Here is a 70,692-nt window from a genome sequence, read left to right on the forward strand (position 1 = left end):
TGCCTACACTTAATTGTAAGTTGTGTGTAGCACGAAGGAACTACAAATTTCATTTTGTTATGCAGCCTTGTGCTGTATAATGACTAATAAACAACTTGTAACTTCTTGTAGTCTACCTTGTGCTTTGTATATAGTATCTCCCTCCATCACACATCATTTCAGTCTTTTCACATGGGCAGCAGTGATGATCTACAAATCACAATTGACTATTATTGTACAGCAGCCTAACTGGGTTTCAAATTACTTCGGGAAACAGAGAAAATAAAAGACGCCGAATTATCTGTCTGTCTGTATTTCGTGTTTAATTTAGCGCCGTTATTGTGAAAAACTTTTATATTTCCGGGTAGCCATGTGTTTTTCACACAAATATAACGTCGCCAGTCATAATACCAGCGATTGGTCGAGGCAGCCACGGGAGGCGTCCCTTCTCATCTTCCACTGGATGCTGTGTTAAATCTCCTCCTGCTGATTGGCCAGGATCACCGCTCAGCTATTGGTTCATTTCAAGCACTGATAATTTGAAAATCGGTCGGTGTTCGCGTTCGCAGATTGGAGAGCAGCTGCATACTGGGAGAGAGTTTAGCACATATTTCATTTAAAAACAAAGGTAAGAACTGAGTTAAAACTTTTCCCGTGACTATTACGTTACATTTTAAGTTTATATCGATCACGCGGGCGAAACACGCGAGATCAAGATGTTTATGTTGATTAAATGAACCACAGCTGCGGTAACGCTACGTTTTGTCCTTTCAGGCTCTTTAAACACAGTTTGCTGTTTCATGCGCCGCCGCACTCTAATGTTTTGTTCAAAGCAAAATGCTATTCATGAATAAATGCGGGCTCTTGTGTTTCGTAGAAAGTTGTTGCAATGTTCGCCGGGGAGGACGGTGGCCAGCTGCAGTGCTGTGTGACCGTGGAGCAGCTGAACATCTCCGGCCAGGCCACCCGGAGGCAGGTCATCCGTAAAGCCTCCGTTATTCTGGGCCGGAATGAGTTCCAGGAGCTCATCCTCCGGGTCCACGACGGGAAAGTCCCGCAAAGTTACCGTCTGAAAGAGTTCAAACTTTTTACCAAGTTCGCCAGAGATGGGAAGTGCACCGTCAAACTTCTCCCTGAAAACATCCAGGTGCTCATCTCCAACTGCCCCCCCGACCAGCTGAACCTCTTCCTCAAAACCCTGAGCATCAAACACCAGGCCCTGCAGAGCAGCAAGCCCCTGAGCGACCGAGAGAAGCTCAAAGCCGGTCTGCCCCGCAGCTTCGAGGCCATCAGCCCCCTGCAGCAAAAGGATATCCAGAAGGTTAATGAGCTACGAAATAAAGTGGCACCTAAAGGCCTGGCAGACCGCACCAATAAGACGACTGTGGCAGGAACAGGACAGCAAGTCAAAAGGTCAAGGAGTGACAGTAACTTCAGCCCAGTGAGTTGAAAACACAGTGTCTTGTCTTTACCAGTGGGAGACTTATGCACCAACATTTTACCCTCCTGAATCTATTCCACGCTGTCTAATCTTTGCATCTAATCTGTTGAATGATATGTCACCGGCTGTCTGTTTTGATTATTTTTAGGTGAAGGCCAACCCAAGTAAGAGGCCCATCCTGGCTCTGCCATCACGTAAGCTGAATAAAGAACAAGCGGCTGTCCTCAGTGCTGTGCTGAGTGGTAAGAACGTCTTCTTCACTGGAAGTGCAGGTAAGTGTGCCACAATAAATTTTTGTAATAACTTAAAGATTATCTTGCATATGATACATTTTGAGTAACTGTTACATTTTACTGCCTTACTGTCATTTAGTAACATGTTGTCTTTTTTTCCTAACATTCGCTCAAGAGAATCTGATGTAAATCTCTCTTGACTTTTGTTTTCCCTCTGGCAATAAACGTGTGTGTGTGTGTGTGTGTGTGTGTGTGTGTGTGTGTGTGTGTGTGTGTGTGTGTGTATATCAGGTACAGGGAAGTCCTTCTTACTGAAGAGAATTATCGGATCTCTTCCTCCAAAGAGCACCTTTGCCACAGCCAGCACCGGAGTGGCTGCATGTCACATTGGAGGAACAACATTACACAACTTTGCCGGTCAGTCATTGTGTCTGAGGAGACAAAATAGATTTTATGTAAGACTGACACAAATGTGGAAATCAACTAGTCATATTGTATGTTATCCAAATAATTAGTCAATTTGCTGGTTTCACCGAAGGTCTTTCCTGAAATTAGGCAGTGCTATTGACTGACATCTGTCCTAATACAGAAAAGCATGAGGCAGAATCCTTATCAGCAGGACAGCATCAGTTATTTTCATTATTCATTAATGTGCTGATTATTTTCTTGATTAATCATCTAGTATTCAAATAAATAATAAATAAATGCCTGTCACAATTCCCCAGAGCCCAAGATGACCTCTTCAAATTGCTCATTTTATCTGGCATACAGTCCGAAGCGCAGAGATTCACTTGACAATAATACAGAACGGAGAAAAGCACCAAATCCTCACACTTGGGAAACTGGCACCAGTGAATATTTTTCCTTAGAGAATGACAACATTTTAAACAGTTAAAAATGTTCTGGCAATCTGCTAAACTTTTCAGCCCTACTCACTCCAAAGAAAAAAGGTCTTTTTCTTTTGTGCTAACCTTTTTAAAGTAGAGCTGCAGCCTTTGACTCCGTTACAGTGTCTGTGTGATGCCCTATTTCAGATTATGAATCTTTAATATAATGGGAGGATGAGGTGTCTGATGTCTCTTCACAAGAACAGACGTTTTTAATTAAATCTCAATATACAGTAGAGGGTGCGAATTGAGTATTTGCTTGGGTGTTATTCATTTGTGTCTCGTCTGGCCATCTGTCTTTCTATCCTCCGTACCATTGTTCATTCCAGGCATTGGCTCCGGCTCTGCCCCCCTGGAGCAGTGCGTCGAGCTGGCTCAGAGGCCTGGGGTGCTGCAGCACTGGACGACCTGTCGACACCTCATCATCGATGAGGTCTCCATGGTTGAGGCACAGTTTTTTGACAAGCTCGAGTCGGTGGCTAGGTGAGAGATGAGATTCAAAGCTGAACATCATGGCCAATATCAATCTACAATAACAACAACAACAACAACAACAATAACAAAAATCACGTTATGATACTACAGTATATCATAAGTTTACAAAGTCTTTAGTAAAGCAGTTACAGACTGTTTTCTGTTGGAGAGCTTTCACGTGTTTGGCCACTGTTAAATGCAGGTGCATATTTGTTTGCTAGGTGGCCGCAGCAGTTCAATTAAATTACAATAACATTTACATTAGTGTAGAATCTGTAGACATTAATCAGATGGCCTAAACAAAAAAACACGTCTTTATCAATGCATAATGATGATTTGAATGAGTATCATCCCTAACCCAACCACAGAGCTTAATGATAAATTTGACTTATTGAACAGTTGTTGATCTTTACACAAATTATACAAATAAACATCTTGTCACTAGTGATTGATATGACTTAATTCATTAAAGCTCTTTCAGGCAGCTGGTGTTTGGGTAAATACTTAACCATTCATAATGAATAAATTTGAAACTGTGTTTTGGAAGGTTAAAGTAAGATTTAAAAGTTGAACTTAATTAAGAAACATTGAAAACTTATTACTCGTAATGTTTGCAGTGTTACAAAGTGTTACGTTTCAGAGTTTCCAAACACACCCTGGGTGTCTCCTTCGAGATTAAATCTCCTCTGTAATATCTGAATCGGCTTTTATTGCCAGGTATGTGTACACATACGAGGAATTTGACTCTGGATTGTACATTGCTCACGATGTGCTTACTCAAAAATACAAAATCACAATAATAAAATCAAATCAGACACAGACTTCAGTGTAGACAACACAAATAGACACACAATGAACAAAAACAATATAGACATATTGACAAATAGTGCAGTGAGCAGAGTGCAAAGGATGCAGGAGTATGTACATGTCGGAGGTGGATGTGAAATACATGTACATTTACATGTACACAGTGCAATGAAGCATAGTGCAAAGGATGCTGGAATAAAAAAGTATTTTGTGCAGGAGTAATGACTTGAGGTAGGTGGTTTTGGTATAAAGTATCTACAATATGACAATATAACAGTATGAACAGCACTGAAATGGAGAATGGACTAATATCACTTCACAGATTTTTCAGACTGTTAGCAAACGGTTGGACTTCCAGCATGAGGAATTTTAACACCCGCTTTAACAAAAGTACTTGCTTTTGAATTACAGTTTATGGTTCCAGTTAATAGATAATCCCCTGGGTTTTACTGGGAAGCTCAGCAGCACTTGTGAACTATATTGTGTGACATACATTCATATTTAATGAGTCTGTATAAAATCTAAAAATCCATTTTACTATAGCTGTACTAGTTACATCTGAACAATTAAAACATCTTTTTATAAAACAGTTTAAATTTATAAAAATATTTTTCAGACGTGTTGATTTTTGACATATTTCCAAATTTCCAATTTTTCATAGACTCATTTGCATTTATTTTCTCTATTATATTTATATATTATCTACTATATCGATAATGAAAACAATCCTTAGTTGTAGCCATATAATCACTACATTAATCTTCAGTAACGCATCTTGTCACCGTGCTCTTGCAGGTCGGTGAGGAGGTCTACTGAGCCGTTCGGAGGCATCCAGCTGATCATATGTGGTGACTTCCTCCAGCTACCTCCTGTTTCTAAGGGAAAGGAAAATACCAGCTTTTGCTTCCAGGTCAGACCATCGTGGATCCTGGACTTCTCTATTTGTTTGTCTTTAATTAATTTAATTACGCCGTGTCAGTAAGTTGATAGGCTGTATGGCGAAAAGGTAATTCACACTGAAATAGCAGAACATTTTAACAAGTCTAATACATCTACCTTGCAATAAATCATTCTTTTTAAAAAGATTATAATAGAACAGTTAATTCAACTCTATGGTATATTTTTAGGTGTAGTTGGTAACAGGAAGCCCAATAATTTGTGTACTCCACTTTTATGTAAGCGGTCGTGTGTGTCAGTATTGTACTGAGGCATTTCCACTTACTCATGATGGTCTATGCTGTTCCCATGAGTCAGCATACGGGCGATCCGCTCACTTGCCGAAGAGCATTAATGGATGTTGGTGAACAAGACTTTTCCCCTCTATGAACCTTCAGGCGAGGAGTTGGCGCAAGGTCATCCAGCTCAACATGGAGCTAACAGAAGTGCGGAGGCAAACCGACCAGTCCTTCATCTCCCTCCTGCAGGCAGTGAGGGTGGGCAGGTAAAATAATTTTTCAAGGAATTTCATTTCAAGGAATTTCATAGCCACAATGTGTTTTTGTACAGCTAATGCAATTGTAATGTTTTTAATAGTTCATGCCAAAAGTATGGATATGTTATCTCTGTATGTATGTTACATAAATGCACTTGGTGCCGTTGCAGGCCTCTTAAGGACAGAAGGTCATTTTGTTTTATTCTACAGAACATTTGTGCAACAAAAGGAAAATTTCAATCAAGTTCTGTCTTAACACCATTCAGGGTGACGGAGGAAGTCACTGCTAAGTTGATGGAAAGCGCCTACCATCGGATCGAGAGGGACGGCATTCTAGCAACCAGGTTGTGCACACACAAGGATGACGTGGAGCTCACAAACGAGAACAAACTCCAGCAGCTGCCAGGTCTGAATTCTTCATTTTGATTTATTTTTCTAGTTTGAAACAGGTGTTACTTTGTTTGGTTTCAATCCAGGTGAAACTTGGCAAAACTGTTATCCATGGCTTTGAGTCATGTATGGCAACCTTGTTGAAACCCGTTTCCTCTCGAGATATTTTTAGTCTCAGCCAGGTGCCACTTGTTTTCTGACCAGTTTAGTTTCCTGTTCTGGTATACTTTTATTTTGTCAGCTCCTGCATCAGGAAACTGGTGGGGGGCAACCCCACCAGTTATTTTTTGGGGCAGAGGGGGTTTTGTGTACAACTTAAATTCCACTGAAGTTGGGACGTTGTGTAAAACATAAATAAAACCAGAATACAATGATTTGCAAATACTTTTCAACCTAGATTCAGTTGAATACACCACAAAGACAAGATATTTAATGTTCAAACTGATAAACGTTACTGTTTTTTGAAAATATTCACTCACTTTGAATTTGATGCCTGCAACACATTCCAAAAAAGCTGGGACAGGGGCATGTTTACCACTGTGTTACATCACCTTTCCTTTTAACAACACTCAATAAGCGTTTGGGAACTGAGGACACTAATTGTGGAAGCTTTGTAGGTGGAATTCTTTCCCATTTTTGCTTGATGTACAACTTCATTTGCTCAACAGTCCGGGGTCTCCGTTGTCGTATTTTGCGCTTCATAATGCGCCACACATTTTCAATGGGAGACAGGTCTGGACTGCAGGCAGGCCAGTCTAGTACCCGCACTCTTTTACTACGAAGCCACGTCTTGCTGAAATAAACAGGGACGTCCCTGAAAAAGACGTTGCTTGGATGGCAGCATATGTTGCTCCAAAACCTGAATGTACCTTTCAGCATTAATGGTGCCTTCACAGATGTGCAAGTTACCCATGCCATGGGCACTAGCAAACCCCCATACAATCACAGATGCTGGCTTTTGAACTTTGCGCTGATAATAATCCAGATGGTCCTTTTACTCTTTGGCCCGGAGGACACGACGTCCATAATTTCCAAAAACAGTTTGAAATGTGGACTCGTCAGACCACAGCACACTTTTCCACTTTGCATCAGACCATCTCAGATGAGCTTGGGCTCAATCTTTTGATGATATTATGGAGCGTAGATGATGACATCCCTAAATTGTACGTTGAGAAACATTGTTCTTAAACTGTTGGGCTATTTGCTCACGCAGTTCTTCACAAAGTGGTGAACCTCGCCCCATCCTTTCTTGTGAATGACTGAGCCTTTTGGGGATGCTCCTTTTTTATACCCAATCATGACACTCACTCGTTTCCAATTAACCTGTTCACCTGTAGAATGAAAGCAGGGTTTTTTTTATTTGTTTTTTTTTTTTAGCATTCCTCAACTTTCCCAGTCTTTTGTTGCCCCTGTCCCACCTTTTTGTAATGTGTTTCAGTCATCAAATTCAAAGTGAGTGAATATTTGCAAAAAACAATAAAGTTTATCAGTTTGAACATTAAATATCTTGTCTTTGTAGTGTATTAAATTGAATATAGGTTGAAAAGGATGCAAATGCATGTATTCTGGTTTTATTTACGTTTTACACAACGTCCCAACTTCATTGGAATTGGGGTTGTGTGTGTGTGTGTGTGTGTGTGTGTATAGGTTTTATGTAGAAGTAGTCATGATAGCCTGTTTATTGAATCGCTCACTGTCCTCCAGGGTCGGTGCGTGTGTTTGAGGCACTGGACAGTGACCCAGCCCTGGTGAAGACAATAGAAGCTCACAGCCCCGTCAGCCGACTCATCCAACTCAAAGTGGGAGCTCAGGTGTGCGTGTGCATTGTAGTTTATTCTCCACAATTTTCCACACCTACTGCAATTTGGCATGCAACAAACCACTTGTGTTGACTACTGTGCGCAATTTTTACTTTCAATTTTTGGTGACTTGTTGTTTTTAAGGTCATGCTGACAAAGAACCTGGATGTCGCCCGAGGTCTAGTGAATGGAGCGCGAGGGGTTGTGGTGGGTTTTGAGCCTGGCAAACATGGTCAGTATGTATGTATGTAGGTATGTATGTATTTATTTGTTTATTTATATAGTCATCTTGAGACATTGACTTAATATTTGCTCAGAAAAGGCAGTATTGATTGGATGTATTTACAAGAGAGATTTTCATAGTGATAAGTAATAGTTTGACATTTTGAGGAAATGTGTTAATTTGCAGTCCTGCTCAGAGTTGGATAAGAAAATTGAGACCGCTCCATATGGTAAACATAAAGACTGGAAACGGATGGAAAAAGCTATTTATATAGCTATATGCTGTTTGTTTCTAAGTTTAATATAAGTTTTGTCTCATTCATATCCATACACACACACAGAACTGAAAAAAACATGTTGCAGTTTTGCAGGGTGTTTGTGTTGGAATATTGTTTTCTCTTTTTTGGCAGGTTGCAGTGACTAGTATTGGTACTAGTTTATGCTAAGCCTACTGTCTCCTGGCTCAAGCTTCATATTTAGGGTACAGACATGAGACTAGTATTGATCTATTCATTTTACTCTCAGCAAGAAAAGGAATGTGTATTACATACATGTTAACATACTATATTTTTTTTCTTCTTCCTGTTAATGAGGTTTATGTATTTGGAGTTACTCGATTAACACTCCTAAATATAAACTTTTAGCTATTTTTTTGCTCACACCAACTACCCATGTCTTATGTTTACTTCAAAGATGTATATGGGTAACTGCTTCAAGATGGAGGAGTTGGTGCGTCAACCATAACTGCATCCACTTCAAAGTCATGCCTAAACACCAGCAGCAATTCAGACCCAATATATACCTAACATATCTAAATGCTAAACGCCTACAATTAAGAGCTGCCTTGGCACTCAGTCACTTGTAGCTGCCTCCAGTCACCTGAAAAACATGACTGGAGGATATTTAAGTACCCAAGGTCTTTCATGCTGAATCAGCAGGTTAGGCACAAACACCTTTTTAAAATGCGTGAAAATCCCACAATAAGTCTTTTCACTAACGACATGTTTCCTGTTTCGTCAGGTCTCCCATGTGTGCGTTTTCTGTGCGGCGTTACAGAGGTGCTGAAGACTGAGCGCTGGGTGTTTAAGTCGGGCAGTGGGATCTATCTGAGTCGACAGCAGCTGCCACTCAAATTGGCCTGGGCCATCTCCATCCACAAGAGCCAGGTGAGTAGCCGTATAGTCCTTGTTCAGAAGACCTTGTTCAGTGTTGTCATGGGACACCAGTGTTTTGTGAGTTTCTCTCAAATGAATGACTCACTTGATGAATGACTATTTTAATTTAATTGTTCTGAAACAAATGTGTTTTTCTTCTGTACTGCATTTGCAGTCACCTCTAGACGGCTTATAATGGCTGATGGTTTGATTGCAGTCTGTCTGGCCTTGAAGCTTACTCACTGTCTACCTTATTGTCATCCAAGGTTGATATCAAAAGGGTGGAGAAGAAGAAAGCGATGTCACTGTGTTCAGATAAAAAGAATAATCTCCCTTTTTTTTATTACTTTTTACACAAGAAGTGTTTCTATGAATTCACTAATAGTACTATATTATCAATGACTCATTTCAAATGGGTTTATTTCTGACACCAGCACAGTAGTGGGACTTGTAAGCATTAGGTCGCTCTGCATCTCCTAGCCATTGTCTTGAAATCTGACTATGTAAATTCTATGCACATTTTGAGTATGCAGTGTTCACACCAGAAAATGACAAAATGAAGTGCACTCAAAGCATGCAAAACAGCATGCATACTAAATGTGGTTTAAATGTGGGCTGCTGATGCACACTACTCACAATCATCCACAATGCAATGGAGGAGTTGCTCACAGCCGGAAGAAGATTAAAATGAATTGTGGGTGGTGGAGGAAACAGCTCTTTGAAAACAAAGTATTAAAATATATAAAATCTGAACACAGGTTGTCCTTGGCTGGTATTTATCAAGCAACACTGATCTACAATCAGCCTTGCCTCACATCTTAAACTGAACTTCACAGAAACACTTTTCTGTTAAACTACTACAAAGTACTAGTTTAATGACTAAAACCAATAACAGTTATTGACATTATGAGTGTTTGAGCATGAATTTAGAGAGGCTATTTGTTTTATAAATTGCTCAGTTTACACAACTGGAATTCAAATGGGCAGCCAGTGTTCATTTGGGGAAGTAGCCACATTTAAGAATTTAAGACCAGTGTGTCTGGGTGTGGCATTCAGGGCTTGCCAGTAACACCCCCCACCCCCCCTCCTCCTCCCTTCCTTTCACCCACCTTTGTGCTGTCTAATAAAAGTAAAAAAACTGACTTTTTTTTTTTTTTGATGAAGGGAAATTGCTACAGAGGCCTTGTCAGACACCCTGAACATTATCGCTACCCACATATGAGCTGTAATTGTATCCTCAGCAATCACTCCGCTGTCTCGCCTGCAGCTTCCCACAGTGCTCCCACAGCATATTCTATATCCTGACCTCAGACCTGAAATTGGTCAGAGAGGAAAAAGTGTCCCTCTGGGTAATTGAGTTCTTCGTCACGACCCATGTGTCACCAGTGTTTGATCAAAAGCAGAGGAGCTAAAGCACGGGGAAATAAAAAGGAAAACCCACACCTTCATCCCTTCAGAGGAAATGAGTGGACAGTAAAGAATTTGAGAATCACAGGGTTTGGGTGGAGATGTTGCCCATGTGGCATTGAATCTTGAAATAACTTTTTTTTATAAATTACATATGTTAAAGATATGTAATAATTTAATATACTTAAGAGCTGTGAATAAATCTCCTTGATTTTGGACACATTTTATGCTAAACACTGCAATATCCATACGTCATTGCACACTGCTTGATTGTGAACTACAAAAATGCCAATAAATTCTCTGTTGTAAGATTGATTTTGCATGCTAGCATGTCAGTCATTCTGACCTTTAACCATTCATTTTAGGGAATGACACTGGACTGTGTGGAAATCTCTCTGGCGCGTGTGTTTGAGAGTGGCCAGGCTTACGTGGCTTTGTCTCGGGCTCGGAGCCTGGAGGGTCTGAGGGTCATGGACTTTGACCCACGCGTGGTCCGGGCGGATCCAGATGTTCTTCTCTTCTACAGGAAGCTGAGGAAGGAGAGGCTGTTCATGCAGGTGAGTGCAGAGCTCTTCCTCACGTCATTGTCATAACTTGTAGACACACTATTCAATCTTGTAAGGGGGGGAAAAAAATTAAATAAAATTCTGTCTCTACTGCTCTCTGCAGGCCTCTATAGATGATTATGTTGGCAACAGCAACAAAGAAAACTCTTGGTGAGAAGGTGAATTCATTTACATCTTCTATAACAGTATGCACTGTGTGCATGAGTTGTCTGCATGTTATGCTTTTTCTTTTGAAATGTGGTTTTCTTAAATGACCGCAACCACAGACATCCACATTCAGTCTACCTCAGTTCCTGTGTTTTTTGGCAGTGTACTGCCACCTTTTGACCAATGCTGTAAATTTTTCTGTTACTTGATTTAATTTATTATGATTGATGGCATGTATTCAATAAAGTTTTAGTCAGCTTTTATCTCTGGAGTACTGTTGTCTGCCTTCTGGGAGTCCTGACACCACATTAGAGTGGGAAATTAATATAAATTCTGCTACTAATATTTAAAGTAGCCTTTGTAAGCCCATTTTCTTCTCTTGATCTCCAACCTAGACACACTTTATATACTGAAATGTAAGTTGTATAAAGGCAGTACACTATATACCTGATTTCCTAAACTAGGCTACAAGTGTTGATACTATAGTATCAGCTCCTAGGACTACATGATATTTCAGTATCCTGCCATAATTGTATAGACTTCTCAAACTAGGATGCTGTAATTATTTAAAATTGTATTCACTCATTAAGACTTATGAGATGAACACCGGTTTTATCATGGGATTTGAAGCATTTTTGTATCAAGTAATTTGTGCAATATCTTGTCAATATTACCAAACTGTGTGCCTGTAACATCCACGTTAGACCGACATTTAAAGACCCTTTAGAGCTTCAAAGTCAAACACTTCCACTTGTACCACAGGAGAGTCAAATGAGTTAAAATAATGCAATGCTGGAAACAAAACAAAACCTTTTATTTTCTGTCAGCGTGATGAATTCATGACCAAACCTGAGGTAACTTCTCCGTTACTGGAGCAGCATATATACTGACCACATTATGAGAAACAGTCTGAGCTCGTTCTTTGTACAACCTTGACAAGTTGGATGAACCCAAAACCTATACAAGTAGCGACTGATTAAATATGCTGCTTCCAACACGGTCTACGCAAGTATGTACTGTATACAGAAAGGGTGGCATGTTGTTAGTCAAGGAACCCAAGAAAATCAATTTACATTAATACACAGGAACAACAGAACTCTCCTGATTATTTTACAATTTTTGCAGTTAGGATTCTACAGCTCCAAGTGGTGGAAACTGGGCAGGCAGGTCATTTCACGTGGTGGAACAGCTTGTGTGCTACCTATAAATACAAAGGGGAACACAATTGGTGTCTTCATCAGCACACGAGCTCTTTCAAACCTCAAGTGACATGCAGTATGGTTCATGTGGGGAAAGGGAAAATGGCACATTTTTCTCCACCCTCTTTGTGTCACACTTACACAATGGTCTCGTGCATGCAGGAAGTCGAAGAGTTCTTCTGTGCATTCCTCCTCAGTGTTGGATCTGGAGCTGACTCGGGCTTCACATGTCTCCAGACGCTCCTTGTAGTGCACACAGTGTTCAGTCTGCTCACACTTGACTCGTATTGTTTCTATAGGGTCCTGGGGAGGGACAAAAGCAAATGTGGTCTATCATTTTTACAAAAAATGAATCACCAAATGAACTTATCACATACCTGGTAACAAATGTGTTACCAGCTGCCGCCAGCAATTTTGCACCAACATCATTTATCTCTACTTCTGAAATCGAAGGTCAATTCAGTCTTACACAAAACATTTCTTAGAGCTTTTGGCAAATCAATCACAATGTTCAAACCATGGACTGTATGTAGGTTCAAACTGAGATTGAGTGATGGAGATAAGCACGAGGGCAATTAATTTCAGGAGTTTTATTTTTGGAAATCCTCTGTATATCCCGGCAACAATCAATAAACCAAATGCCCTGATACAAAATTTTAAATAATCAGATATCTGGGGCTGTCTCAGAAATGTACGGCTGGCCTACCTGCCTGTAATCTGCCCACACGCTCACTGCGCATTAAATTGTGTTTTGAGGGAGGCCTGTAGGGAGGGGGCAGGATTTTTTTCAGTTGGATACTTATACCTATCCTGTTGACTACCCCAACTTTAAATAATTGGCCATCAGTCCACAGTAGTACCTGTGTAATAACACTATTACAAGTAAAAGCCATGAATTCACAATTACTTAAATAAAAGTACTATTTATGTATTATATAGTAGCATCAATCTACTTACACTCTCAAGAGTTAAACTACTCATTATGCAGAATGTGTATTACATTAGTACAAATAGATTATAATTACTGATGCATTCATGTGTTCATCACTGCTGGTAAAGAGCAGAAGAGATACTTAAGTACCTCAAATATACTTAAGTAGAGTATTTGAGTAGATGTACTCAGTTACTTTCCACCACTGCATGAAATGTAAACAGCAGATTATCATACTGTCTATTATCATACTGTCTCATAGTGGTGTGCAAACCTAATTATCACTTTACTTGAATGCAGGTTCATATTTTTGGTCAAATGTTTTTATTTTACCCATTTCTGTCCATAAAAAGGTCTTTGTGTGTATACAGTTATTTAGCTGGCTAGTGCTGATACTTGAATAAGCTTGCTGCGGGTGAATTCCTTGTTAATACTAAAAGAATATTCAAATTTATGAAGAACAAACTTACCACCATGTCTTCTTCTTCCTCCTCCTCTTCCTCTTCAGCAGGTGCATCTTCCTCCTGGTCAGTGAAAATTATATCATGGGCATTTTACGTTTAGTCTGGAAAATTATTTAATTTTTTAAAAAGGCTCAAAACTACTAAAAGTTAAAACTACTACTTGTGCTTTTGTAACTTTGTGTCTATATTAACTGGGGGATGGATATCCAAACAACAAAAAGGAACTACTGGTACAGTACTACAGTACCAGAGGGGTACCCTCACAGTAAAAATGGGCGAAATAGTTTTTTAAATGTAGACTCACTCACACTTTGTTTTTATTTTCAGCCACCACCCGCGTACTAAAAGTAACATTTAAACGTCTTAAGGCAAGAATAGATGTTTATATTGCACATTTAAACAACAATGCAATTCAAAGGGCTTTAAATAAAAATGGCATCAAGACAAAATGCAAGAGCAACATAAGGCAGTTAACAATTAAAGAGTTACAGAGAAAAAAAAAATAAATAAACCAGGAGTGTGAGACACTCTAGAGCCTCAATGATTTAATACAAGGCAGCAGTAAACAGTTTAGTTTTGACGGAAGGGGCACCTGTCCCAGACGACCTGAGGAGCCTGGATGGTTCATAACGTAACGTTAGCGACACTAAACCCTTCGCGTTAACGTTGCACCGCCGACCAGCAGAGTCAGGCCACTTCGCAGATTAACTTGGCCACACACGCTTAGAAAAAGCCACTTAAAGGGCACACATCTGTAATTTCCAGTACCTCGTCGTCGGGGTCGCCGTGTGTGAGCATCTTCCTCTCGAAACCCATGATTACAACTCCGAAATTCACCAAAGAATCCCGACAGAGGACAGAAATCCTTGTTTGATATCACACCGCTTCTCGTTGAGGACGTTAGGTCGGTCACACGCAGGAAACGACTAGAAGGATTACCGGATAACGATTTCTATTGGTTAAAAGCGATTATTGAAGTTGCTATGGTCCAATCATCTGTTTGTATTTGTGTAAGGGCCGCCCATTCACTTGGATGATTTCGGCGGAACCTTTATTTTGGCTAGCGGGGCGAAGACGGCCTAATAAACTGTTGCACAGCATGATGGCACTGCTCCTGGACACCAGACTGCTACTAAGAAAAGTGAAAGATTTAAGGTGTTTCACGCCAAGACGGAACCGAGTGAAGGAAAAATGGGTATGTTTTTAATACAGTGACAGATAAATCAGTTAATAGTGGTCGTTATCTGTACTATCTTGATGTTTAGAGCTGTCAAGAGTAACGTTATCAAGCCACATAGCAGCAAATAGTAGATATTCCCAAAAAAAGCATTGAAGTTTGACAATAACTATATTATGGCGAATGTGATTAATGAGAGCTGGACCTAAAATGCTGCAGCTGAAATTAAATTAATGAAGGTAAACAGTTAAAATAAAAGACAATATCTTCAATTAGCTAAATGTAACCATAATTGAATGTGAGACAGACATATAATTTTATGATGTTATTTTTCATACAGTATATTAAAATGTATATAAGTCTTATTAGATGTTCATTGAAGAATGTAAAATTGTACACTCACGTGTGTTTTCAAGTCCTGCACCTAACTCTAGGTGTTTAATTTGACTGACTAAACTCACCCAGAGAACATCAAAGCAAGTGAGCATTTAAAATCGGTGTTTTAACCTTCTTACTTTTGCAGGCTGCCACACGCACCAAGCACCCTCCTACCGGTTTAGCCCTGCAGCACTTTGATGCCACCTACAATGTCCAGCTGGGGCAGCTGTGGCCATCAGTCCGAGCCGCTCTGCTGTCAGAGAGGAAATATGGAGCCCTGCACAATAATTTCTCCCAAGATGCTGTTATGGCAGACTTAACAGCCCAGGGATGCAGCAACTTCATCAGTGACACAGATGCAGAAGGTACTTGTGCATTTCCAAAGTTTACCTGCTTAGAAACCTACTGATGTTAGTTTATCAGTTACTCTGCTGGAGAAAGCAGTGTGCTTTCAGGTTTTGATACTGAGAGCTCACTAATTTAGAGCTTTCAGAACAGCAAAAGATACATTCACAGTCACTGTGAATAACAGACAGAATTGATTTTATAGAAAGTAAGTAGTTCATAAGTTCAGGTAATGTTAGGGTGCATCAGAGTTTTGGGGGTTTTTTTGTTTGTGTTTTTTTTTTTTTTTTTTTTTTTACAAACAGCAATGGGGCGTGTGCTTCTGGTGTCTTTGAGCCAGGGAAGAGGGGCCAACTTTGAATATTGTGTTAACAAACCGCAACAACTAATCCTACTCCTCCTGCCTTTAATAACATGGCTGTATTTAGGAGAAATTGGCAAAAAAAAATTTGATTAATATGATCAATTGTGCATCTTCATCATTTCTGCAGCTCAGCCATGCTTGGAGCAAGAATCTGAAGTTGCAGCCGGTGATTCTATGAAGAAATCTGACCCTGATCATCAACAGCTCTCTCCTTTACAGCTTAGTCCTAACATAAAATGCTTTGTTTTCCCAAGAGGGGACATCACAAGATTCAAGCCAGCAAGGTATTTGTTACTAAAAATATTTTGATACGTGAACTAACTGCCTCTGTTCAGTGGATGAAAATGTTTGCTTCGGCTGTTGGTTATTCGGAAAGCACTGCTGACATTAGCCCTGTTGTTGAAAGTCTTGTAGTTTGTAACGTGATGAACATATTTTTTGTCTTTATGTGTTTAGTTTGAAAATGCTTTAGTGAGCCCAAGTGGTTGAACACATCTTCTTCTAAGTGCAGTCTGATTCTCAGTTCTCTCTGACTTCCCTTGCCCTCTAAAGACCAGACATGTGCGGGTTGTTGGGTTACTACCTCATGGACGCGGCATCTGTGCTGCCCTGTCTTGCGTTGGATGTTCAAGAAGGACACAATGTGCTTGACCTGTGTGCTGCTCCAGGAGGCAAGACCCTGGCTTTACTTCAGACCCAGTCTATAGGTAACAGGACGGATCTCATCTTTCTGCTTTCCTTACTTAGTCCATGCCAAACCTTTCTTGCCTCCCCTGTCTGTGAGCATTAGTGATGCTTTTCGGTCTGTGGGTGGTAGTTAACCCTCCATCGTCTGTGTTTATGCCAAAAAGGATTTTTGTGTGTAAATGATGCCTCGGTGTCACGGACATCGCGGCTGAGGAAGGTCCTCCACAGCTACGTTCCTAAGCAGTTTTTGACAGACAAGAAACTACGCATTACCTCCTTTGATGGCACCAAGTGGGGGGAAATTGAAAGGAACACTTTCGACAGAGTAAGCCAGAGTCACATAATCATGTTCATCCTTTTCGGAAAGATTACGGCATTTATCCAAATACATCCTTTCTTTTCTGTGTTCAGGTCCTTGTTGACGTCCCCTGCACCACAGACAGACACTCGCTCATGGAGGATGACAACAATATATTCAGTAAGAGCAGGACCGGTGAGAGACGAAGGCTGCCACAGCTACAGCTGGAGCTGCTGCTGTAAGTTTTGTTGAGGATATAAATATAAAGTGAATTGTATTATTACGGTTATGTTACATTTTAAAGCAACAAGTGTACATGATTATTTTATTTAAAGTGAACAAACACTCTCTCTATCCTGCAGGGCGGGAATCGTAGCAGCTTGTCCAGGTGGGGAGATCCTTTACTCCACCTGCACTCTTTCTCAAATCCAGAACCTGAGCGTGGTGGAGCAGGCCATCTGCTTGGCTCAAGAGAACCACGGCATCCACCTTCAGGTCAGTCAGACTCGCACTGTAAACTGGTTATTAGAGTTAATCTGATAAACTTAAGAATAGTGGAAGAGGACAATACTTCATCTCACCTCTACAATATCAGGATGTCCTGTTTTTGAACATGGGAACCAAATTACAACAAATTATTTAAACTTTTTGTTTTCCTTTTTTTCCTCTCCCCCTTCTCCTGATCCTATCTACATTCAGGTCATTGATCTGCGACCCCTCATAAGCATGTTTAGGAAAACCTTTCACTTTGCACCCGACCTCCACCTGGGTGAGATGGTCATCCCACACTTGGCCGCTAACTTTGGGCCCATCTACATGTGCAAGCTAAGGAGGCTTACATAGATTGTGGACAGCTTTGCTTGAAAGCTTGTGGACACTTGAATGACTGTGGTACTGTTTAATGGACTAATGAGGCGATCCTATTGACTCTTTGGCTTCAGACTCATGTATATGTATTATCTGCAGCTGTTGGAGGAGATAGTAACATCATAGTTGTGGACTATTGAAACAAGGGACTACAGTTGGTTTCATTTGATTTATTTCATCATCAGAAAACCCAGAGAACCTGGATGATGACATTATAATTGTGGACAGCTTTGAACTACCTTTTTATATGGAAACTTTTGGTCTCTGGTGAACCAACTGGAAAGCCAAATTCAGTTTTAGGGGATTCTTGTTTTGAGTGAGCTAAAACTCTGATTTGACTAAGTCAGAATGTGCTCATGACTATAACTAGCTTTGCAATATGTCTCTTTTAATTGTAGTTTTTCTATTCGCCCAGTAGGTGGCAACCGTACACAAAGTATCCTGTATAGTCTGTCCCCACTAGAGGACACTGAGGACATGTCTCTAAATGTTATATATATTGAAGGGAGCTCCTGTGTGTATGTCCTCCTGCTCTGTGTCAGATGCATAGAGATGAATATTTCAGTTTGGGGACTCACATTACTGAAACACAAATTTCCATCACAATTGCCTGAAATGGGTTTGGCTTGTTCTACGGTTATTCATCAGGTTTGATGGCTTTGCCTAATACGACGATGTGGGTGAGTGTGTGTAAGGAGGGAGTAATGAACAGGCGGGTAATGACTTATTTGACCATTTGGCTTCTAACATATGAAACTATGCAACTTTCATTATTATAGTTGGATTGACTCTGTTTTGCATTGACATCGCTCAGAGGTGAAGTGTTTCCTCTTATCACAAGCTAATGTGAGCGGAGAGGTGCCTCTTTTTCCATCACACCACCGATGACCCTTTATGTTGTCCTGGCCAGGCAATGTAGCGTGAAAAAGGTGTGTGTGTGTGTGTGTGTGTGTGTGTCTAACGAGTCCACCATCCACATCCCACTGTCATTAAGCTGCTCCAAGTGCTGGAAGCTGACTCCCATCCCCGCGCAGGGATGGACGGCAGCCATGCGGCTCCCAGATGAACATTAAAGAGGCAGCGGAGAGCTAAAATGGGACGTCTCGCCCTGTTTTGCCCCTCCGCTTTTTTATTCCACAGATGAGTGCAGATAATTTTCTGTGCGATTGTGAGTGATTACTGTATTACTGTGGTAAAAGGGGGATGTATCTGGGAATGCAGAGGGAATTAATGACACATAAAAACTATTTTTGTATTGACTGCTTTCGTCTCCAGGGCCCCAAATGCCCCTTCTTGTGATTACCTAAACGTATTGTAAATATGTGTTTCCTATGGGCTCTTACATAAATTTACATGTTTTAACACTCAGGAGACGGCAGACTGTTAGCGATGAGTTACTCTCTATTCTGCCTGTCTATAGACTCCACTGGCTGTCTGCTTTATTATTGAGTTAGCCAATGAACCGCTGTGCATTTGTGTCCCTGTGTGTAAGCCTGTGTTAGGGAGACATATTCTGTGTATTAGAAAGATGAATATTATAGATTTAACCAAACAACCGTGCTTCTGTTGTGTTTTCAAATACAATGTAGATGTTTTTAATAAACATGCAAAACACTGTAATGGTCTTATGCTCTCACCTTATACCACGCAAGCCTCTTAATGAATGATCTTGTATCCATTAGCAATGAAATGTATATAATATATAAACTGAGCACTGACAGGAAAAAGTGACTTGAGACTTATAAAGAAACATGTCTTTCAGGTGTTACAGGTTTTGTTTAGTAAAGACACACATGGTGACTTAGTCATAGTCTGTGTATTTAATGCAGATGCTGCTGTTCCTGCTGTGGTGATTTCCACCCCAGAGGTGAAGATCAGACATGTTGGCGGTGGGAGATGGGATTTCACCGGTGTGCTCTCAGCCACAGGGTGGATAGAAAATGCTATATAGGGGGGGTTCAGATTACAATTGTTTGTATGTTGATTAATTTGCCTTTTACACGTATCCAGTTGTATTACACCTTCTCAGTACGACACACTGGGAAGGTGGAGAGTGACCAGGAGCAGGTGACACGCATAGGTTCTTCCCTTTCCCTTCTTCAGTTTTTATTTTTGCATAGCTTACAGTTCATGGATGATTTTTCAGGAAATTACACTACAACAATAGATATACTACCAAAACAGGCTTCCTGGATCCCATCCCAAATACTCCTCTTCATAATGTGGTGTGGTCAGGCTATATGACAATATCTAATTTGACAACTGGCCTTTCTGTATATTTTAAAACAATTAATCTCTTTAATACCTCACCAATATATAGTACATCCCATAATGTAGCCCAGTCTTTATTTTATGTATTATGAGATATTTACACACTTTGTGTTGCAGCTTATCTCTAAAAGTGTTTCCCTTCAGAGCCACAGACTGTGCTATAAGTTTCTTCAAAGAAGCGTCGCTGCCATATACCTAATATGGGATCTAAGCATTCTCAGATAGACTCAATACTCGATGTGAACTGGCTGAGAGCAGTCCCGTTTGGTTCAGTGAGGCCCACATTGGAAATGCAACCGTAGGTTTAGGCTGCAGCCAGATTAAGAAGAGAGAGAATAGGGGTTTTCTTCTCTCTAAGAAGATTACCCGGGGAGGGGTGAGATGGCAGTCAGAGTGTTTAAGAAAAAAAGGACAAGAAGAAAATGGAAGATGAAGTGGAACTAAAGGAGGGTGGCCCAGGATATATAGTTTAGTCACCTGTTGTCTGCCTCTTGATATCAATCATTTCTGTGTTTTTCTATCTCTATAACATATATCTTTAGTATCTCTCTTGTCCTATTAATTATTAAACATGTTAAGATAAGTGTTTTAAATGTTTCAGATTTAACAAAGAAAGTGTTGCCATGTGATTTCTCCGTCAGTCATCCTCTTATGAGTTGTGTTTTTTGAGCATTATGTGTTTTCAAGCAAGTTAGCAAGCATACTCCTTGCATGTGTATGTGCAGCTGTGAGCCTGATGGTACTTGTGCACCCCTCTCCCTTAAGTTCCCGCTGGTGGTTTCCAGGAGGGCTTTGATGTGTATCTGGGCAATGCACTATTAGAGGGATTTCCCTGGGCCTGACAGCTCAGAGAATATGCAGCGAAATGGCAATGCCAGTGGGCTAAAAGAATGCTGGAAACAGGATTAGGATCATATTCTGGCAGACCCTGTCACCTCCTCAATGGGCTGAGGTTTCTAACGCTGGCACTTTTCATTCTCGCCATGGTTAAAACCTTTAAGAGAACCATGAAGACGGGGGGAGGGAAAAAGGACTGATTGAATGGTACACTGATTTTTGTGTGGGGGGGCTTGCTCCGGGGGTGTCAGAGAGAGAGCAAACCAATGGATCTGTGTGGATCGACACAAACCTTTCTTGATTCAAAATATGTCAAGCTTTACAATGGAAAAAAATGCATACTGTTATAACACACTGTTTTTGAGTAGTTCAGATGACTAAAATCGTAAACTGTCTGACCTGCGATTTACAGTATTGGGTTCATATATATCATATCAGTTGTCAGCCGATTTAGTTATTTCAGCCCTCCCATACACACACAAACCCACCCACACAAATACACACATGTCATCACTTGCTTAAAGGAAAGTAGATGGAGATACGTGTGTGCCTATAAATAAGTGGTTATGGTGGTGAATATATAGCCCTGAGTGTTAGAGATGGAAGCACCTGATCCAGCATCGAGGGTTCAACACACCCTTGACTCTGCAGCAGTACAATCTAGGGGTGTGTGTGTGTGTGTGTGTGTGTGTGTGTGTGTGTGTGTGTGTGTGTGTGTGTGTGTGTGTGTGTGTGGGCGGGGGGTGTTAAGAAAAGAGAGAACATTTGGAACAAGAGTATTTTGTTGGGAGCCCCATGGGAGGAAATCCTGCTGTGTACCTGGACAGATTCTTACCCTGGATAACAAGGACATTCACTTGTGCTGCATATCCACATCCCAATCTTATCAGCCACACAATCAGGATGCCCTTGGTCGAGGATGCACACACATGTGCGTGGTGTAATAAAACACAACAAAGGTTAGGGTGAGGTGTTACACCCACATTAACGCTGCTAATCTGGTGAGATCATTATCCTCCTCTAGCCGATTTTTGGAAAGTGGTCATTCATAACGGTTGGAGAAACAGCCCAGCGCAGCAGCCAAGGTGCATTTGTTATTTACACACACTGAGGGGAAAATATATGTTAAAGGTCAATTCAATTAACAGCAGAGCAATGTCACGCAGCCTGGGCGATGCATTTAGAGTACATGTAAAGTTTACTGTGGGAAGAGCAAGGGCACATTTTGGAGGAGGTGACAGAGATGCCCAATTGGCCCGTGTGTGTGTGTTTGTGTGTGTGTGTGTAGGGACAGGGTTGGGTGGGGGTCTCTGCGTTTTGACAAACCATGCTGTTAAAGATATAATAGCAGCATAATCACCGCCCCGGGCCGTCATTCTTCAGGATAATGGCCTGCTTATTCATTGGGGATGGCTTATGTCTGCGTGCGGCTTTTTTTTATCTTTCAGATTGCGTTGTTCATTTTCTGTCTCCTTTGCTTCTTTACTTTGTCTCCATGCAAATTCTCATACATTTTATTTGTTTTGTTTTTTTATTGTTCTTTTAAAAGTGACCATTGTGTTTCTTTTTCCACTCACTATCACCTCTTCTCCTATACTGATGTACTTATAAATAACCTTAAATATATTCATAAATTAGAAAATATATTTATATCTTTAGGGTGATTATAAGTTATTATATTTAGTATTACAACTTGCATTATATTTCACTTGTTTTTACTCATACTTTACATTTTCCAAAGTAGAAATGTAACACAATGTAGTTTCTTCAGTTTTTTTGTGCACTTGATCAATAGATATTAAAGTTTGCTTACTCACTGAAGGGCAGATTAACATCATTCAAACATAAGATCTTAAAGCTGTTGTATTTCTAAATTCATGCAGATCAATGACTAATAGGAATAACTATAGGACACCACCCATTTAAAGGTAAGGCTATTACCACCCTGCATACTGTGTAAATATTCAGCACAGATGGAAAAGTCTTCGTTGTAAATGTCTCCAGGCAATGTTTTTATTTGCGATCATTTTACAACAACACTAATTCAAGTCTACATTTTTAAGGAGGAGTAAAGAAAACAACACTGCTGATGGTCCACTCTCTCCTCCGCAATCATAAATCTATCTACCACTGGACCAAGTAGTTTGACAGAGACAGTCGGGGGGTGGGGCAGCATTAGAAGAATAGCAACGACAGAACTAAAATAGAGTCAAGACAGCAGTACACAGAGGACGGGTCAATTATTCACTGAAATCTTTTCACTTTCTTTGACAGACGCTTTCAGTTTTCCAGCAATCCAAATTTGCAAAATTGCTTCTTCCTTGCCAGTTCGAGAGAAGAAAGTGAACACATTTATGAATTCAACCCAGGACCGTCACACAGAAAACCAGGAGAGGAGGGGTAGACAGGGCTGCCGTTGAGCTCAGCAAATACAATCTTACAATCTGACAGCTAAAGGAATTTTATCTGAGACAAAGTCCATTATCAGTTATACAACATAATAGGCGCTTTACAATTACCCTACCAGTAAACATTAATAGATTTTTTGTATTTTACATACTAAAATAATGTGCTTTTTTTTTTTCATATGAAGACATTATCTTCCAGAACACATTAACAGAAAAACATCAGACTCGTGTGATTCTCCTCATCAAGTGCTAACAGTCAGTCTGACTTTCAGTGAAAAGCTGCATGTTTCCTCAAGAGAATATAAAGGAGAGAATATGGTTCCAGATTTGTTTACAATAACCATACATACCATACATTAACCAAAGGAAATTGATCAACTCATGGTAAAGTGATGTCAATCCTGTTGCTACCTTAATTGACCGTTTTAGTGCACAGACCTTTTGAATTTATAAAGGCGGTCTTAAATGGTATGTATGTTCATAATTGCATTTGCCCCAGCTCCCTCAGCCCAGGGCAAAATGTAATTAAAAGCTTTGAGAATTTAGTCACTGAAATAATTTTCTCATTATCAAGCCAGCCTCTGTGCAGTGGCATATTACTGGCCATTAAACTGGTAAATTAGTCACTTTTAATTATGCTGTTGAGGACAACATGGCTTGAAGTTTAGTTTTATTTATGTGCTGTTATGTAGTACATGCTATGTACATAACCGCTGTGCTTAACTGAAATGTCAATGGTCCTGTGACAGGAATGGTCTCTTTTCTGCATGAGCGATAACTTTTTTTATCCCGACCAACAAGCTTAATTCCTTCAAAAGTGCCTCATTTATTCACATTATCCTTGTAAACATTATTTGCATTGTCTTTTAAATTGAGTGCATCCATCATACATCATTTTTCTTTTTTATTATTATTTCAGATGTTAAAAAGGTCCAGCATTACATGTCTGTTGGAAACTTCATCAGATGAGTCAGGAACATGTTCACTACCCTCTTGTTAGGACATTCACTTGATCCATTGCATTATTTGAGCAAGATAAAATATCTTATGGGTTTTCTTATCCCGAGGTTCTACTTTTGTATCTTGAGCTGCAACGGAAGCTTAGAGGAGCCAAACATATTGGGGAAGTGTGGTCTGTCCTAAAAAGCTGTTAAATGGATCTCTGTAGGTCCAGTGCATGTTGGCATGTTTTATTTTTGGACATCTCTGCATGTCCTGTGCCCATCTAGCCGAGATGGGGTCAGTATACGGTTCCTAAAGAACTATCACAGTCACACAGACACACAGTAGGATGGGGTGATGTGTAGGCCGAGGCCCTGGCCTAGTTCACACTGTCCGCCATACAATCTGATTCTCAGTTAGACATTGTGTCCAGTCCCAGCGAAGCAGCGTGCTGCTTGGCCCTCAGACGCAGGTTCTCAATGCTGGTGGTCTTGTTGTTGTGGCTGGTGAGGCCACCTGCAGCCGACGCTTGCAGCAGTGGGCTGTTCCACACCTGCTGGGCGTGATGGGACAGGGACTGGTAGTAAGACTGGCAGGGCAGAGAGCCCAGCGGCGCGGGGGGAATGTTAACATTCATTCCCAGGTAGGGGAGTGATGATGGGGCAGCGAGGTCAAAAGCAGGGTAGTGCACCAGATTGTTGGTGGCAGCCATGTGCTGGCGGAATTGCTCCTGCAGACGAAACAGGCTGAGAGGGGAGGAAGAGTAAGAGTGGCTCTGAGAGAGAGGACCGCTGCTGGCCAGGCCACTGCTGGAGGAGGAGGGGGTCACTGACGGAGAGACCAGGGGAGAGTCTGGACAGAGAGAAGAGGTAAGAGGTTGTTAAAGTCAGCTGATGAGTACAGTATTGCAGATGAGGGATTAAACAAGTTTGTAAAGGATCAAGAAAGGAATCAAGCTCCTTGTCAGAGTAATGATCAAGTATCTTGTTCTTACCTGGTTTAGGGCTGAGTCTTTTGCAAACTGGAGAGACGTCCCCAGGTGTCACTGCTCTCTCACACTTCATCTCCTCTCTCTGAGATTTACTCTCGTCCTCTTTATCTGTGGCATTATCCTCCGTCGCAGACTCGCTGCCAGAGTGTTCTGCTGACGTGACGTTCAGTTCCATGTCCAACGGTACAGGACGGACTACAGGACCCTCTGTCTCCAGAGAAGAGGAGGAGGAGGAGGACGAAGGAGGGAGCTGGGTGTCAGTAAGGATAGTTGTGGAGGGAGGCGCATCCTCCTTCTCGCTTCCTCCTTCCCCTGAAGCCTCCTTCTGCTTCTGAAGCTGCTCTTTCTGGAGGCTGCGCTGCTTCTTACGGAACTTGGCTCTGCGGTTTTTGAACCAAACCTGATGGAAGAGAGGATAACAGGGCGAGTTAGAGGGAGAGCAGGCAGAAAAAAGCAGTGGATAAGTACTGTACACTCTCTAAAAGATTGATTTCATTGAGCATCATATGATTGAGGGGCCTGAAAAACCCCCAAATCAATAGTCTGTAAGCAAATTATCAAAAACTTAAATCAGTTTTAACAATATTAGTTGTATTTTAGCATTCATTGTATATGGATAACCTAATTTTTATTTTGTGTTGAAAGAAGTGAAAAGCTTAAACCTGCATAACAAGTTAATAATTTAAAAATAACTTTTTTAATTTCTATATATGTGTATTGATACTTCATGCACAGTCACAGTTTTCAACTGTGGGGTTTTATTAATGCAGCAGATAATTGAAGTAGCCCTTTCGTTTTTGTTTTGTTTTCCTAGGCTATTATTTTGAATCAACAACGATTGTCACAGATTTAAGTTGATACTAAATACTACATAAAATTTTCGAAGTCCCCATAAGATAGAAAATCTGCATTAAAATGACAGAAATAATACAAATAAACAAAATGATACACATATCCTTAAAAGCCCCTCCAAACTCATTATTGGCTGCTACAGACACATATACATCCATCCATCGTCAACCGCTTATCCTGCATACAGGGTCGCGGGAGACATACATCCATGTCAGTGTATTTTTGTCTACAGTGGTTTTCCCTTAGGTAGGGCCTACCTGCACACGAGCCTCGGGCAGGTTGGTGCACATGGCCAGCCGCTCCCTCATCACCACATCCGGATAGTGTGTCTTCTGGAAAGTCTTCTCCAGCGCTTCCAGTTGCTGTGCGGTGAAGGCCGTGCGGCTCCGACGCTGTTTGCGGTGCTGAGAGCCGTAGCGAGCCTCCAGGATGATGTCTTGAAATGCGCAGCCGTTGGAAGGGAAAAACACATGGCAAGTTTATTTTACTAGGCATAGGAATTATGACATCTTGCTTTATTTGCATTTGCGCATTTTTTTCAGGTGCATAGTGTTTCCAAATTGGTACCTGAGTGAAAACCCATTGATGATAGGCTACACCTGTTTTGTAATAACTTCCGTTCAAGTTCATGCAGCTTTCATCATAACTGAACTGCATACAAAACATGCCATGAAATACAAAGTGATGGGTTCTGTTTTCAATAACAGTTTGCAGCTAATTTGTTTGGAGGCAGGGCAACAGCCTGCGCGCTGCTGTCTGTGTGTTAGTGTGCACTCAATTACCAGCTAGTCTCTCGGCCAGTGTGAGCGCGTGCACGGACGGACGGTAGTCGGGCGCGTGCTGCGCCTGTTGCGCGGCCTGCTGGTGCAGGTTGTACATGGCGCTGAGGGAGTTCATGGCGTGCAGAGAGTAGCCGTTCACCCCGTAGTGCTGCATGGTGAGAGGTTGCTTCCTGCGGAAAGGAAGAGAGGAGGGTTGAGGTTTTCAAAGAGAAAGGAAGGGGAGTTCACTCAAGGACATTTTGACATTTTGGGCGCGTGGCTGCTGATGGACACGCTGCGCCCATGGAACGTGTGATCTCAAACCAACCCCCTCGTTTTGATGAGAACAAAATCATCTATCAGATCCACTGGATATAGCCTAACACACACGAGCTTTTTATTAGTAAATGTCAGCAGGTCCTCGTGCTCAAGGGCCAATGGATTTTAATGTGCGCACTCAGACAAAAGTGTTATCCATTAACATCCAATTATCGCTCTGTTCAATCCATTAATTATACAAAAGACTTTTAATTGGGGTAATTATCACTCGTTCTCATAATGAACCGTGACGGATGCCTTATTCATGAATGTATTCACGTCTTTTCTGTGATCCCGGAGAAGCCAAATCCCCTTTAAAAACGTTGCTTTGACAGATCAAGGCGTAGATGAAATGTGTTGGAAAATGAAATAAGGAGATTTGTTCCGGGTCTCGGTGTCAAAACCTGCAATCGGATAGCAGGATTATTTTTTAATAGGCTATGATTACGGAAATGCCATTCTCAGTATGTGCTGTTTAATTTTAGTGACTGACTTTAATTAACAGCAAAGTTTGAAATGTAGCCGGGTAATTTTATGTTAATTTACATAAAGGCTTAGATGCTTTTAATGACAGGAACTGATTAATTTCTTGAAGTAAAACATCGATGTTGGAGTCTTTCACATGGCAGCAATTTCCCAAAGTCCTTTTTTGTAGTTCTCCTTCACGACCGAGATTTTCATAGATGAAACGCTGGAGGACACGATTAGATATGTATTAGTACGGAAGAGGCTAACAGGAGGGAATATCTCGGAGGCCCAAACGGTTATTATAACTATTACAGAGAGACCACGGGGAAAAGATATAAATCTTTCTGCTGTGTGACAGGTACCGTATCCAGGGAACTGGCTAAGTTATTCGACTTATGTACAGATAGGAACTTCTACATATTTTTGACAAAACTTTCAGGTTATTTTGGTATTAATTTCGTCATTGTTTTATTAGGCCTATTTGACCATGTACAGCGATTTTCTCTGTTTTCTAAATGTCAACACATTAATAACAAATCAGTATGTCTTAAGTTTTTTGGTAAGTAATTTGAGTAAGCCTATAGGCTACGTAAATTGCTCCATGCTCTGAAATTAAGTAGAATATTAGTTTAAATTAATTTGACCAAGGTCAAATCACACAACAAAATCTTACAAAACCTTATTGCTGGTTGACATCTTTTGATTTTGAATTGATTATTCTTGTAACAATCAAATGTTAATTTAAAGCATTGGCTTTTCATAGGATAATTGTTTAATAAATTACTCTGCAATAATATAGGCTAATAATGATATTTATAATAATTAGACGGTTATAAACCTATCTTATAAAGGAGAAAAGACTGGGTGGTCGTTCTTGTAAAAGGCAGTTTTTTCCAGTGTGTGCGTGCGCGTGTGCGTGCACGTGTGCGCGTGATGCCCGCAGTGCCCATTCCCAGCCTATTAAGTGGCTGCGGCGGCTGATGAATGTGATCAGAGGGCAGTGGGGAATAGTTTAATTCGCCGGGACAGAAGGTGCTTCGCTAAACATTTACTTTACTCCCCCAAGTATTTGAGTTGAATGGGCCCCCCCTCCCCGTCTCCCCCTCGCCTCTCTGGCGGCCTCTTATCCCATCGCCCCGGGGCAACGTTTTGGCTGAGATGTATGGCTTCTCCGCGGGTAAAAATATGCATGTTGATCCCCATTTGGCTCCCCGTCTAATGGAAGTGCAAATAGGTTTCGACTGCGAGGCCCTCCATTTATCATCAACGTTGACACGGACGGACGTACAGTGGGACTGGGTGGTTAGCTCTGGGATGGCGTTTCCGCGTGCGCACGTGGACAAGTGCGCGTGTACGTGAGTTCCAGTAAAAGGCCAACGATTTTTCTCAAACGCGTTTTTTTCCTTTTCTACATATTTTCTCTGAAAATAAAGGTGTGCCATACATTTTAATCATACATAAGCCTTAAATTACACAACGTGTATAAGGGAAAGAAATGCATCATGTAGCCTATTTATTTGTTTATACTTGCCTTCCTGCACACTGACAAAACGTCAGCCATTAATTCTTAATCTCACTTTTTACACCATGCACTAAAACTGCAAATAAAATATCTTGATCTTAGCTACGTGTTTTTAGACTGACTGTCCCCTCTATTTTGTGCGCAGATAAACTTTAAGTCTTTAAGTTTGATTATCAGTATCACCCACCTTTTATATTTAGCACTACATCTCTGGTTGTAGCCTGTATCCTCCTGCCCATATCAAATTCAACACAATAGCTCATCACTGTGAGCCTGTCAGTGCTGTTATTGTCATTCATAAGCCTCTCTCTGCTCCAGGCACTGGGCCCTCCTGGCAGCCCTGCTCAATGCTTCGTTTATTAAACCGTCATTATGTAAATTGGCATGTACAGTGCAACTCTTTGATCCGACTAAATTAGGAAAAATGTTATTTGCTAACAGCCCCAAGGGGCATGAGTCGACCTGACAATCTGCTCTTTGCTGTGTCACAGTGTAAACTGTCAAAGGGCGAGGGACACGTCTTTGATGTTTCTCTGAGCAGTTATTATGAAGGATATTTGTTATGCTGAAGCCAGTCTGATATTTTATTATAGTATGTTAAAGCATTTTAAGATGCCAATATAATTATTATCTTTATTTTGTAACAAGAATGGATGGGTTACTGTGCAAGACATATCTGCAAGCCTAACATTTAGGAGAAAAAAGGATAAATACCTTACATCAACCTCTGTAAATGTGTATCACTTCAGAATAATTGACATTATTTTAATTGAAAAAGAGTTCCTTTCTAAAGAGACCAGGTCGTGTAACCAAAAGAAGTGAAGAACGGTAGTGCCTTTTTATTTTGAGTGTGTAAGTTTTGGTGTTTGTTAAGGGTTATCCTAAGCTTTTTGTTTTTGATTAATCATAATTTGTAGAGTGAAAGTTATGAATTTTAGTTCTCATGTCAGATTACATTTTGGGTTGCACACTGAAACTTTAAAATACCAGACAACAACCAAGAGACTTCTTTAATCTCCGCTAAATTGCTAAACACTTACAGGCTATCATAACATGTAGGCTATTTTGTTCACAAACACAATAAACTTTATTCTGAATTCTGAATTAGAAGCAATTTAACTTGAATTACTTTAGAGACTGGCTGATAAAATGCGATAGATGTTAATGAAAATGAGAGCATTTGCAAGCTCTTTTAATCTTTTTTTTTAACACAACATATGAGAAATGCCTTTAACTGAATAGAGATGCTAAAATGTTTTTACCTCTGGTGGAGACAGTTGTCTTTCTGGTTGATACAGACAATCCGAGCTCCTCAACTTCTTCAGGTTTCTCTTCTCCTCAGCCGAGTGTTGGGTTTTTAATGCACTTCTTTTTTCGTCCTTTTGTCCGACAGTGAAATAACAAGTAAATATAATAGGCAAATATAAAGTCATCCAGTCTGTTGCTTCACTTCAAGTCTGTCCGCTCGCGCTCCGCCTGCTCCTCTCGAGGTGAATTCGCCGCGTCTCACGCAGGAGTGGGAAGCCGCCATCTGCTGGTGCGCGAGAGCCCGGTGGAGGGATTTTAAGTAGAGCTTCGTGGGGGTCAAGGTGGCTTTCTATTGGCTCTCTGTGCTGTCAGTCAAGTGAGTAGGATCACTGATCCAGTGGCAGACTGGTGCACTGACTTCTGGAGATCTTTTCAAATATGATCGATTTACTCACATTATGTCAGCAAAATCCCTCCGTGTCTGTTTTGTTTATTCATTTTTTGAATTTGATAACATTCCCGAAATGTGAAGATTGAAGCTTTTAAGGCTTAATTTGGTCAAATGTGTAGACAGTGATTTATGGGCGACTGTAATTTAGTAAATGCTTGTAAGTAGGCCTAGCTGTTTTTATCAAGGCTTTCGTTAACAGGCAATAAATTGGGCCTATGTCTACATTAAAATGAAGAAAAAAACATATCGAAGACACTTTGTCAGCGCATTTTAAACCTTCACAACTATGAAATGATTTTATTTGTTTTTGTTTTTTTTTAAATTTACTATCCTCAATCTGCTTGTATGCACTTCGAGCAGGAATCATTTGCATTTGCTTATATTTTGTGAGGGAAAGCAACCAACCTTTAGTTTGTTTGCCTTTCGGCTTTTTCTCCATGCCACTGGAGGAGAGAGACTTTAGAGAGATGGCTAATAGATGCCAGGGTGCTGCCTTTAGACTCTCTACCGGCCTGGAAGGATTTGGGATGGGATAGGGAAGACAAGACGCCATCTCAGCCTCCAGAAACCCCTGTCTTAAAATGACTGCGGGTAAGAGGATTAGGGCAATAATGCCCTTCTCTTCTTGAAGGGTTTTTAGAAAAGATTTCTTCTCCCGGAGCAAAACCGTTTAGGTAGGGAATTAAGGGCAGCGCAAAGTAGCCTTTTAATGTAAAGCTTGCATATTTTGTTGGGAGATTCTTTGGAAAAGTGCTTGGCCTATAACGCAGTTTTATCTCTGACCATGTTTCTCACTCTGAACAAATCTGAACAGTAGACAAAAGATTTCATGCAGTAGAGAATATTTATGTTCATGCGCTGTGACTCACTTTAAAACACAACTGCAAAAGCACTGTTTACAGACAATCAGCGCGTTTGTGTGTGAGATAGAGAAAGAGAGTGAAGGTGAAAGGTTTTTTTAAATAAAAAAGCATGCAACAAAAAGTCTTGTGTTTTAAATGGTAGGTAAGCACCATTCTTCCATATTAGCCTATAGTATTAACTTGGTTTTGAGTGTTGAAATGCAAAACTATCAAATTAAATGAAGAGAAAGAAATGCAAACGGTAGGACTTGCGCTAGACTCTTTCTAAATTGTAACTACCAGCTACAACCAATAACGTGACTCATTCGCTGTTATAGGCTATAATAGAGCCTTCTGGTAACGTGAGATGGAATAAATAGGCTATTCAATGTGTTTTCTTAAACGTACAAATGGATGTGGTACATCAGTATTTTGCGGGTATTGGTAGGCCTATATTTAACAGGACAAAGGTTTTTATTTTAATTGGCATTAAAGTAAGACTAAGTTTATTATTATTATTATTATTAATTTTATCATTATTATTATTATTATTATTATTAACTGGTGTAATTAATGTAGTCTAAGTTTCATTTACCTGGTGCGTCTTTCGTTATAAATCTGTTTCTTTTCAACCCCCTAAAACTTTTTCCATGCGTGCTTCAAAGTCTTTCCCCTCGTCTGGAAAAACTCGTGTGCCTCTCTGGTTCTGTCGCCTTGGTAGGCTCCTATCACTCGGTTTTTCTCCGAGGTCTGAGAAAGAAAGAGGATTAACTTGTGAACCAATGGAAATAAGAACTTAAACGGGAGGTAAATCTGGCCACTGTCTCTTTGTGAGGACCGTCTCTAAAGCAATTAAAGCGAGAAAGAGTTTCTTCTCAGCGCCTCTCCACCGAAAGCTCCTTAGAGCGACTAGCTGTCCAGCGCATCTGAAGGGCTTAAACGCCAAAAAACAACTCCCCTTACTCCTGTACTCAGCCATGCACTGCTGAATACAAGGTGTGGAAACAATGACCTCCAGTTCAGCAGCAGCCCATCATTTTTATAATGTCCATTTGGCAACAGTCCCACAACCACATGTAAATTTTAACACCCCAAAAGTATTAATTTTTGAAAAAAGTCTGTTGTGTCTTTATTGATTTCTTGTCAGGTTTAGCCCCTTTGGTCTCCTCTTTTAGCAGAAAACCTTTTTTTTCCTATTGTGAACTTGCTCCTCTTGTCTCAGCCTGCATTTGACAGAGGTATGAAGAACAAAATGATCTTTAATGCTGGTGAATTCTGCTCTCTAATAGCTAATTAATACTCCTAATGATGTTTCTGCAACTTCATGAATACATTAGGTCTGCAATCCAGCAAACCTCAGCCTACCCGGCACCATTCAAGGGTATTTCAGCATCTGTTCATCCCACAGCAATTAATCATTTTGATGTGTAGTTTAAAATCGACTTCTTGCAGAAGACCTTTTTGACAAGAATAACAAAGCAATTTTCCAGGAGCTACCTTTTAGACACATTATTAGCAGCACTTCCACAGTAAGACCTGCTTTTCTGTTTATTCTTCTTTCTTTTTTAAGAGTAAGATAAATGAATTGAAAAAGACAGCGATAATTTTGCGTTTATTGTCAGCACCACGCCTCTGAATCCTCCTGAAATCCCTTTTATTGGTGACAAGATCTCAGGATCTCCTTTGCAAATCCCTCCTCTAAAAGTTTTCAACCTGTCAGTTTCCTCTAAAAGCTGTATAATTCCCCCTCTTTTCCTCTCCATCCATCCCCTTCTCTCTTTCTTCTTGCCCTCTTTTTCTCCCTTGTCTCAGTCCTTCGGTCTCATTTCTTTTACCTCTCTCTCTCTCTCTCTCTCTCTCTCTCTCTCTCTCTCTCTCTCTCTCCCTCTCTCCCTTTGGCCCGGATCCCTCTGCACAAGGGGCCCCATTGTATAGTCCTAATCCAGAGGCAACACAGCTTTAGGGACATGCAGGGATAAAAGGCCCATTAAGCCCACAACTTTATGGGGGCAAATCTCTCTCTAATCCTTCGCTTTATCTAAACAAAAGCCCCTCTGCCTTAATCCACCTATGTGTTGAAAAAAAGAGAGGAAAAACTGGAGAGAGTAACAGAGAAGGCGAGAGACTGAGAAAGAAAAGGAGAGAGAGAACAAGAGGTTGTTGGAGGAAAAAAATCTCACACTGTAGGATTGCACTAGAGATCATACAGGGAGGTTCTAAGTTTCCTGGAAGAGCTAAGTAATACTGACAGGCTTTCACCTGCATGGAGGAACGTTCACGTGAGTTAACTATAACTGCTGCAGAAGTAGAATGAACCATGATCCTCTCTCAATTAAAAACAATTCATATTTTCACCACCTGCTTACACACACAAATGCATATTATTGAAGAAATTATAAATAGTGTGATATTAAAGTGGAAAGATGGAGTTCTGTTTTTTTCTTCATTTGGAGTATGAGGTTTATTAAGCACTTTAAAGAATTTTTGAGCAGCCTCTACTGAGTGCAAGCTCAGAGAAGTAGATGAAGAGAGCATATTCACATTTACAAATATATGCACATATATATAATTTAATGGACATATAGGTGAAAAACTGGCAAACAAAATGCTACGTTTCCAATCCGATCATAATTGAAAATATAAGTTTGTTACTGCTTAAAAACATGAATGATCATATTTTATTTATTTTATGAGAAATAACTGGAACTGTTAAGAACCAGAGTTTAACTGTCAAACAATTGGAGAGTGATAGCAGTTTCCAATTTTGGGATTTTATTTTTGGTGGTGGGGTTGACCTTTATGTTTTGTCACTACATACATGTTAAAGATAAAAATGCCCATATCTATCTGATCCCAGAAAACTTTCATGTATTTACAGGTGTGCAGAAACACCTGACTTACCTCTGCTCTGCCAGCCTCAGTAGCATTTTAGTTTATTATTATTAATAGCTGAATGCCATTTGGACTACTCTTTCTTTACATCTCAGCCTCTAAAGCTCCCGAGAGGTTTTTTACAGTGAATCCTGGGACTGATGGGATATGCTGTTTTTAAATGCAAATAAAAAATGTTTGAATTTTGTTTTATAATTATTTAGTGTTAAATTTTTGCTCACCAGGAACAGTAGATACACATTTTTAAGATTTATTGGACAGAAACGTCCAGTTCCATGTTGCAACTTTTAGACAGAACCCCTCAATAAGTAAATTGTCTGACACATGCACAGGGCATTTTTACAACTCATTGAACATTTACTTCCATGTCTACAGTTTGATACATTTTTATGTCAGTAGTTGAATTCTGTCCTTTTAGTCCTTCTAAAGTGCTTAGAAATGTGTCCTAATTGGATTCCTGCATAACCAGTAAGTGTCACAGTCAAAACCTGCCCTTACTATCCACCTGTGATACTCCCCACAGATTCAAGACAGTCTCAAAGTTGTATATAGGTAATATTGACACAGGGTGCGGCCGCCTTTACCCAGATTCCAATTAAAGAAATTGGCTCATAGGACCAAATCTTAACAGCGATGACAAAGCTAAAGCTCCTCTGTGAAGCCAGAATCCCTTCACTTCCTCTAAAACATCTGTCTTTACTACAGAAAATCCCCCTGTATCTGCTCCACTGCGGACAATCAGACCCTAATCTGAAGCTGGGTTTAGCAGGCCGAGAGCTCAAGTCTGATGGTTTTAGTCAGAGCTCTGAGAGATAGGTGGGGAGACCACAGCTGATACCTGCTGCATTAGGGGTAAATATTGAAGCAAAATTTCAAACTGACTGTTCATGTGTTCATTGTGGCATTATCCTATGAGATTGATCCTGCTATGCTTTTGCTTCTGGAAAACCCATATAATTTTCTTAAATGTAATCTATCTGAGGTCCTTTCAGAATAAAATGCATCACCAATTCGTCAAACATGTCAAAAACAAAATCATCACACTCCTTTTACTTTTACTTTCAGCCACATTCAGCATGGCACTAATTATGTTGCCTTCATTAACACTCTCAATTACCGTCTCCTCCTCGGCTCTGCTCTTTCCTAATAGAGCTAGCACAGAGTTAATGAAGCAAATAGTTGGGACAATTTAGTCATTAGAGACAATTAAGACAATCCAATGCAATCCAACTCAGACCAGCAGACAAGCAGAGTAGTCGGGGAGAGATCTAACAACCAGCCACCCAAACCAAGCACAGTCAGCCAGTGTGGAGAAAGCTTTAGGGTGGATTGAAGGAATTTTCCCTCTGGTGGTATCACTCATAATACTTGAACCATTATAAGGCTGATCAGCGGTTGGCTGAAGGCATCTCTGTTTCCTCTGTGCAGGGATTACACCTGGCCTCGGGAGGAGGAAAATGTTTCTCAAAGAGGCAAGCAGACGGAGAGGCAGACACAAGGCAGCCTGGATGCATTCCACCACAATAAAGTATAAATCCTCCTCTTCACAGCGTATTACAGGAATGAACATAAGGGATTGTGTCATTGTTGCCCTATAATCTGGCTTTAAACTCCTTGTTTTACAAATGGTCCTCTTTAAAAAGCTCTTTCTTTTTTTGCAGCCCCCCTTCATCCTGTATTAACCTGCTGTTTCCTCATCAGCAGTTTTTTTCTTATGCATGTCAGATTTGGATTTCGAGTATTATAACTTTCTATATTTGCAGAATCCCTAGGTAATGTGTAAAAATGCTGTTTAATTACACACAAGGAAGGTAGATGTATACTGTACCTCTAAAGGTCTTTTGTAAAGTGCCTCATATTTAGCCAGTGGTGATGGTATGTTCCTATGTATGTATCACCAAAATAGACCGTTCACACTGCAAGATACAGTACGTGCTAACATATTATAATTTTCTAAATGCCTTTCCATGTGTCCTTGCCCTCAAAAGCTAAGGGTAATATCCTATCCTGCTTTGGAAGTGGAAGTGGCGGCACTTTTTTCTGTTCGCTGAACAGGCATCCTGCATGAAATAACTCCTGATAGAAATGCTCAAGCTCAATCATCTTCTCTTGTGTCTCCACCTCTTCTATCTTTACTGAGACTGAATAGACTACATGGGTTTGAGGCGTAAGAAATTCAAACAGCAATCGGAAATTTTTTAATTGGAAACCACTTTTTGTACCACTTTCAGGTAGCATTTATAAAGGGTTTAGAGTTCAAACTAATGGCTGTACCAGTGGTTTGTAAATCAATACGTCATTTATGAGTATATCATTCTAGACTTAAATGGTAAACATGGTAAACGTTATACCTGCTAAACATGTTGTTAACAGCATGTTATCATTGTCATTGTGAGCATTAGCATGCTGACATTAGTATTTAGTTCAAAGCTCTTGTTGTGTTGTTGTGCAGAGCTCCCTAGCATGGCTCTAGACTCTTAGTCTTGTTATTTTATAGCAGTTGAGACAGACAGGTAACCAATAGGAATTACCTGTCACCAGAATATAAAATTCGTCTAAATATGACCACATGGATACATCTTCTTTTGACTCTCCATGAAGCAGACCTTTCTGCTCGCTTTGACCATTAGGCAGTAATCAAGACATTCTGACAGGAATTCAAACAAAAGAAGCTCTTCATCAGTTTCTTATTAAGATGTGTTAGTTGTGGCGATTGAGTTTTTAGAGCCTTCTGATAGATTAGAGAAACAAGCAACTGTGACTGATAAAATGATGTGGCTCAGTGAGTGCGGACTGAAATGATTTATGGAATATCAATGGTTTGGCTCGCTCCAAGCTCAAGCCCCTTTCCTTAAAAGAAATTGAAAATTAAAGTTTGATGACTTTGCTCTTTAAGACTGAATAGAATTACAGCACAAACACAATTTTAGTTGCAAAATGAGCAGTTTCATGGAGCAGTAATTACCAGTTACATCACTGTTTAAAAGCCGTTGGGCATGATTGGTACTTCTCACACACACACACTCTGACAGATTGAGGTGAGGCCAGGCAGCAGGTCTGGTTCCAGCCCGCTGTCCTCTGGTAGTCTCTTCTCTCATTCTCTCTCCCTTGTTGTCTTCGTTGTGCTCCTTGTTTGAGTCTCAGAGGCCCCTGTCGCTCCCTTCTCCTCCGCCTCCTCTGCTCCCTCCATCGCCTCTGAAAGGAACCTTGCTGGGCCCAACTGTCTGTGTAACGAGCTGGGCAGGACAGTCACAGTGGGGTATGCAATTGTGTCTGTCACTATGTTTACACTTGTGCCTATGTGTTTGTGGTGAGCACATTTTTAAAGGCCGTCTCCCCATGAAAACCTACTTTAGGCTGTATTTGCTGTCCCCTCGTTTTTTTCTCATCTCACAAACACACACAGACAAACACACACACACACACATGTTCCCAGCTCTCCATGATCCTCCAGCACTCTTCCACAGCAGGAAGCAAAGGGAGAATGTGGAGCAGGAGGCTAATGGATATGTTTGTTTACCTATTTGTCCTTGACATGATCAATTGATCAGCAGGCTAATTCACTGCCACCATGGGCTCATTACATTTCCATTTAAATTGCAAATGGATTTCTTCGAGGCGTCATCTTCCTTTCCCATTTCCACTGTGTGTCTATGTGTGTGCATGGCGTGGATGTACAGTAGGTGTATGTCTGTGTACCTCCGCACGACATAATGCCCTCGCATGCTTTAATTTATTTGTGTGCATGAGACAAAAGTTTTACATCAGAAGACTGTCACCTGTGTCTTTGTCTTCCTTATTTAAATGTTTTATGGAGTACAATAGGGATAATTACCTTTATCATGAAGTGGATGTCAGTCATTTAATGGCTGCATCAACACTCGCTCACACACAGTCCCGTGGGATGAGTGTGAACTAATTCCTGGGCAGTAAAACCCTGTGATTATGTGTGGCTGTGAAGATTACAGTGAACGATTACTGATGTGGAATTTAAACAGTGGGGAATGAGCAGCAAAAAATTGAGCAGCAGCAGATTGACATTACCGCAGATGAGCTTCTAGTAAAGCTGTTTGCACTGCAGGGTTGCATTTTGAACATTTCATTTAAACAGCATTTCTGGACATTTGGATGAAAACTTTATTTACTATTTTAAAAGAATTGATTGATATTTTGGGAAAGGTGCTTATTCGTTTTCTTGCCGAGAATTAGTCCATGAAGCTGGAGTTAGGAGACTGTTAGCTTAGCTTAGCATAAAGACTGACACCCACGGGGAAAGAGCTAGCCTGGCCCTGTCCGAAGGTAAGAAAGTCTGCCTTCGAGTGGCTCTAAAGCTCACTTATTAACAAGTTTTTGTATTTGAAAAATTAAAACAAACAGGATATAATGTGTTAATTAGTCTGTGCTGGTAGGCAGACATTATTTCTGTCAGACAGAACCATGCTAGCTGGTTGTAGCTTCACATTTATTGTACAGACATGAGAGTGGTATTGATCTTCTAAGAAAGCAACTAAGGGTATTTTTCCAAAATGTAGAACTATTCCTTTAACTGAGAAGATAAAACAAGCTCACATCAACTAGTTCATTTCTATTATTTTCAAATAGCTCTGATATTATTAAAGATGAAAATTGGCAGACAGTCCACATGGATGGACACAAGGACGGATCCATGAATGGCAGGGTCTTTACTATGACATCTCTTGGGATTCATTTATTTCATTGGCTTGTTTGGCCATAATGGGCTTCATATGATGACTCCTCACCCCTGTCAGATTCCACCATGATCCAAACAAACACACATTCATCACCATCTAAAACACACACGCACACACAGCTCCGATCAATGGTCATAAATTTGATTCCTGACAAGCCTGACACCCATGAGGCCTTTGGTCACTGTTTCTCTTGACCACTCCTTATGCAACACACACTCATAAACTCGCACACACACACACGCACACACACAAAAGCACTTTTCCCCTCTCTCACTCCTTCCTTCCCCTGACACACTTGTCAAGGACCTCATTGACCCCTGACCCCGCCCCACTTGGCACCGTTATTGATTTTTTTCCTCCGACCCTCTCAATCTGGGATGAAGAAGGGTGAGAACGGGAGAATTAGTCGCCATAGTCAGGTATAAAGGCGGGACGCTGAGGATGAAGGGGAGCAATCAATGCGTGCTGATGGCTGAGCTTGCAGCAGCAGAAACAACACTCAACCATGGAGAAAATCAAAAGGCCTTGAGGCAAGATGTGGGAGCAACGCTGATGGTGTGAGGGAGGAGAGGCTGGCCGGAGGTCTTGTTTGTTATCTTGTCATGTTTTGGCTTTTTACAGAGTATTTATTGATGTGAACAAATAGCAAAAAAAAGATGGACGATAGGATAAAACGTTACAGTATTAATTAGAAAACTACAGCATTATTGTACAGTCATCAGTGGTGGAAGAAGTATTCAGATAGTGTACTTAAGTAAAAGTAGTGTTTGGTAGTTTAATCTGCAGCAATACATCATATTCTAAGATCATCAAACGTTTTTAGCGTCACTGTCCTGTGAGAACCCCCACATCTCTAACAAGTCAACTTTTTATGAGTTCAGATATACAGCCCTGTTCCCTGCTTTGTGCTGATGGATTTTCCAACAATTCCAAGGTTTATAAATAATTTATTTAGTTTAGTAAGTAGGATCATTTTGTTTCACGCAGAAATATTAAAATTCAAAATCACAATATTTGGAGTTACACGGTTTTCGCTGGACAAAAAAGTAGAAAAGAATATTTATAAAATGGAAATACTCAAAGTACCTCAAATTTGTACAATGGTTGCACAATGCAAGGCTCAGACAAATTGACTGAAATTAAGCCTCATTGTAGTTCAGGCAAGCATGAAAGTTATTTCATAGTCGCAAGTTCCACACACCCTTCAGTGATATATGTCCACCACCTAACATTTGCAGCTCATTCATTCTGCACATAACAACGCTGACCTCTGCATTACGATGCGGTGTGCTTTCAGAACTGTGTGACTCTCTCTTCCTGTTTCAGGATTCAGGTGCTTGTTTCCTCTCATCTCTCCACATATACGCCCTAATAAAGGGGAAAAGTTCCCAAATTCATGTACATCTAATGTGTATTTCGGGCTCGGCCAGGAGGTTCGTGAGCTCAGGGACAGGCTGTATGAAGTTTGTTTAGATTTGTTCCACGGCATCACATTAGCAGAGCCACACCGGCAAGCTGAAATGCACATGATTGAAATAAATGTTTAAAACCTTGACAAGAGTGTCCAGACTAAACTTTGCTTTACTGTCAACTAGACATGCAGAGACTCACCACATACACTGAGAGGAAAGATGGCAACTTACCTGTTTCCCTCTGAGATGTCTCAATTTTCATGAATCACACCAAGGAACATGGAGGAGGCAGCTGGTCAAATCTTCCACCACCTTTGTTTTTCAGTACATTCTCGGTTTTTACCCCTTCGAGCAAAACTCCCATTGGCTTTTGTTTCACATTTTGTTTTTGCAGTAACTAACCAGAGTAACCTCAAAAAAATCAGGTGTCTTTGAAGGAGGTGTCAACGTTTTTCACCTTAAACTTTTATGAGACGTGATGAGCTAAGGCTGCTTTAAAGACAGCATAAAGATCATCCAGTGTAACCTCATCCTATGTGTATCACACTCTTATTTTCTGACTTAGAATGAACTTCTACTTCACAATAAACAAACACTACCACATGTCCAGATGTTCTTGGCTGCTTGTCTTTCCTCATACATGTTAATCACTGAGCGTGTATGCATTTGAAAATGGTAACATGTGAAGTATCTTTGTGTTTGGCAGATCAGAAGTCAGATTCCCAGCAAGGTGACACATTACCTCTCTTTGTCTGTGCTTGTTTTTGCATGTCACACAAAGATACATCACATAGATGTTTGCTTGTTACGTGTGTGCTCTCTTTTACTGGTAAGCAAAAGCTTTTTAAGCAACCATGGGTCCTACTTTAACGCGGCTTGCAATAATCCGTTCTCGCTCCTCCACTCCACCACCACCTACTCATGGATCAGGTTAGAGATTTCACAGCAGTGTTCGGAGGTGACACAGTTAGACATAATCTTTTTTTTTTCTTATTTAATTTCCCACCATCCTCTCAGCTGATTCTCCCCCTGTCACTTTAGACGCAGCTGAGAGACTGATTTGGCTTCCATAATCTCTTCTTGCATTCCCCCCTCCTCTACTTGAAGAAACCTCGAAATATCATAAGGAGATTATTTCATTCGTAATTGATTGAGTGGCTCCTCACCACAGACCAAGATACTTCAAAGTGTCTGAATTAAGACTTGTGGTGGGGTGACTGAGGCAGGGAGGGGGTGCGAGGAGGCAACGTGGCTCCATGAGGCTACTGTCGGGGTCGAGCAGCTGAGCCTCTTTGGCTGGCAAATAAGAGTTGAGTCTGATCCTGTGATGGCAGCTAATTGGCTAAAGCAAAGACGTATCGGTCAGGGGAACATTTCGATGAGGCTCCTCAGCTCCTACAGACTGGTTTTCTGGCTACAACTTGATCCAGACACGCACGAGGAAGGAGTTTGTAAACTTCAGACACCTTTGGCCTTTCCCAGACAAGTTTTGATGCAGTTTTCTCTCTTGCAGCACACATTTTCTTAAGATTTTTGCAGTTAAAGGAATAGTTTGACTTGGGAAATATGCTTTATCGCTTTCTTGCCAAGAGTGAAATGAAAAAATTAATACAACTCTCATATCTGTCAATAGCCAGGATGTGTTAGCTTAGCTTAGCAATTAAACTGAAACAGGGTGAAACAGTTAGCATGGCAAGAAACATCTGCCTACCTACCTGCCTATCTTTTTCCATACAAAAACTGAAGTGTAAAAATTACAAGTTGTGGTTTTAAGGCTATATGGGGACTATTTCTTATAGCTGTTTTTATGCTGATAAGCTAACCATCTCCTGGCTGTTGCTTCATTTTTATCATACAGACAGATGAGAGTGGTATCAATCTTCTTGTATAACTCACAAAGCGAGTAAGCTTGTTCCCTAAAAAACTATTGGTATAGAAGGCACATGGGTTCCAGTATTTGGGTCTGTTATTGACCACAGGAATGCAAATTCTGTGTCTGAATATTAAGTCATTTGTGAAAGTTATATTTCAGACTTCTAGCCTCAAAGGCTCTTCATCCTTCTCTTTCACCTTTAAATGCTCGTTTCTGCCGATTTCTAGCTTACTGAGTGCTCATACCTTCCTGCACCCTTCAAGCTCTTCCCTTGGTGGTGGAGACGCTGTCGAACCCCTCGTTGTCTGCGGAGTCAATCCAAGTATCAGGTTAAGTATTATCCTGCCACTCCCTATCAGGGGGACGCACAGATCCTAAATGATCACTTATGAGTCTGAAGCAACGTCTTTGGGACCTGAAAGAGAGAGGACAGTTTCCATTTCATATCTTTTCAACCCCAAATCATCCATCTCTGTCTACTTTTCTCCACGTCTCCCCTTTTCTCTTTCTCCCCTCTCTTTTTCCCCCTCATTTCCTTTCTCTTCTTCCTTTTGTCCCTCCATCACCCAATTCCTCACTATCAGTCCTGACCCAATGCTGATCTTAATCCTCTTACCTCACGGCTCCATTACCCACTTCAGCCATTTTTGCATATACTCCAAAGAAAGAGGGCCTCCTCTCCTCTTTCTCAAACCCCGAAAGGCCAGTACTCCAATCCCCCCAAAAATAGATCCCTCCAAACCTCTGCCACATATACCATCTCTTATTGTATATGATTTCATTTTCAATCAAATGTGGATGTTTTTAAATCTAAGGGGACAATTTTATGGGGGGGGCAATGAGGCTTTTCAGGGAGGGAGGTAAATTATTCGTGCCCCTTTTCTTCTTCCAAACCCTTATCCAAATTGAAAATGGCATAAATCAGTTCCCAGGCGGGTGTGGCCGAGCTGTGGGATTATCTCCTGTTTTGTGTTGTTTTTAATCCCTAAATGCCACTTCTGGTCCTATTGCTGCTGATAGGTAAATGCGAACTTAGCTCTGCTCTGCTCATTTGCTGTATAGAAATTTACCACGTCATTGTTGATAGCATAACAGCACAAAAAGTTATCCTGCAGGCAATTTCTTTATTTTATCTGAAACATGCTTTTTCATGCTCGGTAATTCATCATGTCAGCTATCTCCCATTCAACTCCCGTTTATGGTATCTTCTTTTTATCCCCTTTTGCTTCATTTCTAATTTACTGTTCCTCTCTCTCAGGGGAGAGATTAACCCCTAATCCCCTGATGTCCTATGGTTAATTGATATGATTTAACTATTACAAGGCCCTGGGTGGTTCCACACTGCTACCTCAGAGAGAGTGCGCCCTCCGCTGAGAACCACAACCTTACCTTCCCCCATCCTTTCCAGCTTTTTCTCTGCCACCTTTCTTCCATCTATCTTTCATCTCCTCCTCTTGTTGTGACTCCGCTTTCTCTCCACCATGTCCCCACTTCTGTTTTCCCCTGACTCCCATCTCTTTTGCTCCCAAGGGTCACCATTCAGAAGCAGTTAGTGGAGCAGGCTGGGAGTTTGTCTGCACCTTGCGACCAAAAGTTCAGTTGAAAGACTTTATAGAGCACTAAGTGCCTTGTGTCCTTATGTACTGTACTGTATATAATTGGAATTATGTTTATGAATAGGAACATAAAAGGAGTTAAGGAAAGGTTTCCCCTTCCAACCCCTTTGCACATTTCCTGTTCACCAATGAAATGAGACAATCACCAAAATACAAAACATTTCTCTGTAGAATATTAGACGTACATGTGGACATAATGTAAGACACAGTGTAAGAAATGTTTGAACGATGATCTGAAAATGATTTTGTTACATTGGTTTTATGTTTTTGTCTGTCTGCCTGTTATTAAAACATGCCAAAGCTTTAAGCCTAGCAGTGTTTATGCCATAGCTTTACCAAATGAGCTCTCACGTTCAAAATAACTTTTTCTTTAAGAAAATAATTATTTTTTAACCTTACATTATTGGTCATGCCACATGTTGTCAAGAACCTCCGAGGGCTTATGGTCATGAAGGTAAAAAGTGAAACTGCTGCTGTGTATCTCAGATTGGATTTAATACTAAACCACAGTGGGAAAATCCCAGGATTTTCGAGCATTCCCACAACAAATCCAGCGATTAGTGTGCATCTCTGTTGCTCATAATCTTCAAATCTTGTTTTGTGCAGTAGCAAGATCATGCCATGAAAATCCCATAAAGAGTCACTAAAAGGTTTTAAATGTTACGCCATTTTAGTTGTTTTAAATAAATAAAATAAATCTGTTTGTTATTGTCTTTCACCTCCCTTACACTGCTGTTTGTTTGGCCATGTGAACATTTAACATTCAAAATGTGGAATATTGGTTCACCAGAGAGCGTATATACTCTTTAGTTCTTTGTAGTTTAATAGTTCCTGATAAACATGTTCTAATTAGAACGGTGCGAAAAATTGATAAGATCAGTACCACCCAAGTGTCTGAATGATGAATGTAAGACTATAGCCAGGCCACAGTCAGCTTAGCTTAGCATAATAACTGAAAGCTTTATCCAAAGTTTAATAACAAAAACACCCACCAGCACCTACAAAGCTCACTAATTAACATGTTATAACTAACAATACAAAAACTGTAAAACAACAGTTTGGGGTTTTGCAGGGGGGTTATGTATAGCACATTTAATTCTGTTAATTAATGAGCTCCATAGAGATGATGGTAGGAGGTGTTTTGTTACCTTTGCACAGAGCCAGGCTAGCTCTTCCCCCCCCCTTGTTTCCAGTCTTTATGCTAAGCTAAGCTAACCGCCTGCTGGCTCTAGCTTCATATTTACTTTGCAGACATGAGAGTGGTATCCATCTTCTTATAAACGGTGTTCCTAAGTATTTGTGAGACACATTAATGAACAATGAATCCAACACTAATGTGTGGTTGACTCCGTTGTCTGATTAGGTAAAGTGCATTTGCATTTGCAGTGTGTAGTGAAGATTAGCTTTTATTTGACACCATTACATTCCTCATATACATCCTTCTGCCCCTAAACCTGTGCAGAGTGTGTTGACTCTATTATCAGTCCGGTGCTGAAATGTAACACCCCGACTGCAAATACGTAACATGAACTTCCTTTCACCACATCTCTCTTCCTTCTCCCTGTTCTCTCTCCCTCTTCTCTTGCTATATATACATAATCATTTTCTGACACACACACTTGACTCACGCATGACCACAACACATACAGTATATCCCTGCCTACCCCCATTGAAACCTGAGAGTGTGTCGGTGAAATCACTGTCATATTTCTCAGGCTGCTGGAACATTCTGCCCAGGTCCGAAAACATAATAAACAGAGGGCCGCACTGTCTGCTCTCGGCTTTAGCATGTATTCGTAATGTGATCATTCTCGAACCCGCAACCTCCTTGTGTGCTTTTATCGTCAGTTCAGATCTCAACATCCTTTCCTCAGCTTTCAAAAGAGCAAGAAACAATAAAGACCAAAGTGCTGTAAGTGATAAACCTACAAAAATACTGAGATCCCTCCTAAGGTCCCAAATTTAAAGATGTGCAATGTGACAGCCAGAGAAAGTAACAATGTAATGAGCAAAGTGTGTGTTTTTGGTGTGTGTGTGTGTGTGTGTGGAGTTCTTGTGAGCTGAGGACTTGGCTGTATTTTCCTCTGCGAGCTCTGTGTAAGTGTTGAGGGAACATGTCATCAGAGGGATGGAGGTGTTTGGGGTTTGGAGTGTTAATGGGGGGAGGGCTAAAAGGCTGTGTGTGTGTGTGTGTGTGTGTGTGTGTGTGTGTGTGTGTGTGTGTGTGTGTGTGTGTGTGTGTGTGTGTGTGTGTGTGTGTTCAGGCTAATGTGTGTGCATTGCCCTGCCGTTTACCTTTTGGCTCACCTAAATGTCTGCGTCCACTCGTCTGTCCTCTCCTCCCACTCATCCTTGCCCTGCTCCTCGTAGACCCTGTAAGTCACCGAGGTATTTCCACAGCAGTGTGTCAGTGTTAATATTTACTCTGATCTCATGGTTGGACAAGGGCTCCTCCTCGCCGCTCAGCGTACATCTCTAACAACTCGTCGGTCATGTTTATAACACTGAATGCCAAGATGTACGTATGTGTGTCCTGTCAATCATTACTGTTATTTCAAGCATTCAAATTCGGATGTTCAAATTTAGTTTAAACAATTAAGCTTGTAACTCAGATGAGGCCATCACCTTTATGTTACATTTGATGCAGTGCTGCATCATGGCATGTTCATCAAACATTCTCTTTTGAGGGTCCCAACTAGTACAAATATTTCACACGTTAGACACTGAAATAAAACGGTGGACAGTAATAAAGGTGCACTATAGCAAATAGGGAGTGATTTCATCCCCAGTTTTGAGTTTAATTAATCATAAATACCATTAATGATTGCTCCATTCCATTTGGGGGAATTAATGCAGGGCCTGGATCTGTGTGCATGATTTCAGGTACCAGGACCTGTGCATCTGATTGGAATGCAGCCATTATTAACATACAACACAGAAAAACCTGCATCCACCTGTCCAGCTCCATATTTCTTTTTTGTTAGAGGTTTAAATATGCATATAGAAACCAAACCATCTTCCATAATGTTGCTGTCCTGTGAAAACCATGTATTCCATTTATCTCAACATCAACTGTTGAGGAGTAAGAATAACTAATAATATTTTTTATAGCTTTGTGACAAGGGTTTTTTTAGGTAATCCAAAAGGATTTTAAATAAATTAAATTTAAAGATCTCAAAAAGTAGGTAATTTTTCTGAAGCTATAAAGGGACTCAATTTATTTCAGTTCATCTGAATCTTCAAAATCCCCGAATTTGGATTTGCATGGTTTAAATTGGACTGCAAAAATGTGGAAATGTATTAACAAAGTATAGCCTAACATTCACAATGTATGTTGTTCCTGTATTCAAGTGAAATTATCCCCAGTTACACATTTTTCTGGCACCAGTTAGCAGTTTGCTACTTTTCAGATATGCCTTAAGAACCTGTTGCATTCAGCAGTTGTCGAAAAGACTGTATCACACATTCACTTGTCATTACTCACTAAAGGAAGTTATATATATTACTTTTTTTTTTAAAACACTTCTGACACTACTTAAGTCATTCATTTTATCCTGCATGCATTTTTGCTAACTACATCATACAATATACAATCTACATATTGTATGATGTAGTTAGCTGTCACTAAAATGGTCTTTTCACAGCAGACATTAAAATTTTTTGGTATAGTAAGAAAGAGCAGGTGTTACTAATAACATGAATGATGGTTGTGTTGTGTTCCAGTGTCCCCACTAAGCCGTGACAGTGTGACAGTGAAGCAGCATGAACAATACCACAGCCCTGAAACTAAATGGAATTCAGCCATAATTAGCCAGCCATAATGTAAACTTATGTGCCTTCTTTCTGAGACATGTCAAAATGTCTTTTGCACATGTTATTTGTATGGCTTGTACTTTTACAATGCATTTTGGGATATTTTGAGTCCACTAAATAATAATTATTTCTAGACAGCTGGACAACGTCACACAGTAGTGAACACAATCTCTATAGAGGAAATGGTAAACAATTTGGTAAACAGCATAAGAGTTGCATCATTTATTCAATCGCAGAAAGTCAAATTGTTTTGTTTTTTAGGGTGAATATTTTTCTTTAATCGAGCCTCATGTTTATGTGCCTGTGTGCTTTTCTGTGCTGTAGTATGTGTGATGTTAAAGTGTTTATCTTTTCAAAGCGGCGTCTCCATGGAGCTGAGTTGTCTCGGACAAACCTCTGGGTCACAGGGTCGTGAACCCTAGGTAAACTTCAAGCTGCTGCCTCCCAGCAGGAGAAAGAGGCCCGGGCAGTCTGTTCAGCAGATCAGCTGCAGATCAACAATAGTGCGGCACTGAACATAAAGGGCAACGCCACAGAACTCACTAACTAAAACGAAAACTCTGAAAAAACACAAAACAATATAATTACACCCATGAAGAAAAAAATCAACTATGTTGCAGCATGTGTCAATATTTAGGTAAAATTTTATTTGTAGAAATCTGTTTTTGTGTCTCATTCAAAACTGGGCTTTTTCATTAGTTCAGGCTGTAGCTGAGGCACATTTCATGTTGGCAGATTTGTGGGATGCTAAAAAATCCCCTTCGCATGAAAACCACAAAAGATACTTGTTAGTATGATATTTAACTGTTTATTGTCTATTATCCCTCTCTAACCCTCATCAGAAAGAGTTTAAAAGTACTTTAGCAGTCCTTCAGTTCTGTCTTGGATCTTGTGTTTCTCCCAAATCATTGTTTTCTCTGCTATTACAGCGGACTATAAGACTTTTAATTGGCCCTTGGCAACAATTTGACAGTCGATAGAGCAACGACCCTCATTAAACACCTATTTCACTTCCATTTGGTATCAAGAGGAAAAAAAAACAATCAGCAGAGTCTGACTGTCGATTGAGAACAATGATGATTTAGTTAAACTAAGAATCCAATGCCTCCCTCCCTCAGCCCTGCGATCAGCACAGAAAAACACCTTATCCAGTCGATCCTACAGAGAGAAAAAAGAAAAGCTGGCTCCTTTTCTTTATCCCCAAAGCAGGATAACAGCCCGCGTTAGGGGAATATCCATGCCTGCCAATTGCAGTAATGGCCCCTAATTCCAAATTAATTCAGTCTAAATGAACTGTCAGAGGGAGATTGATTTGTTGGAGCTGCAGTCTTGATGAGTGCTGTCGTGGGAGGGGGTGATTAGGAGCTGAGGCCTGCGTCGCTCTCCCACAGCCTGAGGCTTTGAGGCTGGAATTTTTTTATTTTTTTTTAGCAGACCTGGGCCTCAGCAGTGGCAACAGTGGCTGTTTCTGGGATGACAGGTAGGGGGACATGTGGCCACTTGGGGATGACGTCCACTGAGTAGGTAGAAGTGGAGAGCAAGCGGTCTGGGGCAAATTTTCCATTTGAATTGATGGGACAATCTGATGCTGATGGGAAGGTTGATAAGATTTCTGAATAGTGTGTGACTTATAAAGAGAGAACTTCCCACAAAAAGCTCTGATATACTCCAAAAAGATCACCTCATTTTCAATTACTTCCACAGTCTTGTGGGTTTCTTTGTGTTTCATCTATAAATTGAATTCTAGCCTCCTTCACACCAAAAGTTCCTTTTGCATATAGTTTCAGGCTTTTTCTATGAAGACAACCTTATTAATAGGCTCTCTTCAAAGTTAATTAGCTGTGGAAACGAGGCCAGGGGCACTGGCGTTTCTACCCCAGAGGACTTTGCTATCCCCGCTGATTCCCAGGCTAGGCTAATTATTTCCCAATAACCTTACTTACTGGCCATGCTCCCTCCTCTGGGCCTGAGCCTAACAAGCGTCACCCTGCGAGTCGATAGGCTGTTCTGCTTGGAAGTTTTTAGCCACCTGCCTCCCTGCATGCCCGCCACCCCAGAGATGATTTCCTCCTCTTCCTCATTCTGAGAGCTAGTGAGTTCAGAAGCTCTCGGAGCCCCAAACATGTGGAGGCGAGAGGGTGCTGGTTTTCTAAAGGCGCTGCTGTTTGATGTCGGAAATTAAATTCCTTCAAATTCGCCATTAACGCTATTACTTAAAGTATTGGACACACCCCTAAGTATCCCAATGGCATTATGTCTGCTGTCATTAATTTTGCCCTCTCCTGTAGCTCTCCCAGCAAATATCAATATCAGAAAACCCTAAATAGTTAACCATATTACTTTGGCTGTTTACTTTGACTGTTTATTTACTTTCTTATTTATATATTTCCTCTCCCACACCCAAAGCAGAATTGTCTGCTCTCATATACGGCACATATGAATAAATATGGGCCACATACATCTTCTGAGGACTGAAAAGCTGTTTATCATGCAAAGAGGGAACATCAGAGGCTAAGAGGGGAGGTGGCTAAAATAGGCTGAGCTGTTAGAATAGATATTAGAATATATCAGAATATTGGAAATTAAATGTGAACTTGTGATCCTTTGACATACTTGAAGATGAAAGGAGAAAAAAACTAACTCGCTAAAGACCGACATTTAAGATAACAGCTAGGCTAACCATATAAAATAGCATTTTCCAGGTAAAAGTCATGATAATTATTCGAATGTAGCATCAAACCCTTTACAGCAGACATACATAAAGTCAGTCTTTTATCTATGATATATTTTTCTGACCCTTTCTACTGCATATGTCCAATTAATTACTGCATGTGTTTGTTATTATGGGAGTGTTTTTCTTATACGGCCATGCTGCATTAATCCCCCTTTAAAGCTGTCCCATTACAATCCTCACTAAGCACACAGCCTGAGGCCGCTCAGAAGCAGCACTGCACATACACTAAAAGACCACACACACTAAAGGTCAGAGAAACATGTTTTTCTTCTTCATTGATACCGATCATAACAGATTAAAAGCGAGGTTTCTTCATAATAACTGAAGGATACATGACATGTATCTTTGGTTTGTTGTTTTACAGACCTGCCATGCATCCAGCTTTAAGTGCTGTTAATTCCCGACAGCATCCAACAACACAATCCAAGAGATGTTTGTCGGATAGATAGAAGATAAATATCGGCCTCAGACACGAGATGTTACTTTGTTGTTCTTGTAATCTTTTGCCACTACAAATATTTTCAGCAGATCAAGCACAAAGTGAGTTGAGAGTTAACGACCTTCTTGAGGTTTTAGTGGATGAATATCATATATATTCCTGTCAGACGGCCCTTTTGTCCAGTAAGCACCTCAATCTTCAGAGAAAAACACATTCAGATCATGTACAGCTATCAGTATCAGCATATATAATCTAATGAAGGATCTGAAACGATCCTCCTTTTGTGCCATCTGAAGAAAGTGTGCCTTTTCCAGATTTTAGCAAACTAAAGTAATTTCTGCTATTCATAATACTATACTGTTTGTCTTCATAATCGTCTGTGTTTTCAAGACGATTTCTAATGTCTATCCAGTATTTTTGTTTAGCCTCTGTTACTCAGATTCACACACATCATATTTCATAATCACATTTACAAGGTTACACAGATGGGGTAAAATAATGACATGTTACAAAAGTATTTGTTCTTGTTTGAAATGACCAATAAACATATGAGATATGTTTTTTTTAAGTTAATGGTCTCTGTAATGGTATTCTGCAATTAACTAATCAAAGAAAGTAACATTTGTTGGAGTTGGGGCTATTTCTTCTATTCCTTATGGTACTTCTAATAGTTTGCAAGACTGAAATGAAATGTGTTCCTTAGAATAACAGTAGTTTGTTCATTCAGGTGTAGAAACCCTTTTTATTATTTATTAGTTGCATGAACTGGCTGGTCTTTAGCAAGAAGAAATGTTCTGCATCAAAATTAAATTATTAAAATATTTAAATTGTAACTGTACATTTTTATGAACATCTCCAGGAATGAGGTACAGTTAGCTTATCTGCTGTTGGAGTGTAGCCTATAGCCATAGATAAGATTCATATCTGCTGACTTGTAGAAACCTCCTGCATGAGGAAAACAATTATTTTCAGTTTTATGTGGAAAAGAAGAAAAAAAACACAGATGCAGACACATTGGTGTAAATTTCATGTAACTGTTGGGGTGGTGGGGGGGCATCCTTAGTAGCATGGAGAATGTGATGTAACCTAACTGCCTTAATATGGGGACTTTTGTACTGTCCGTTTTTCTTTTTTCTCTAATTATTTCTGGCCAACAACACAAAGCAATAGATGTTAAAATATGAGTTAGGTTCATAGGTTCACCACATGGTCATATTATAATTATTAAATTATCTTGTGTCCTCCACATAGTATTTTAGGTTTCTTCTGGGACAGAGGATGTCTCTTACTTATGTTCAACTGCAGCAACCCACTTAACATCATAGTGAGCAAAACACACAGCACAACGGTATTACCCTAATATCAGTTCACACTATAGGCTTATCGCTGTGTTAGTTGTAGTAGATGAATTACTATCCAACGAGCTACTAAACAAGATACCAAACCAGGTACAAGGTCATAATAGTTAAGATAGTAATCTCATGGAAAAATACATCGGTTAGCATCATTTTTTTGTCATACCTACTTAATTAAAAACATTAAAAACAATTCAAAACATCTTGGAATAAGGAACTTGTCCTTGCTTAGAGGCCGCTTGTTATCTGTATCACACTGCAGGACACACTAGCTTGTATGTGTCACACAGTAGTCTTAGCTTGTACAGCTAACCAAGGTGGTCAGTCTTTTGTGACTGGATGATTAATCTGGATGAAATGATGAAATGAAAGACATGACATTACAAGCCAGCTGATTCACCTCACTGATTTTCAGGCATTACAGTTTTGCTTTTTTAACAGAAATATCCCCTCCAGGGAAGTGAATGGATTAAAACCCCTGAACCACCCTAATTGTCAACTTATGGAGGAGGTGCAAAAACATAAAACACCATCAACAGCATATTACTACAACAAACGTGAGCCTATCAGAAAATAGAACCTCTCATTAAAATGGTGAGACATTCACACAACACTAGAAATTAGAAACAAAGGCCTGCCTTTAAAAATTGTTCTCTTATCAGGCTGTAGTAAATCAAAAATCTTAATGTCATACTTACATACAATAATAATATATATATATATATATACACACTGTATATCATGTATCCATAGAAAGACAGAAGATGTTTAAAATAAAGACATGAAAAAGGAGCAAATTAGAGACTTTGAAATAAAAAACAACATAAAGAAGAATAAAATAAACACAACAAGTGAATTCCCTTCTTTTTTTTTCATGGTCTTTAATCTATTTCCACCTAAAGTTTCCTTTTGTCCTCCCATCATGGACCTGGGGCCATAATAGAACCCGGGTGTCTCATTTCCCTGATGGACCTCGGCTCTGCCTGACACCACTGTCCACACACTCGTTAACAACTTTACTCCTCCTGTTGCCCCCGGCAAGGCGCCGGATGGATGGACGGCCCCAACATCTCCTTGTCGAACTCTCACTCCCTGTCTCTCCACATTCCTCTCCCTCCTCCCCTCAGCCTCTTCCTCCTGCAGCATCACCTTCTCTGCCTCCACAGCTCTGACCTATCACTGCTCTGTTTCTTTGTTTTTTCCTCATTTGTTCAAGAACAGAGCTATTCTGCTTTAAGCCCCTTTTTTGATCAATACAGAGTGGGGCTTTCTGACTGCATACATCCTACACCATGGCAGCTTAGCCTATCAATATTATTTAAATTCTCCTTATGGCCCCAAACAAGCCGCTGCATTATTTAGCAGGCGTACGGTCAATTGCACATTATCTACACAACATTAATAGGTAAATGGTGTTTGTGTGGAATCTGTCTAACAGTAGTCATTGAGCGATGTGGCGACTTGCATCTTGTTCACACTGGACAGTCAATATGGTGGGTTTAGTCTCTGAATCCAATGTGTAGATCTCCTTATCTGTCTCTAACTTATATGACAATTTGTTAATTCAGTAAGGCTGCTGGTGTCTTTGAGAAGAATAAGTAAGAAAAAAACACAAGCTATTAGAGAGAAAAATATCCACAACATGCATCTATAAACTGCAGGTAAAACCCACACTTCTTTTATAGTCTAAGTTTCCTTTGTTGCCCACTATTAAATGGAACCGCCTTGTTCAATCCAAAGCAGCAACACAACCATAAGTGTAATGTACTTCTAGATGTAGGAAAGAATGGGCTACACTAACAGCCGGGTCTCATTTAGTGTGGAAATGTTTTCCCATCTCCTGAGTTGAAAGGGGAAATATTCATTAAGGAATAAATCAAATGAGCCATGACTGCGACAAGGTTGCAGTGGAAATTCAATTTGTATTCATAAACAGCCACAAGCAAGGGGGTGCGATAATTCAGAAGAGTTGGGTTACTGAAGCTGTTTGCTACTTGTTATTTAAAAGAGCTGTGTTGAGTGTGTGCTACAGTACATCCATATGTGCAGATGTGTCTGCCTGTGTGTTTCATGCACTCGATCCCACTCATAAAATAATGAAGTCTGTTAGATCTATTAGTGATGATCATTTTCCAAGTATTGTTTAAACTCTAAACTCAATCACGCCAAACAAGCACCAGAGCTAATGTTCTTTCATTAATGTAATGAAACACAAGGTGTTTGTGAATGGTTTTGAAATGATTCTTCATTAATGACATAAACTGCGCTGAGGTGCAGACTTCATAATTAAAACTATTGTAACACTGGTTTAAATGAAAGTCCTTCACACGTGAAGTAAATATTTGTTTTTGTGCTCATGAAAATTTAATTATGACAGAAAATATCAGTGCGAAACTAGCAAACCGTGTTTCTGCATTACAGCAGGTATGCTGTTAATTACAGGGTTGGAGCAATCCATTCCTATCTGTCTGCACTATATTCACTATGGGAAGTGAGTGAATCGCTATGGCTTTTAGATTCCAGGAGATGGGAAGGGATGGGTCGAAAGTTGAAAATTTTGAATTCTGTGCAAACAGAGGCAGAATTTGCAGAGCGTCTCTGTAGTCTATTGCCATAAACTGACATAAAACTTGATGCAGTAGAGGTTCAGGAAGTTTAGTCCTGCTGTGGATAAATGTGTGCGGAGGAGAAGTTCATTATTGTAGTTTCTAAAATTTATATATCACTAGCCTCAAAGATTATAGATACAAATAAAGACAAAGTGCTACCTGCCACACAGTCTCATAAGCTGTTGTTAAACATTGTAGGTTACTTATTTACATGTTTGCTTAATGTGAGAAAGCTGCTAGCTCATTTGCACACTCATCATGATGAGTAAGAAGCAAAGAAGGCATGTTGTGTAATTTGTTTGACCTATGGGAGTATCGCGGGGGGGGGGGGGGGGGGGGGGGGTTGCATGCATGACCCAGAACTGCTCACTCTAAGCTCTAATAATCATCACTTCATCCCTCTGCACCCTACTAACAGGACTGGCTGCTAAATACACTCAGAAGTTAAGATGTTTACAATACCCAAGTGTTACTCTAGATGGACATAGATAGACACAATATATTATTCACTTCACATATTATTCACATCATAATGCACGAGTACACAGATACATCTGATATGCACTAATCACTCTGCATCCTCTAATCCATACAAGCTCTGTTTTTTCTGTCAGATGGCCCTCTTGTCCAGTAAGTACCTCAAGTTCCTGTTTGTCTCTGCTGTGTAGGAGCAGAACACCAATAAACCCCATGCACAATAATACCTTATTTTGAATTTTACCCCATAATGTGGTTGTTATCTGGAAACATGATCGGTTGTGGTGGAGAAACCATGTGTTCTGTGTGTGTACATACTGGTGTAGTTTGACCTGTGTCTGATTATGTCTGCAGATTATATGTGAGGGGGATGAGTGTGATAAAAGGGGATAGTGAACAGAACAATCTTCATTTAATTTGCATTTACTTGATATTTATCTGAAATTAGATTGGTTTGGGGTTTTTAAATTAAGATTGTCTTACGTTCGCTCCAATGAAAAAATTGTCTTTCTAGTATTAGTTCTTACATAGTATGAAAGTACTCCAAATACCACTATACTAACTAACACTTATGCCACTTTACATATACTTTAGTTGTATAGAACATGAAACCAAAGGCCTGTTTGGCGCACAACTATTTTGCTACTTTTTAACTGCTCTTCATCTTCTTCAAGCTAACCCCTCCACCTCATAAAGTGTCTGCTAGAAAATAAAATAATGCAAACATATTTAGAGCAGAGAGAAAGGAAGTAAGAGAGATGGATAGAGAATGAGTTCTCTTCTGTGTTAGCGAGGCCGCCAAAATCCATTACCTAAGTGTTCTTTATCTTTTCCATATGCTTTTGTTGTCTAATCTATCTCTGCAAATCCTGGATTCAGAGAACAAACAAATGGATCATGAACCACTTGAACCGCTTGCTGCAACCAAATGTGTCACTGCAAACACCACAGTGGCAAACTGCTGCAGCGCAGCCCAGAGGCCAGGGGCAGAAGTGCAGGGAGAAATGTACAAAGTAAAGGGACGGATGGATGGATAGATGGATGGATGGATGAAGACATTTGGGCACAAGTGGGAGGGTGTTGAAGATAATTAGAGACAGCAGCTGAAGGAATTCAAGGACAGGAAATGGAGTTGCTAACTCTACTCTCTGCTCTGTCGGATCCTCTACATTGGCCATGGCATCCTTGATCCTCTCAGCTTTTACTCCCCCCTCCCTCACCCCCTCCCTTCTTCCCTGCTCTCTTCTTTTAAGGAGGATTGGAGTTTATTCCAGACAATCCACCCGAGTTCAGGAAGTGGAACGAGAGGGACTCAGGGAAATGCGGGATCATGGACGGACTTCCGAGGGGAAAATCGTATCACAATAGTGCTGGGACTCTTATCAGATTTAAGTGAAGGGGTTTGGGGTTTATAAAGCCAAGAGCTCGGGCTCAGTGGTAAACTTTTAGATTGGTGTTGGTGGTGGATACACTGATTAGTAAAATGAGTTTGAGAGAGGAACAAAGAACCTTACAGGCCTCTAAGTTTCTTAAAAGGACAACATAGAGGCGCATCGTGCATCACTACTGCAGCACCCTAACAACGCATGTGCTCTCTGGTGGTTGTCTTGTTGCTGGTTGACATGCCCCTTTCCTTTTTGGCACATCACCTTTCCATTTGACTTAGGCTTATCGCCAAAGCCCGTCTCATCGCAGTTCCATTTGATGAGGCTTGTCATGTAGAGAGACTCTCAGTCATGTTTTGAAATAGTCTGAAACACTTCTCAACTGCCTCAGATATGGCAGCAAAGGACCGTGGCCCGATCAAGGGAGTCCGGTGTTCAGAGTCTTAGCTAAGAGCTACAGTAACAGTAAAGAACAGGTTATTATAAATCCCACTGTAGTTACTGGAAAAGAAGGAAGTCCCTTCAAGAAACTTCCACTATCTTTAACTTCAGTAAACTCACACCTGATGCCAGCCAGAAATAGTTTACAGTAGGCCTAGACAATTTGTGAAAAACAGGGGCCATGTGTTGTTTTCAATTGCCTCTAGCGGTGAGATTTCAGACTGCAACCACTACCTTTCCAAGTTTAAGCTACCTTAATGAGCAAGCACTTGGCCTCGGTAAAAACAGACACACCAGAGACATTAGTCTTTCACTGTGGGGTTGTTCTGTACTGTTTGCATGATTGTACATTATGTGGGTCACATACTGTAAGTTATGGTGACTGAGACTGGGGAGGAAGCTGTGTACCTGAGTATTGGTAAAGCGACAGTAAATCTAAATTGTAAGGCAAACAAGGCAGATCCATGTCAATTTAGCTGACTGCCCCGCCTACCATATTTTCACATGACATCATTCTCATTCTCATTTTCTCGTGTTGGTCATAGAAAGCTAGTCTCCGTGTTAATATGGTTTTGTTAAGCCCCATTTACACTGGGCAAAAAATCCACTAACACCCAGAAGTATCCGGCTTTTGTCTTCAATGTGAAAGGGTACAATCGGCATTCAGCCCCAGATCAAGTGACTCTGTCGTAGTCACGGGTATTTATTGGCTCCAGCTCTATTGACAGTGATGTAAACATCACACCAGGGTGGAGTAATTTTAGCCTCTTTTCCGGCACGATTCTTTCATCTGCTTCTATCTGTGGATGTCTTTACGGGTCTTTTTCTTATATTTATGTAGTATTAGCATGCTACAGTCCATCAGCTGTGTGTGAGTGTTTCACGAGTCAGCTCTATGAACCTCGCATTAAAAATGTATTACTACACACATCAATCACTCCCCATCTGAAAAGACCTTAAGACAGTAACGCTTCTAGTTCCTTCGGTGCAAACAAGTGAATATCTGATTATTTTACCTTTTCCCAATGGAGATGTCCTAACCTGCTCTGAGCGTCAGGCTATGTGACATGTCGCTTGTTTGAAAAAACGCTCACCCAGGATCTATTTTTGTGAAGTTTCACTCACCTCCAACATATTTTCTTTGAACAAAATCAACACTGACTTCCTCGATGTTTCCGTTTCCCTTCCCAGTCAGCAGTGAACAATGCCGACTGTATGTGGACACTTTTTCGCACTGCATTTGTTAGCACTCGCTGTAATTTAGGAATACTTGTTAAGGTATAGTTTTGGAAGACTTAGCATCGCGTTGTTCTCAACTGTGTTCTTTTGAAGTTCCACCGCTAGCTCATTATGGGGAATTCTTTTGAGAAGAGGGTGTGAAGTGACGCAGTCCCTGTCACATCATTACAGAGTTAGTAAAACGAGATCCAAAGAGAGCTATGGTGATTTTGTGGTGTGTCCTGAACTCGCTAGATGCTCTTTTTCCTGTGTTTAATATCAGTTAACTGCAGACAAATGACTTTCTGGGACACAGCCACACAGCCATACACTTCTTTCATGCTTCAACCTTCCTCCAACCACCCCCTTCATGCTGTAGGCTAAACTAGCTAGTGATCAGTCCCAGTCATTAAGCCCAGCAGCAGCAGCAGCATGCTGTGTGAACAAACATCCCTAATCACAGCCTCTTAAAGACTCCTAATGAGTCTCTGCTAATTAGGCCTCTGTCTCTGAGTCAATCTTTTCTCTCTCTGCCCCACTCTGTTAGCACAGCCTCATTTATCTGCTATAGATTACTGTGTGTGTGTGTGTGTGTGTGTGTGTGTGTGTGTGTGTGTGTGCGAGAGAGAGAGAGAGGTTGGGCCAAATCAGGCTATTGAAAATCATCAGTAGTTAAAATGAAGGTTTAGGATGGAAAGTCAGTGATTAATGGTGAGGCTTTGACTTTTTAGAGGTCTATTTTCCTTAGTCCCTCCAAAAATCACATCATGTCAATTATCCTCCTGATAACTTCTGAAATAAAAACATAATTCCTCACAAAAGGTTGGCTACAATAGTTAAAGTCCAAAGCTGTTTCAGCACTCATTCATGCTTCCAAATTTCAAATGAACTGTGGGAAAAAGGGGGTCAAATGCTTTTTGGACCACCTATGAATCCAAAGTATTACATTTAAAATTAAACCCTATAAGTAATTGCAGCCAGAAATTTTGTTTTCAACCGTATTGATTAAACAACTAATGTTTTCAGTTCTATACTGTCATTCAGTAGATTGGCTCTACTGCTTTTCATTATACATTTTGGTTATGGAACAGTTTCTTATCCCTTCTTAACTTGATTAATTCAATTAATTTAATATTATTTGTTTCATACATTACTCAACTAATCCATTTTTTTATTCACACACTTCACATACACTTATACACACTCCAAGATTTCATATTTGCAAAGGAAGCCAAACAGGTGATCAGCTTTGAAATATTTAAGGTGTTTCTGTGAAAATCTTCTCAGCAAGAATCCTTGTTTGCTGATGAGCATCTATTGCACAAGACGTCATATAGAAGCTACATTTGTGCAAAGACCACTACCACGGTCCCAGTCAATCTATCAATCCTGATTCATCTGGATATTTTCAGAAGCATAACTAGGTCATCAGCACCTCTACCTCCACACAGTAAAGGCTTCTAGCCACAGCAGCTATCCACAGACTCCAAAACCCCCGGATTCACATTCAGACTGAACAATACAAATCCTGGCCACTCGTCACTGGAAGAGAGACCTCATCATCGTCTGCCAACCTATGAACCGTGTGTGTGTGTGTGTGTGTGTGTGTGTGTGTGAGGGAGAGGCAGAGGCAGAGGGAGAGAGAGAGAGTGTAAAGAGATCTCAGAGGATAACTTTGGAGATGAAGATGATTTGCCCTGGGCTGTCACTGACCACACATTCAACTGTTCCTTCTCTGTCTATTATTTTGTCTATTAATGTCCCTTCTCCCTTCTTTCTTTCTTTGTTTCAAATCTGTTTCTTTGCTCTACACCAGTTCAAACTGGGCTGAATGTGGCCACCGCTGAACAATCGGCCAAAACAACAAACGTGCTCGTAGAGTCTGACAGCAACTATGTACAGAAGGGCAGACTAACATTTTCCCACCATTCCCTAATTCCCACAGAGTTGGACAGTGCAACTCTGTTCATTAGTACTCCTGCTGCAAAGAAAATAACACATTTATTCAAACACAGCTTCAAATGGCACTTTGCATATCTTATTGTTGAGCATGTGTTTTTAAAGTTAGAATTTCCTAAAAATCAGATCCTCATTGATTTCACACATGAAGGGCAGGTCTTCTGTGGCAGCGGGCTGTGTAAAGTCAGAGAAAATAACCCTGATGCGTTTGATAGAAGTTTAAAAGAAGAAGCCATTTATCAGGCAGGGAGGGGCTATGACGTTATGGAGTTTTTCAAACATGACCCATTTTAGGAAATAAAAACCAGGATATCTCTGCCTCTGCAACACCAGTTTTGACTAATTTTGAGTTCTTTCTTTAATCTGTCTCTTGCAAGTCCCCAGGGGCAGAGTGAACATCTGGAAGTTCGGGATGTTTCCCGAACGGCCGGTCCATTTCAGGCCGTACCGGCCAGAGGTCAGGAGTTTTATTGTTCAGTTTTTTATGTTTAACTTTATGATCTGTGACCACGCTGGCCGGCCGGTTTCTATCAGACTAGTGCAAACTAATACTTTCAATACTGAGGGGAGATACGAGCAGACCAACTTAGACTGATCCTCGTTTTTGCTGAAATCTGATTGGCTTAACAATGGTGATCAAAGGAGTTTACTTTCCATCTGGGAGGAGTTCGTTCTCAAAACGTGTTGTCGGGGAAGCAACAGAGATGGTGAATATGACAAAAAAAAAAATAGTGTGTGCTGAACAAATAATAAGAAAAAAATGTTGTCAATGGAACCAAACAAAACAGTGACAGGTACAGGGGTTTTGAGCAGGGCTGCATAGGCTATCATATTATGCAAAGATAGAATTAGAAAATGGATTAATTTTAGTCATATTTACTACTGATGTTCTTCTTATGCATCTGTAGCTGTACAATCACTACAAGCAGAGGTCCAGCAAAGGGGAAGCTGAGCCAGGAACAGGCCTACTCAAAGCTGAAGATGAAGGCTTTGATTTTTATGCACACACAGACAAACAATGCTCTATTTTATAGGGCTGCATTGTAGTTTTTTAATATATTTAGTATTTTATTTCTGACTGACTCAGGCTTGCCTGACCTGGTCTTGCTCAGAGCTGCCTTTCTTTATACAAATTGAGGAGGCAAGTGTCATCCTAAAGTTTGTTGAAGGTCTCCATCATATTCCGATTCACAAAAAATATTACTCCACGCCCCAAAGTCGCTCACATAAAAGGCCTCTCCATCTCAAAGTCGTGGGCTGAATTTCAGTCCCAGTCCACCCCTGCAAGTCCCCCAACTTTATTGAAATGCAATACTAAAACACTGAGTAGGCTACTCCTGTAAAATTTTTATTAAAGGTTAAGTGTGTAAGTTCTACTGTTATCTAGCGGTGAGGGTTGCAAATTGCACCCCGCCTCCCCTACCCAAGCGAGCAGTATAGCTACGGTGCCTCAGATGTCATCTATGAGATAAAAGAGATTGACAGTCAAGAAATTCTTTAGATAGATGTGTTAAGAAATTATATAAATTTTTTAATGCAAATTCTGAAAGTATTCATTTTTGGTCACTTGATAGGCACAGGTCTTGTTATACATCACCATTAGCACAAAACAAAACAACATACATGTTTTCCACCAGGGCAGTAAAATGTGAAGTTTAGCTGCTGATCTGAGCTTCCCTGCTGTTACCGTTTCATTACCAATAATATTCATCAGCTGTTTGTCTCAGGAAGGTAACAGCACATTTCTGTCCAGGTAACAAAGCCATAAGCCATGGAGAATAACTACATTACAATCCAACTACATATTTTTTCTACCAGTGCAGTAAAAGTTTAGCTCGCTGATCTGAGCTTTCTTGCTGGAAGCTGCCGTTTTATTGCCAATTAGCATCAGCTGATTCTCACTAACATAACACCACAAGCCAAAACACAGCACAACCAATCCAACCAACAATACATTTTATTGTACCGGTCAATAAAAGTTTAGCTGGCTGATACTTCCATGCTCTAAGCTAACTTATTGCCAATTAATGTTACTGATCAGCTGATTGTCGGCAAAGCCAAACCACAGGCTGGAGAATAAGTAGGCGCCATGAAATTAATCCATATTTCACACCACTGACAGGGGAAACATGTCACGGCTCTCTGTGTTTATGGCCAGCTTCTAGCTAAAGCTCGCAACCAACAGTTTTTATTTGCATCGCGAAAGTCTGACGAACTTAAGTTTTTTTTGTTTGTTTTTTGTTTTTTTAAACCTGTCATGCCCAGCAGCCTGGTATAGAGTATGATGATCTGGATACCATATTGTGCCAGACAGATTTTACTTTAACAAGAGAGTATTAAAATACTCTGTTTTATTATTTATTTAATTATGTATTGATTTGTCACCGGGCCGGACAGGGGGGCAGACACGGGGATGGGGGGGCACAAACAGACAGCACAGAGAAAGGAAAAGATCTGTAAGAGAAGGAGGAAAGGGGGATGGAAGGTGGGGACAACAGGGAAAAGCAGTGGGAAACACCAATTGCAGAAAGCAACGAAACCTGCAATAGAACAGAGAGGGGGGCTTGGGGAGGAGAAAAACAACAACAAACAAACACAAACAAAAACAAACAATAAAAATAATAATAATAGTAAAAGACAACCTGCCGAACAGCAGCAATGAACAGCTGACATATTAAGACAACTAAGAGAAAAATGAAAACAAGAAACAGTCACACACACTAAATAAGCAACACAGCACAGCCACAAGAGCTGGAATAATAATTAGTTTAAATAAGTAACTGAAAGAAAAGCATCAGGAATAATTCTACCAGGGACAACCTAAATTTGTTTGTGTCTATGTGTGAGACTGATTGTGTCTGTGTGCCTGTGGGTGAATGTGTCTGTATGTGCGTGTGTGTATGTGTGTGCGCATAAGCCTGTTAAAAAATGTAGTTGTTAGTGAGAGTGGGAAGCCACGACTGTGCCACACCTACCCCAGCAACAGGCAGGCAAGAACCCCAGTAGCCAATAGGGGTGGGAGAAAGAAAAAGAATAAATCAATCAAAAATAAACAAAGACTCCCAGATGCACCGTGATGCAAACGCGGAAGACCCCGACCCAAATGCCAGTTGACAACATAATGCCGACGGAACGCAAAAAGCGTAACCCGCGGAAGAGCAGCGCCCGGACCGAATGCGGCGTGCACACAACATAGACCAGTGCTCCCCCCCCCCACACCCAGCACCCCACTGCCGCGAACAACCAAAATGCCCAAATGCCACGCAATCATCAACACCAATGCACAAGTGACGAGCCCAACGCGCACACTGCGCAAGCACGGCGACACCCAATGCCCAGAAGCCCCCCGCGAATCCCTCGTGCGAGGTCGGCCAAACGAGAGAGCAAACTGAACAACACGACAGCGAAAGCCAGCGGAGAGAAACACCAGCAGCAAGTCCCAGCCCGGCAGCAAACGCGCCGCACAGGTCACCGTGCACCCGCCAATAAAAGTCCGCCGTCCCCCCAACCGCCAGAAAAAACTAAGGCCGCCGGCACCAGCCGACATCCCCCATGCCCAGCACGACCCCCCGGCCGCCATGCAACACCAGCCAAACCAGCAACGAGGCAAAATCAGCTACATGCCACCAACAACCCACCCACGCGTCAAGGGTCGAGAACTCCAGGCACAAACCCAGAACAAACCAGAGCACAGCCCTGCCCCACACCCACACTGCGCATCCCGAAAACTAACTATATACCTCAGTATCCAGAGGGGTCCAACAACTGGCCGACAGAGAAATGGGGAAGCATGGATCCGAGGCCAACGAAGCAAAACAGGGACGCAAACAGGTCCCTCCAAGCCAATGAGGAAATGCCTCCCCCGGACTCCAATGCACAAACTAAATGCCCAGCAGCCATTCAGAGACCCTGCCCAGGGAAAAAGCACAATGCATCAAGATGCATCGACAATCGCCCTACAATCCCACCGCAGCCCTCCAAACCGCAACCGGATCAACCCGCGCAGAGACCCCCACCACCAGAAGCCAGGGCACCCCGCGACCCCCCAAAGCGCAAAGGACCCCACACCGCATGTCCCGGGGGAAGCTGTTCCTCGAGGCCGCAATAAAGCAGCCCCACCCCCCAAACGCCCTGCAGGCTGCCCGCCCCCCCAGGGTCCTAAGGGTGTATGTTCCTCACTGGCCCCATCATTCATTCAGTCCCGTCCCCCACCCCCCTAAGCAGAAGGACGCCAGGTCCCTCCAGCCAAGGGCTGATAGCAAGAGCCCCTCTAGCACCGGCAGCACCCCAGAGTCAGCGACAACCCCGCCCATCCCCAGGACGGGTCCAGGGGGGCCCAGCCCCCCCAGCGCGCAGACCCGCCCCAGACCCAGAGGCTCCAAAACCCCAAGCCCCAGACCCCACATACCCCCCGAGGCAGGTCAGTACAGCCCCAACCCAAACTCCAACAATAGTACACAAGGGAGCAGGTCTGGAGCAGCAAGGACCCCGCCCAAGGACAGAACGGCCCAACAGCCCAGACCCAAAGGTCGGCCCACACCCAGGAGGCAATGCCACTCAGGCCGGGTCAGGCCAGAAGACCCCCACCCCCGCGCCCTTCCCTCCCTAGCAGCGAAGCATCCTACACACAAACCCCCACCGTCCCTCAGCCCTAGGGAGTCAGCAGATGCACCCAGCCCCTAGGACTCAACACGACCACAATCCAGAGGGCCGCAACGTGACTGCGAAGCAACCATCGACACACCCCAAAGCACAATCCCTCCACACACAGGATCCTCGCACAACCACCAAGCATCCAGTCCGGGCACTAAAATCCAGAGGAGACACCCCCCAACCAGCTCAAAAAGGACCAACCCGCACCCCCAACCCACCCCGTCAACCCCTTCTTCCTGGTCCCCCACCCCTCCAACAACCAGTCGCCAGACCCCTCAGAGACCCGAAATGCAATTATCAGGATGCACAGCATGCACACAGGACAGATCCGCACACCAGCCCAGTCCTGGCCCGCACCTGATGCCCCCAACCCCCGACAAGCACGTAAGCCAATAACGACCTACAGGTGAGCCAACCAACACTACCCCGCTACCAATCTAACTAACGGCACACAACAGCCACGTTATGCGCTGCACAGGAGAGATGCCAGCCGGCGCAAACCGCCCCCATCCCCCCCGCAGCCAGGGAGACCAAAGACCCCACCCACGGCTACACCGTGACCCACACCACACGTTCACCACCGGACCGAATCCCACCACAAGCACCCTCCCCCCAACCCGGACCCACACACAGGACACACAGAGAGGTAGCCAAGCACCAAGCGCCACCACATCCGCACAGCATGCGAGTCAAAATCACCACCCGCGCATCGATACCAACAACCGCGCGACACCCAAGCAGAGTGGCTACCCACCCCGCAGCAGCGGCACGCCGAATACAGGGCAAACACCGGCCCCCCTGTCAAGCCCGCGCCCTAGGCATCCCGAGCGCCGCCCCCCCGCCAACACCACGCCATCAACCAACATTTAAAAAAAAAAAAGAAAAAGTCCCCCACGCCCACACCGCAATGCATCTAAGAATCAACCCACCCCCAGACACACCTACTGGCCGTACGGGACCCTGACCAGCAAGGCAGTACACACCCACCCCCATTAAGTGATAAAGTTGATCAAGGGGGACCAGAGAGATTGGAATTGTGTCAATTTGTTTTTTTTTTACAGCACACATTTTCTCCATGCTAATGTGATCTATAAGTTGATTCCGATATTGGGTGATACTTATATTCTTTTTGGCCTTCCAGTTCATGAGGATAGTTTTCTTGGCGATGCATAAGGCAGTGAGAAGCATGTATGATGTGTCAACCTATACTAATGTCACTTAGGTCCCCCAGCACGCAGAGTGATGGGGAAACTGGGACGGGGTAACTTAGCCATATCGATAGGTCTTCACATATCTTCTGCCAGAACTTTTGAACAGGTGTACATTGCCACATAGCATGCATGTAACTATCAGATATGTTACCTGAGCAGTTACGGCAGATGTTTGACTGCATAAGAACCATTCTGAACATCCTTTGTCCAGTATAGTGTGTTCTATGGAGAGTTTTATACTGTATAAGTTGTAGATTGGGATTTGTAGTCATTCTAAAGGTATTTAAACATATCTGCAACCAAACGTTTTGGTCTGGACTAATGGATAGATCTGTCTACCACTTTAAGAATGGGAGAGAGATTGAACTATCTGTTTTTTAACAGTAACATGTATACTTTTGATAACAGTTTTGGAGGCGAGAGTTTAAGAAAGTCTGTTATCATTGGAGGTAAATCTAAGTCCATTATTTTATCCTTAAATCTAGCCTGAATTATGGATTTAAACTGTTGAAATTCCAGAAATCTATTATGGCTAATTCCATATTGTGCCACTAGATCCTGGAATGGAATAAAGTTACTGCCTTGCATTACATGCTCTAGATGTCTTATCCCTTTGTCATACCACAGTGGGGAATTTAGTGTTTTCTTATTTTGCAGGATGTCAGGATTATTCCAGATTGGGGTAAATCTGCATGGGATAGGTGAAGACCCAGATATTTTGAGAAGTTCCCACCAAGCTGCCAAGGCTGCCAAGTGCTTATGTTAATGCTTTTAAAGCAGGTATGACGTTTGATGCTGGAACTGATGAATGGCATATCAGAAATTTTAATTTCCTTACAGAATGTTTGTTCTATGTCCATCCATGAGTGGTCCAGGGGGCTCTGATTGATCCATTGTGAGATATATTGTAGTCTATTGGACAGGAAGTAATGATAAAAATTTGGCAGTTCTAAACCACCACAGTCTTTTGCTTTTTGCATAGTTTTTAAACTGATTCATGGGGGTTTATTTTTCCACAAAAATTTTGAGATGTTTGAGTCCAGTGATTTAAACCAGACAGCAGAGGGTTTTGGTGGGTAACATTGAAAACAGGTAATTGATTTTAGGTAGGACCATCATTTTTATGGTGGAGACTCTTCCGATGAGTGATATAGGTAATGAGGTCCACCGTACAAGGTCATCCTCTATTGATTTAAGTAAAGGCGTGTAGTTTAGCCATGTCAGTTCTCAGATATACTCTGGAAATCACACTTTACAGGTAAAACTATGGATTTACTCCAGTTAATGGAGTAGTCTGAGATGGATGAGAATTTATCTATAAGTGTGATTGTCTCAGAAAGAGAAGTTTGTGAGTTTAGGAGGAAAAGTAATACATCATCTGCATAAAGGCTTATCTTGTGGTGTATATTTTCTGTTTGAATTCCTTTAATATTATATTTTGTCTGATAGCAGCTGCAGGCGGTTCTATAAAAATAGCAAATAGCGAGGGAGAGAGTGGGCAACCCTGCCTGGTACCCCTCTGGAGACTAAAGTATGGAGAAGTATGATCATTTGTTTTGACAGAAGCTCTTGGGGAACTGTATAAGATTTTAATCCAATCTATGAAAGAGTTTCCAAATCCAAATTTATATAAAGTAGCAAATAGAATTTCCAATTTACTCTGTCAAATGCTTTCTCTGCATCTAAAGAAACAACTGTAGTTTCCAGGTTATGAATAGTGGTATAGTCTATTACGTTAAAATAGCCTGCGTGTATTGTTGGTGGAGTGCCTGCCCTCAATAAATCCTGTTTGGTCAGAGTGTATTATACCAGGAGTGACGTTCTCTAGCCTTCTTGCTAGGGTTTTGCAGATGATTTTAAGATCTGCATTAATAAGTGATATTGGGCGATAACTGGACAGGAGTGTGGGGTCTTTGTCTGGTTTAAGGAGCAGGCTGATATTAGCAGAGTTCATTGTTGGAGGCAACATGCAAGTACCCCTAATTTGCATAACCATCCTATAGAATGTGGGCGCAAGTATTTCCCAGAATTCCTTATAGAGTTCAGCGGGAAAACCATCTGGCCCAGGGGCTTTATTATTCTGCATATGTAAGAGAGCTTCCTGGAGTTCAGCCATTGAAACAGGTGAATCCAGAGCCCTGATCTGTTCATCATCTAACCTTGGCAAATCTATATTGTTCAGAAATGCATCGATGTTAGAGCTAGATGGATCAATTTGTGATGTATATAAGTTTTTATAATAATCTCTGAATGCATTGTTGATTTCTTCTGGGTTATAAGTCAGATTCCCAGCTGAGTCCTTTAAGGAAGAAATAGTTATTTTTTCTTTATTCAATTTCAATTGGCTGGCTAAGAATCTGCCAGATTTATTGCCATGACGAACTTAAGTTAATTACCTGTCCAGCAGAAAACAGACAACTTCAACACCGCTTTGAAAACATCTGTCCCACATTAACATTATAATTTTCCATCTGGGAAAATCCACAAAATCGTGATTTCTGCTGTCAGCTGTCTGCATCTGTCCAGACTCTTCTGGCTTCATGGTATAAATATCCACAGGCTGTCGGCTCTCGTGCTAAATAACGTGTGTGCTTGTTCATTTGTCCAAATGTCACTTCTCTTCTTACTTCTAATAAACCACAAGACTAATCAGAGACTGTATATTACTATTATTTATTTCCTCTTCTTCTTCTTTGTACATACTGAATGTAGTGAGGAGCGTCTACACTACTGGAATTACACAAGCAGAAGAAGAACGCCTTGATGACAAAATGCGCTCTGTGGCGCTGTTTGTTCGTTGTGGGCCACGGTAGAAACATGACGACAAAATAAAAGCGACCTCCATAGAAGGGGGTGCCCGCAGGTATGTAGATACAAATGTCTCATTCTACGGTTCATTATGTAAGGTATACACCACTGAAAACATAGTTATGGATATCATATTGCATTTCTGTCAATAGAGCCTCAGAAATATTACACACTGAACCTTTAAACCAAACCCGCATTTTTGATTTGTGGTCAGCATTTTTTTCAGCAGTAGTCCTCCTTGCCAGCATGGGAAAATGATGCATCCACATACTAGACATGAAGTTGAGAAAATGCTGTGCAGGGACATTTCTTTTCTCTCCTTTATTGCAGTAAGACAACCAAATGCAGTGAATCCTCTATGTGTTTGCTTGTGCTCTAAACGGCTGCTCTCCTTTCACATTTCATACAGCATAGCCTCTTAAGGCATATGCCTTCCCAAGGGGTCGCTACACATGTCATTTCAAATGTAACTTTGTTAATGATACCTGACATTTGTGGTTACAGGTTACCATCAAAAAACAGTAACCACAGGTGTCGCCAAATAAATCAAGACTTAAATCTTAAGGATAATAACTTCACACATTCTTCTTTGGGGTGTGATTGGTTGTAATGGCATTTTACTAGGCTGATACTGATGTGTGAGCTGCTAAACCAAACCGATTTCCTTTTTGCAGCTTTGGAAACACACACACATCACCAGCACACATAAACCCTGGCTCTGTGCTGCCTCTTAAAGGAAGGCGGTAATGGCTTGTTGAGCTGCTAAGGTGGGCCTCGGGGCTGGTCACAGCCATATCTCACATAGTATCGATCAGCTCAGATCTAAGTGTGGCCCACAGCCCTTCATCCCTTCTTTCTTCATCTCCCTCTCCCCCTGTTCTTGATCCTGTAAAGTTATAACTGTACTCATGTCAGCTGGGTAATTATCATTGATCTGCTGCTGCAGAAGGTGACAAATTCCGCTGTTGCTCTATCAGCTGATCTGTGATCTGTCATGGCCCGCTGCCCTGAATTCACCACAGTGCAGATGGGCACTTGTTGCCATGAAATGTCACCCCAGCTGGATGAAGGGATTTGATAAAAAGAGTATTTTACTTTTTGTCTCTTGTTATAACCACCTTTGTATGTTTCTGTATAAAACCGATTTATTTCTAACCATATTATAAATACAAACAATGATGGATTCACTCCTGTCTTGGCTCCCTGAGTCTCTTAGACTTTCAATAATAAATACGTACAGCCATAAGCAGGAGTAGCAGCAGGATGTTAAAAATACTGATATCATGATGGCCCTCTAACCCCCCAAAAGCTTTACCAGACACAAAAAAATCCTATAAATGTTTTAATAATTTAGATTTTTTAAAGATTTTATTTATTCTGTTAACTTATCAGTTATATTGGCTGTCCCAACATATATGTTGTTTCGAAGCTGTCCACACACAGCCATAGATAAAATTTTGGTAGTTTAAATAAAAGTTAAAATCCAGGTGAGGAGAGCGCAGGTTGGATATGGCAACGCTGGCAAC

The 70,692-nt window shown here is 41.1% G+C and overlaps 4 protein-coding genes across 8 annotated transcripts; 2 read left to right on the forward strand and 2 right to left on the reverse strand.

The window, feature by feature from the left end:
- Positions 1 to 510: 510 nt before the first annotated feature.
- On the forward strand, positions 511 to 11,201 carry pif1 (PIF1 5'-to-3' DNA helicase homolog (S. cerevisiae)). 3 transcript variants are annotated; one of them, XM_038718338.1, is made up of 13 exons: positions 512 to 607; positions 857 to 1,420; positions 1,569 to 1,692; positions 1,945 to 2,070; positions 2,870 to 3,023; positions 4,617 to 4,731; positions 5,156 to 5,262; positions 5,520 to 5,659; positions 7,348 to 7,454; positions 7,587 to 7,674; positions 8,685 to 8,830; positions 10,591 to 10,782; positions 10,895 to 11,201. In XM_038718338.1, exons 2-13 carry the CDS (start codon positions 869 to 871, stop codon positions 10,943 to 10,945), a joined length of 1,902 nt encoding a protein of 633 aa, XP_038574266.1. In that variant the 5' UTR covers positions 512 to 607; positions 857 to 868; the 3' UTR covers positions 10,946 to 11,201. The 3 variants fall into 3 exon arrangements, with proteins under 3 accessions (XP_038574267.1, XP_038574266.1, XP_038574268.1); XM_038718339.1 differs by lacking the exons at positions 10,591 to 10,782; positions 10,895 to 11,201 and adding an exon at positions 9,085 to 9,571 and having other exon boundaries at positions 511 to 607; XM_038718340.1 differs by lacking the exons at positions 10,591 to 10,782; positions 10,895 to 11,201 and having other exon boundaries at positions 7,587 to 7,694; positions 8,685 to 8,796.
- Positions 11,202 to 11,728: 527 nt separating this feature from the next.
- Positions 11,729 to 14,458, reverse strand: LOC119902262 (cytochrome b-c1 complex subunit 6, mitochondrial-like). The gene is made up of 4 exons (XM_038718343.1): positions 14,301 to 14,458; positions 13,539 to 13,592; positions 12,279 to 12,440; positions 11,729 to 12,139 (listed from the first exon to the last, which is right to left on the reverse strand). Exons 1-4 carry the CDS (start codon positions 14,346 to 14,348, stop codon positions 12,107 to 12,109), a joined length of 297 nt encoding a protein of 98 aa, XP_038574271.1. The 5' UTR covers positions 14,349 to 14,458; the 3' UTR covers positions 11,729 to 12,106.
- A 126-nt stretch (positions 14,459 to 14,584) lies between these two features.
- nsun4 (NOP2/Sun RNA methyltransferase 4) lies at positions 14,585 to 19,268 on the forward strand. 2 transcript variants are annotated; one of them, XM_038718342.1, is made up of 9 exons: positions 14,585 to 14,727; positions 15,233 to 15,452; positions 15,924 to 16,080; positions 16,349 to 16,503; positions 16,648 to 16,808; positions 16,895 to 17,019; positions 17,144 to 17,276; positions 17,481 to 17,632; positions 17,691 to 19,268. In XM_038718342.1, the coding sequence occupies exons 1-8, from the start codon at positions 14,632 to 14,634 to the stop codon at positions 17,622 to 17,624; spliced, it is 1,191 nt and encodes a 396-aa protein (XP_038574270.1). In that variant the 5' UTR covers positions 14,585 to 14,631; the 3' UTR covers positions 17,625 to 17,632; positions 17,691 to 19,268. The 2 variants fall into 2 exon arrangements, with proteins under 2 accessions (XP_038574270.1, XP_038574269.1); XM_038718341.1 differs by having other exon boundaries at positions 17,481 to 19,268.
- Positions 19,269 to 22,758: 3,490 nt separating this feature from the next.
- On the reverse strand, positions 22,759 to 30,560 carry dmbx1a (diencephalon/mesencephalon homeobox 1a). 2 transcript variants are annotated; one of them, XM_038718344.1, is made up of 5 exons: positions 30,281 to 30,560; positions 26,732 to 26,901; positions 26,207 to 26,385; positions 25,101 to 25,497; positions 22,759 to 24,958 (listed from the first exon to the last, which is right to left on the reverse strand). In XM_038718344.1, the coding sequence occupies exons 2-5, from the start codon at positions 26,883 to 26,885 to the stop codon at positions 24,519 to 24,521; spliced, it is 1,170 nt and encodes a 389-aa protein (XP_038574272.1). In that variant the 5' UTR covers positions 26,886 to 26,901; positions 30,281 to 30,560; the 3' UTR covers positions 22,759 to 24,518. The 2 variants fall into 2 exon arrangements, with proteins under 2 accessions (XP_038574272.1, XP_038574273.1); XM_038718345.1 differs by lacking the exons at positions 26,732 to 26,901; positions 30,281 to 30,560 and adding an exon at positions 26,517 to 26,634.
- Between the last annotated feature and the right edge of the window lie 40,132 nt (positions 30,561 to 70,692).

The sequence above is a fragment of the Micropterus salmoides genome, unplaced genomic scaffold (genome assembly GCF_014851395.1).
Source record: "Micropterus salmoides isolate LMB-PRFRI ecotype aquatic unplaced genomic scaffold, ASM1485139v1 Ms_hic_scaffold_14, whole genome shotgun sequence".
NCBI classification, from domain to species: Eukaryota; Metazoa; Chordata; class Actinopteri; order Centrarchiformes; family Centrarchidae; genus Micropterus; species Micropterus salmoides.

What these genes read in the sequence shown, in the direction of transcription:
- pif1 (XM_038718338.1), top strand. Translation starts at nt 869, where the DNA reads ATGTTCGCCGGGGAGGACGGTGGCCAGCTGCAGTGCTGTGTGACCGTG. An exon ending in TTTTGAGCCTGGCAAACATG is followed by an intron (nt 7,675 to 8,684) that starts GTCAGTATGTAT and finishes CTGTTTCGTCAG; the next exon opens with GTCTCCCATGTGTGCGTTTT. An exon ending in AGGAGAGGCTGTTCATGCAG is followed by an intron (nt 10,783 to 10,894) that starts GTGAGTGCAGAG and finishes TGCTCTCTGCAG; the next exon opens with GCCTCTATAGATGATTATGT.
- LOC119902262 (XM_038718343.1), bottom strand. Translation starts at nt 14,348, where the DNA reads ATGGGTTTCGAGAGGAAGATGCTCACACACGGCGACCCCGACGACGAG. An exon ending in ACGGCGACCCCGACGACGAG is followed by an intron (nt 13,593 to 14,300) that starts GTACTGGAAATT and finishes TTCACTGACCAG; the next exon opens with GAGGAAGATGCACCTGCTGA. An exon ending in TGCATGCACGAGACCATTGT is followed by an intron (nt 12,140 to 12,278) that starts GTAAGTGTGACA and finishes TTGTATTTATAG; the next exon opens with GTAGCACACAAGCTGTTCCA.
- nsun4 (XM_038718341.1), top strand. Translation starts at nt 14,632, where the DNA reads ATGATGGCACTGCTCCTGGACACCAGACTGCTACTAAGAAAAGTGAAA. An exon ending in ACAAGATTCAAGCCAGCAAG is followed by an intron (nt 16,081 to 16,348) that starts GTATTTGTTACT and finishes TGCCCTCTAAAG; the next exon opens with ACCAGACATGTGCGGGTTGT. An exon ending in AAAGGAACACTTTCGACAGA is followed by an intron (nt 16,809 to 16,894) that starts GTAAGCCAGAGT and finishes TTCTGTGTTCAG; the next exon opens with GTCCTTGTTGACGTCCCCTG.
- dmbx1a (XM_038718344.1), bottom strand. Translation starts at nt 26,885, where the DNA reads ATGCAGCACTACGGGGTGAACGGCTACTCTCTGCACGCCATGAACTCC. An exon ending in ACTGGCCGAGAGACTAGCTG is followed by an intron (nt 26,386 to 26,731) that starts GTAATTGAGTGC and finishes GCGCATTTCAAG; the next exon opens with ACATCATCCTGGAGGCTCGC. An exon ending in TGCCCGAGGCTCGTGTGCAG is followed by an intron (nt 25,498 to 26,206) that starts GTAGGCCCTACC and finishes CTCTTCCATCAG; the next exon opens with GTTTGGTTCAAAAACCGCAG.